The 72,089-nt window shown below is 36.7% G+C and overlaps 2 protein-coding genes across 6 annotated transcripts; one reads left to right on the top strand and one right to left on the bottom strand.

The window, feature by feature from the left end:
* Nucleotides 1-32,281: 32,281 nt before the first annotated feature.
* On the bottom strand, nucleotides 32,282-65,539 carry LOC114320720 (protein PSK SIMULATOR 1). Of its 4 annotated transcripts, none has more exons than XM_028267790.2 (13): nucleotides 65,140-65,539; nucleotides 64,217-64,848; nucleotides 60,640-60,965; nucleotides 60,446-60,538; nucleotides 60,243-60,333; nucleotides 59,524-59,617; nucleotides 55,994-56,091; nucleotides 55,626-55,695; nucleotides 37,874-37,968; nucleotides 33,756-33,872; nucleotides 33,505-33,581; nucleotides 33,310-33,354; nucleotides 32,282-33,223 (listed from the first exon to the last, which is right to left on the bottom strand). In XM_028267790.2, the coding sequence occupies exons 2-13, from the start codon at nucleotides 64,535-64,537 to the stop codon at nucleotides 32,713-32,715; spliced, it is 1,938 nt and encodes a 645-aa protein (XP_028123591.2). In that variant the 5' UTR covers nucleotides 64,538-64,848; nucleotides 65,140-65,539; the 3' UTR covers nucleotides 32,282-32,712. The 4 variants fall into 4 exon arrangements, with proteins under 4 accessions (XP_028123591.2, XP_028123593.2, XP_028123592.2 ...); XM_028267792.2 differs by having other exon boundaries at nucleotides 32,282-33,208; nucleotides 65,140-65,525; XM_028267791.2 differs by having other exon boundaries at nucleotides 64,217-64,817; nucleotides 65,140-65,525.
* Nucleotides 43,472-47,202, top strand: LOC114305101 (uncharacterized). Of its 2 annotated transcripts, XM_082920501.1 has the most exons (5): nucleotides 43,472-43,610; nucleotides 44,395-45,352; nucleotides 45,462-46,271; nucleotides 46,359-46,477; nucleotides 46,564-47,202. In XM_082920501.1, the coding sequence occupies exons 2-5, from the start codon at nucleotides 44,395-44,397 to the stop codon at nucleotides 47,035-47,037; spliced, it is 2,361 nt and encodes a 786-aa protein (XP_082776627.1). In that variant the 5' UTR covers nucleotides 43,472-43,610; the 3' UTR covers nucleotides 47,038-47,202. The 2 variants fall into 2 exon arrangements, with proteins under 2 accessions (XP_082776627.1, XP_082776626.1); XM_082920500.1 differs by lacking the exon at nucleotides 43,472-43,610 and having other exon boundaries at nucleotides 43,765-45,352.
* Nucleotides 65,540-72,089: the final 6,550 nt, after the last annotated feature.

Raw genomic sequence — 72,089 nt, 5'->3', positions numbered from 1 at the left:
AAACATGCCTCTCTCTCTCTCTCTCTCTCTCTCTCTCTCTCTCTACACACTTACGTTTCCCATTTTCTCTTCCCTCTCATCCCTTGATCTCCAGAAAAAAAAATAATATATATATATATATATAAAAGAAGATTAGATCGATCAGAAATCAGAAAAATTAAATCTAAAGTTAAACAAAATTAGATTAGAAATCAGAAATTACTTCAAATTAAAATAAAAAAATGGGAGACAGATGAGTCATGAAAAAAGATCTATCTTCTACAAGATCAAATCAGAAATTTTAATTTAAACAATCAACCACGTCGAATATATATATATATATATATATATATTATGGTGCAATTTAACAAATCAATATATATATATATATATTATGATATGTCCAGCAAATCCAAAGAACCAAATATAAATTTGATGCTCACATTGAATTCCAAATAAAAGCCAACTTTCTATAGATTGCACAATAGCACTACGATAATTTGGCAGAATCACAAGAATTGAAATAGAGATGGAAGACTTCCGGGTACACTGAAACCTTTGTTGCAACTCATCGGACGGAAGACGCATATCTCTCCTCTGTATATATTATATACATACATTCATATAGATCATTAGAGAAAGAGAAATGTCACAGCCCTATTCCGCCCTTAATAGAATGATGTCGTGATGGCCAGTAATCCGAGATTATCGAAAGCCAATTTATAAAGATTCACACAGACAGAGTATATATATGGGGCATACATATGCGAAAGCATAAATATAAAACTAATTAGTCCATAAGAGCTGTGTATAGATTAAATGAGATGGCATGCATCTTAACATGATTTACAACTTGAAAACAAAATAAACAAAGTACATATTACATTTTAATCGAAACATACAAAGAAATGATCTATAAAGTTAAGAAACATAATCTTCAAGATGAATACAAAAGCATAAAGTAAAACACATATTCCAACAAAGCTTAGGCAACACCGCCTTCTTGCTTATTACCTACATATATATAAGTGAGAGGGGTGAGCTTAAAACTCAGTGAATGATATAAGTAATAAAGGTTTGAATGAATGATATATGAGATTTTGTCAAAACAATATATATCATAACTTGTAACAAAACAAATGATGAACCGAGTTCATCAATCAAAGGCTTTTAAAGCTTCTTGGGATGTCTACTAACATCTACATAATACAAAGGATGACATTCATTGACAAAACAAAGAAATAACCGACCCGAAATCGATTAGACAAGCCCACCCGTCGATGGCAAGGAAGATATCTCAAACAAAGGAACCAGTTGCATTAAAGTTCCCTAACACTAAGGACCTTTCAAAAATGTCATGCAAAAACTAAGGGATAATCATTCATGCTTAATCAAATACTTTTTCAAAACAAAACAAAACTTTTATCAAAACATTATAATATAACTTTATTAAAAATACCACTCACAATAGCTCATTGGGTGCAGGGAAATAAGACAAAGATCCAAGACCTACAATCACATAGTAATTCCATTGAATGTATTTCAAGAAGGTAATAAGAGATGCTCAAATATGGTTATGAAATGCACTCTCAAAACAAGCTTCAAATGAGTAAGATGGATCCTGGTATTTCTTTCCAAAACCAAGTGAAGACAAAGCAAAACATGAGCTGAGAGTTACATTAATGTTTTTCTTCTTGGAAAAGCATGTTGGATACAAACTAGGTCTCAGAATAAATGCACAGAGATGAGCTGAGCCAAAATGGCCTAACTAGGTGAACTCAGGAGGTTTTGGCCGAGGTTCCACACCCTTTGGCCGAGATGTTACAAAATGCCGACAAAGGTGTACAGTGGTCGGCCTAGGTATGCATGTAAGATAGACTAAGGTGCACGTGATCATGCAAGGTAAGCCAAGGTGAGATGCAATGCTTGGCCTAGGTGTGAGGTCTGGACAAGAGTGGGTCTCGGGACTACACTTAGGGAAATGAAGTTTAGAAATCTGGGTTTCCTCTTAAAGAACATGAAGAACGTAAACATGAAGAACTTGAAGGACATAAATGTTAAAATCATAACTTCTTATTCAAAATATGAGGTTTCATGATATGGTTAAAAAAACATAGACTTGGGTACCTATACTTGACGGTTTCATGAAAACAAATACAAAAACATAGAACTTAATACAAACTTTTAGATCAAAACATGATTTTTCTTCAAGAATACAAGAATATTACTTTTCTTTTCAAAATAAAACTTTAAATCAATGCATGGCTCATGAATCATGTTAGATCATGCAATGTGATCAGATTAACATAAATAACGACAAGAGTAAATCAAGAATCTAACCTCAAGACACAAATCCAATGGTTTAAACTCTAATAATGAAGCTTAGAAAGTCTAGCTCTCTCACTCTCACAGCTTCTTCTTCTTCCTAGAGCTTCTCTCTCTACAAGGCAAAGATATGGCAAATGATATGGGTTTCTCAACTGCTAACTAACTTAAACCACTACTGGGACACGTGGCCTCATTTGATCAAATCTCCTCAAAAAAGTGCTAGAACGAAAAGACAAGAGCAGGTCAAAATGTGTATAACAAGTAAGGGGGCATGGGCATTCTGACAAGTAAGGTCTCTCTAATTCCAACTAAGAGAGGTGACACTTGCCTTAGTGTGACACACCTCGGTCTAGGTCGTACAAGTCAAGGAACAAGATTGCTAGGTGTTGGCTAAGGTGCACAATAAGGCTGCAAGGTTCAAGGATCAAAGATCTCGGATGCCTAGATGATAAACATCTCAGCCTAGATGATACACATCTCAGCCTAAGTGATGCACACCTCGGCCTAGATGATGCATATCTCAGCCAAGATGCTAGGGTGAAGACGGAGGTCAACCAAGATGGTTCTAAGATGATCCTAGGTGTTGATGCACAACGGCCTAGGTGTAAGAGGTTCAAAGGTGTGACCTATGTTCAACACACAAAGTAAGAAACAAAGCATAAATCTTATACTTAGACAAAGCACAATAGCACAAAACAAGACAACAACTTTACTTAGACAAAACGAATCAAAATCTACAGATGCAAGTTTAACAAACCAAAATCATGTAAATTCATATGAGCATGACCAAGGCATGAATGAGGGTTGTTATAAGAAAGTTCTTGATTGCGTGTATGGTGCCCATTGAAACATAAAGTAAAACTGGGTTGCAGTAGCAGTTGTGGAGGCGATAGTGGATTGCGATGATTGTAGATTTGGGCTTTGTGGCGGCAATGGTGGTAAAGACGGTCGTAGATCTGTATTTCTCAAATCAAAACAGTATAAATCTACTGAATATGATGGAGGCGGCGATGAAGCCAAAATGGTGCCGGTACCATTAAAGAGAGATGTGAGGTCAACGGCAACACCAGAGGATGAGACGGCAAAGGGACTGGTAATCAATGAAGAGAGACACAAAGAGAGAGAGAGAGAGAGAGAGAGAGAGAGAGAGAGAGACAACACTGACGACGGTAAATGGAGATTGGTGGCTGAAGAGCGGATCGACTTTTAGGTTCCTCGCCGATGTCGATGTCGTCGCCTCCTCGCCGTCATGCACTACAAGAAAATACACTTTTGGCGACTAAAAAATTAGTCGCCAAAAGTATTGATTTTAGTCACCAAAATAATTTGCCTACCAAAAATTTTGGTCACTGGCTTTGTCAGGGATACATCGTCGCCGAAGGTATTAGCGACTAAAGAACATTTAGTCGCCAAAAGTACTACAAAAATACCGACTAATACGTTAGTAGGCAAAGTAACAGGTATTAGCAACGAAAAGAGCCTTAGTCGCTAACATATTAATCGCCTAAAGGGTGCATTAATTTGTTTAACTCACTTCTTTAGCTATTAAATCTTTTGTCGCAAAAACGTAAAATATCTACGGCGACGAAATTACTGGTCGCCAATAGTGTTATTTTAGCTACTAAATGTTTAGTCGCAGAAAGGTTCATTCTTGTTTGGCTACTACACAGGTTAGTCGCCTATGCTTTTTTTATTATGTTTTGGCGACTAAAAATTTTGTCGGCAAAAGTGTTTTGAGTTTTAGCTACTAAACAGTTAGTCGCCAAAATTGTTTTCGATTTGTTTTGGCGACTAAAAATTTTGTCGCCAAAAGTGTTTTGAGTTTTAGCTACTAAACAGTCAGCGCCAAAAGTGTTTTCGATTTGTTTTGGCTACTAAATATTTAGTCGCCAAAAGATTTATTTATTTTTTGGCTACCAAATGTTTTGTCACCAAAAACGTCATTTTATATTTTTATTTTGTTTTTTTTTCATTTTAATAAATTTTGTTAGAACCTGTATGTATCCACCGCAACCTGTAATAGGTATACAACCTATATATATTATCACATATTCGGTAATGCATGTTTTACTTACAACCATCAAACAAAAAAGAACACCTGCTAATGTAAACTTATATACAACCAACTATATATATTCCAATTACAAATAATAACGTCATACATTCCAAATACGTTACCAAAACAATGTCCTTCTTACACAACATTTTTATTATACTATGCATTGTAATGACCATATGCCAAGGTACAAATTACCATGGTAATATGTAGCATGACAAAAGGTAATCTATATATATATATATATATATACCACCAGAGTAATTAATACGAGCTCCAAAAATACTATGTTCCCCGCCATAAATTATATGTACGATGCATCCACAGTCCACACAAAAAGTATAGGACGACAAAAAACTTCCCGAATTTGCAAAACTGTGAATTATCTTCCGAACAAAAAAATAGAAGATCCACATGTCAATGCCGAAAGCAATCTACACAACAAAAATTACACCCATTAGTTCCATTGTGAACAAAAATTGTAAACAAAAAGTTATAGCCATCTACAAAACACAAATTGCAAGGATGTCAATTGTAATTGAAATTGTATTTAACTATAGTTTGAATTTAGGAATTTCAATATAGTTTCTTTACACTTTAAATTGTATTTAAAGTGTAAATTTAAAGTGCAAAGAAATTTCCCAAGTCAAGCATGAGACCCAAGTCAAGTTTAGTCTAATGTGTAAACATATATGTATTTTATTCATAAATGTACAAATATTGAGATGCTTATAGAACACATATATTTGTAAGCTTTAATATATTTTTATAAGCTTTCTAGCGTTTCTTACGCCAACTCCCAATGTACGCGTGCTAATTACGTCCCGTCTAACCCCACAGGTCCTATTTCACATGAGAAAGCTACCCGTGCCATCCCTATAGTTGTTCGGGGGCTGCTTTCAATTTTCGGCCCTCGAAGGCCTTTTCGGCTAAGTTTATGACGCTCTTCACGCCAACTCCCAACGTGCACGTGCTAATTACGTCCCATCTGTCTGCACAAGTCCTATTTGACATAAGGAAGCTACCCGTGCCATACCTATAGTGGTTGGGGGGCTGCTTTCAATTTTCGACCCTCGAACGCCTTTTTTGGCTAAGTTTATGGCGTTTTTCACGCCAACTCCCAACGTACATGTGCTAATTACATCCCATCTGTCCCCCACAGGTCCTATTTTACACTAGGAAACTACCCATGCCATCCCTACAGTTGTTCGGGGGCTGCTTTCAATTTTCAACCCTCGAAGGCCTTTTTCGGCTAAATTTATGGCCTTTCTCACGCCAACTCCCAACGTACACGTGCTAATTACGTCCCATCTGTTCGACAAGTCCTATTTGACATAAGGAAGCTACCCGTGCCATCCCTATAGTGGTTGGGGGCCTGCTTTCAATTTTCGGCCCTTGAACGCCTTTTTCGGCTAAGTTTATGGCGTTTTTCATGCCAACTCCCAACGTACACTTGCTAATTACATCCCGTCTGTCCCCACAGGTCCTATTTTACACCAGGAAGCTACTTGTGCCATCCCTACAGTGATTCGGGGGCTGCTTTCAATTTCCGGCCCGCGAAGGCCTTTTTCGGCTAAGTTTATGGCCTTTTCACGCCAACTCCCAACGTACACGTGCTAATTATGTCCCGTCTATTCCCACAGGTTCTATTTGACACAAGGAAGCTACCCGTGCCATCCCTACAGTGGTTGGGGGGCTGCTTTCAATTTTCGGCCCTCGAACGCCTTTTTCGGCTAAGTTTATGGCGTTTTTCACGCCAACTCCCAACGTACACGTGCTAATTATGTCCCATCTGTCCCCACAGATCCTATTTTACACTAGAAAACTACCCATGCCATCCCTACAGTTGTTCAGGGGTTGCTTTCAATTTTCGGCCCTAAAGGCTTTTTTCGGCTAAGTTTATGGCCTTTTTCACGCCAACTCCCAACATACACGTGCTAATTATGTCCCGTCTGTCCCCACAGGTTCTATTTGATACAAGGAAGCTACCTGTGCCATCCCTACAGTGGTTGGGGGGCTGCTTTCAATTTTCGGCCCTTAAACGCATTTTTCGGCTAAGTTTATGGCGTTTTTCACGCCAACTCCCAATGTACACGTGCTAATTACATCCCGTCTATCCCCACAAGTCCAATTTTACACCAGGAAGCTATCCGTGCCATCCCTACAGTGGTTCGGGGGCTGCTTTCAATTTTCGGCCCTCGAAGGCCTTTTTTGGCTAAGTTTATGGCCTTTTTCACGCCAACTCCCAACGTACACGTGCTAATTGTGTCTCGTCTATCCCCACAAGTCCTATTTGACACAAGGAAGCTACCTGTGCCATCCCTACAATGGTGGGGGGGCTGCTTTCAATTTTAGGCCCTCGAACGCCTTTTTCGGCTAAGTTTATGGCGTTTTTCACGCCAACTCCCAACGTACATGTGCTAATTATGTCCCGCCTGTCCCCACAGGTCCTATTTTACACTAGGAAGCTAGCCATGCCATCCCTACAGCGGTTCGGGGGATGCTTTCAGTTTTCAGCCCTCGAATGCCTTTTTCAGCTAAGTTTATGGCCTTTTTCACGCCAACTCCCAACGTGCACATGCTAATTACGTCCCGTCTGTCCTCACAGGTCTTATTTGACACAAGGAAGCTACCCATGCCATCCCTATAGTGGTTGGAGGGCTGCTTTCAATTTTCGGCCCTCAAACGCATTTTTCCACTAAGTTTATGGCGTTTTTCACGCCAACTCCCAACGTACAAGTGCTAATTACGTCCCATCTGTCCCCACTGGTCCTGTTTTACACCAGGAAGCTACATGTGCCATCCCTACAGTGGTTCGGGGGTTGCTTTCAATTTTCGGCCCTGGAAGGTCTTTTTCGGCTAAGTTTATGGCGTTTTTCATGCCAACTCCCAACGTACACGTGCTAATTACGTCCCGTCTGTCCCCACAGGTCCTATTTGTTCCAAGGAAGCTACCTGTGCCAACCGTACAGTGGTTCGGGGGTTGCTTTTAATTTTTAGCTCTTGAAGGCCTTTTTTCGGCTAAGTTTATGTCGTTTTTCACGCCAACTCCCAACGTACACGTGTTATTTACGTCCTGTCTATCCCTATCGGTCCTACTTGACACGAGGAAGCTACCCATGCCATCCCACAGTGGTTCGGGGGCTGCTTTCAAATTTTGGCCCTCGAAGGCCTTTTCGGCTAAGTTTATGGCATTCTGTTAAGACGACATTTTACATAGGAGACTAACTGAACTAATATATTTTTCCAATATGACAATAATGAAGCTCATAATTGTCCAACGTATTGAACATGGTCAATAGGGGGAAATAGACCCGGAATTATGTTGATTACAACCCAAATAAAGTCATGATTCAATGTTGACAACTCCTAATGCACAATGAGGGTTTCATTAATTTATTTCACGTATTAGCATCCTTTTTACGCAACAAAAATGACAATTGTATAGTGGAATTATTGAGACATGGCAAACAAAATACTTGTGAAATGTAAATATTGTCAAACAATTGGGTATATAACAACTAAAATTGTTGTCCACTAACAGACCCCAAAACTCTAGAAACAATGATAGACTTATTGTACATAAAAGCATTACAAAAATATATACCGATTGACTCGACTAAAACCTACCGACTGTTTCTAACTTAAAAAATTCAAATAACATTTTAGTTTTCTAAAAAATCGGTTTTCTGTACCTTTCAGTGCTCTCAATTTGCATTGTATCTTCACAGCTCTTCTCTCTCTCAAACTCATCACTATGAACCAATAATGGCTTGCATGCACTTTAGACCAGTCTAGTTGTGCTAGTTATACTGTACTAAATCAAAATTCATTCCAATTTAACTTGGTTTATTCAATTAGTGTTAAATTTGAAATGACATTCAATTGGATATCACTGCTAATATAGTAACTGGCCGCATATTCATAGGCTCATCGTATTTGCTTTTGGGGAACTTAATATTTCATTGAAATCATATGGTTACCTTATGGAAATCAGATTACGGTCCTTTGTGTAATGTATCAAAACACCAGGTCGGCTACTGCAAAGTCTACTCACATTATGCCTCAAAACCTATTCGAAGCACATAAACCAAAAAAAATTTGCATAGCAACTTTAGAAAACAATTCTATGTCAATATGATCCATATTTTTTTGTAGAAGTTGCACTAGTTTGTCAAACAAAATTCTATTTACCGAATAGTAAGATGACCATCTGAACCCTCCAAGAGGGATGTGAGCCGTGACACCACGTCGTTCAAATGATTGAGTTGTACTTGTTGTGCCTCCCGTGCTTTTTTTTCTTCATCGACCTGTTTGATCAGCTGCTCTCTTTCCCTCATAATTTCCTCCCGATCTCTTTGGCACTCCTCTTTCTCCTTCAATAGCTCCTCGTGATCTCTTTGGCGCTCCTCTTTCTCCTTCAGTAACTCCTCGTGATCTCTTCGACGGTCCTCACGAAGAACCTCTAGTTCCGCTCTCATTGACTCTATATGTTTATCACGTGCTCGTGCCGCACTAGAAGCTGTGGAAGAGGGTTGTGGGCCTATCCCACATCCACGCAAGTAATTTTTTTTTCCCCGAGCACTTGCCTTGATATTTCTTCGTGGGTCAATGGCAACCCCGCATCGGTGGCTACCACTTTTAGATTCACCATATCATCCTATCATGGCAAAAAAACAATAAAGTCAAGATGGGAGAAGGAATGTAAAACAACTTTACTAATAGATATGCAATACACTTGGTTTCAACATTCAATACTCACATGTAGCTCACCACATTTGGGGTCAATCCAATCTCCCGTCTTCTTGGACTTGTGTGCTTTCTTATAAAATTTAGGAAAATCTATATCTCCATCCTCATTTCCCTGTTAGGTTTGGAAAAATTCCATTGACGAACTAGTATATGGTAATATTCAAAATCAAGAAGAATCAATCATCCATTACATTAGTAAATTAACTTCTCACCATAAGCGACATTGCTATAGGAAATGATCGCGATCCACTTGTATGATTATAGGGAAGCATACCCCTATTTGCTTTACCAGCTTTTGAGTGTTTCTAAAAAAATAGGGACAAAAAAAAAAAAAAAAAAAAAAAATTAGTGAAGAATTTTTACATATTAAAACATAAATTAATTTCAATAATGGGGTTTCTAATTAATTTGTTACCAAGTGAGATTCGTCTTTCCAAGCAACATCAATTAGATATTTCTAGTCCTCCAAGCTCACTCCACAAGGTGGGATGACTATAGGGGTCATCAACACCCTTTTTCCTCAAGTTCAAGGAACTCTTGCTTTAGATTGTACCTCCAATCCTTGTATAGCAAATATGCCTTTCTATCGAGGATCTATTGAGCTTGTTTATCATTATCAAAATCATCACCGATAACAAACTTGTCCTACAAACATAATAAGAGAATTAGTACAACAATTAATTTATGCAATTACAAATAACATAATGAAGACATTATGGCAAGATGATTCTCATACTAGCACCGCTTGGACGACCGCATCTTTGGTGGTTTGATCAATTTTCTCCATGACTTCACGCTCTGAAGAGGGCACAACCGTCTAATTTGAAGGCCCAACTCATTCGTCACTGGGGTGGCATTCCCTTCTATGATTCCGTTCAACACCCGATTGACATAGACATGTAATTTCTCCCCCTTTCTCCTAGTAATTTTTTTTTGCACTCCTTTGCCTAATGTTGGTCCTCGTACACAAGTTGACCTCATTTGCCTTGGTACAAAAGGGGAAGGAAGTCACAAATTACAAACATTGCTAATGAACTTAAAAAAAAAAGTGCTAGTTGTGGGTCCTGTTAGTTTTTTTGCTGCCTACTGTTGCTGCCAGCTACTGTTTGGCTGTATAAAGTTAAACATAAATTATGCTACAACTTGGATTTCACTGCTATCGATGTAACTGGGGCAACATTCAATTGGTTGTTGCTGCTGTTGTAGCTGATTTCAAGGTTGTTTAGCTAATATTTTATTTGTTGTGGAAGTGTCCTTGTTATGTGCAAAGTAATGTTTGGTTTTTTTTTTCTTTGTTTTTCTTTGTCTTTATGGGGTTTTCATTGGCTTACTTGATGACTTATGCACCCCAAAAAAAAAACAAACAAAATTTTTAGCTTACAACTAAGTTCAATGCTCTTACCCACTCCACCTGGCTACGTCTCGTCCACCACTGTTTGTGTATCATCTGGTGATTGCGTCTCATCAGAGAACATCAGCGGGGTGCCAATCTCCCGTGGACATGCTTCAGAGGCTGATAATACGTTGCCACTTGTTGTTCTCTTTCGCCGCCCCGTCTTGATTCCAAGAACCATGGTACCTACATTATGTAACAAACATACATGAATAATTGTTCCTGAAAAATCTTTTGCATTACAAAAAGTCTACTGGCACATAAATAAAATACATAAAGGTTCTTAGATGGGAGACCCCCTTTTGTCTCTGTTCCATGAAACTGTCTGTGTTTTAATCATCTTTAAAATTAATGTGCTTAATTATCACTGATAAGTACTATGTTTGTAAATGGTGCAGGTACATGGAAGTTATGATACTAAACGAGAGGCTTGCAAGTGAGGAATCAAAGTGATAATATCTTGCTATTGAAAATTTTATTTTTGAAGGACATCAACCTGTATGCTTAGACACGAATTACTTATTTGAGTTGTGTCGTCTAAAGTAATTAATGTTTTCAAAATGGTTATCAGACGATTTGATTTATCATTTACATTGAAAATTTTATTAATGTAGTTGATGGCTTTCTATTTTATTGTTCATGTCATATATTAGGTGGATTTCAAGTGACAAATTATTTGGGGTGAGAGCACTATGTGGGTGTGGATCGCCTTATTTTCACCAATTATACTAGTTTTGAAGCATATCACTTGATATGCTGATAAAACATGGAATAACTGTTTGTTTCTAGTAATTGAAAGTCCAGGGTTCATTTGTTTGAGATGAGCAATCAATTTCAAAGATAATGTGGTAGTTCCAGAATAGTGATTAATTGCTGCTTCTATGACTCCTATCTAGGAAGGACATGGAACAAAAATAGTGTGAAAGAATTTTGACTCATTCAAACTTCATAGGTGTCAAGCAATCGAGTCCTTAGTTTAAGATAGAATCATAAAGCAAAGACTGCCAAGTGGCACATCAACACAATTATCATTTCTATGTCCCAATTCTTTTGTCCATATGAAAAGAATGAAAACTAAAATTGAAGATAAGTATTCACTAGAATAAACTACACATGCTTCATGTACTTAAAGTAATACAAGTATAAGCTAAATTTATGATTTGAGAAAGAACTAGAAGCCTTTTTAACAGAGAGCCAATTGATAATATGATGTGATGTGATTCAAACATATATATATATATATATATATATATTAGGCTTGGTATGACTCAAATGAAGCATGTTTGGTAAGGATGACACGAAAAACGTTTTCCAAAACCAGATTGAATGTAATTTCATCTTATTTCCAAACAGAGTTCTCCCCCCCCCCCCCCCTTTTACAACAAAACCATTCATTATTCATAATGGCAAGCAATAAGTAGAAACCAAAGCAGACTTATTATTTTCTTCAAACAAAACCAGATAAGGTGATACATATTGTGATACCCAAACAAAACCTTGAAGTACAACTTAGCCAAGCAACATCACCCTTTAAAATTCTGCACATTGCATTTTCAAAAACCATAACAATACCACACACACACACGCACACACACACACAGAGGGATAAAATGGTGACAAAATTTTTGTTCTCCAAGAAATTCAACTTTTTGTTCAAAGAAAACAAAGCCATGACAATTTTTCTCCAAGTTCTACCCCTATTTTGATTGTTCCTGACAGATCTAAAGAAAAAAAATACTATTTCTATCCCCCAAACTAAGCCACTGAATCCTAGATTTTTGATGTGCGAACCTGTCCTTAACCTGGCAGAGGTTGATGTAATTCTTGCACAGCGAGATCTCAGTAGTTTGAAGATTAAGGTTCAAAGGGTCTTTATCTACCTTGATTTGAATATAATCTAACTCAGCTCTAGAACTAATGACCCTGGTTGACACATCACTAAAATCATTTTTATTAAGATTTTTTAACAGAGGTTTAAGAGACATAAGTTTGCAGCAAATCCTAAACATATGAGAGCCCTGCACATATTTGCACTAGATCCCATGGACAGTAAGCAGAAATTCTTGGTGATCAGCCCAGAAATTAAAAAAATTAAAAGGTTTCTTAGAGCTAGGCCATTTTTGAATGATGGTCAAAACAGCAGGAGAATGATCAGATGGCCTTGTAGGATAGAAATTGGCATGGGAAAAAAGAAAACATTGCAGCCATTTTTCATTGACAATAACTTTATCAATTTTGGAAGCAATATACAAACCATCAGTTTGCTTGTTAGCCCAAGTGAATTGACAACCAGTGTAAGAAATATCATCCAAAGAAGCTTGAAGGAGGGTGGTATTGAACAACTCTTGAGCACTAGACCAAGTATTAGACCCCCCAACTTTTTCATGACAGAACTTAACAACATTAAAATCCCCCATCCAAACAATAGGGATGTTGGACTTTTGGGAAGCAATATCAACCAAAGTTTCAAAAAAATGACTTCTCAAAATGTGAGTGTTCTCAGCATAAACAAAACCAGCAGCAAATGTAAGTGTTCTCATGGCTTTGTTTCCTTCAAAACATATTTTCAAATGCTTAAACGTTGTGTCAGATTAACAACCAGCACAATATGAATAACAACCAAACAGTAGCACACAAAACAACAAAACAAGGCATCAGCAGAGCAGCATGAATACATTTAAGAAACCAACACAACATCCCAACTCAGCCAACCAACCATCCTACCATTAGCTAGCACCTAAGCATAGCAGCCAACTTTCATATTTTTGTTGCAACACGAGCTTGTGTTCCCTAGTTAATACAATGTAAATCATCAGTAATTGGAATAATGAAGACTTTAAAAAATAAAAACCATGTAGAAAATGTATGTTGCATATATGATGAGGAATCATACTCTAGATATTCGTTAACTTCCAAACTATTGTGTAGGACAAACCAATGAGCCAATTCGCGATCAGCTATGGACACATCAATTGCCATTGGGAGGTGACCAAAAGGACGGACATTTTGAGTGAAAATCGCCAACCCCGGGCCATTGTCACCCCCACCGTAGTTCCTTTCTTCCTGGTTAAACACCGTTTCAACTCCATGCAAATACAATGAACAAGACATCGTACACTCTTTCGATATGTAGCCCTCCGCAATGGAACCTTCTAGCCGAGCTTTATAGCCCACAAATCCTTTAAGAAGTTCGAGCATCCTACATGTAAACATCGGCCTGATCGTCAGTATGGTCATATTAAACTATAATTACATGAAAAAAGTTTTGACTCGTAGTTATACCTCTCAATAGGATACATCCATCGATATTGCACAGGCCTTCCAAGCCTAGCCTCGTAAGGCAAATGAATTGCCAAGTGGACCATCACATTGAAAAAAGCAGGAGGAAAAATCTTCTCAAGCTTAGTCAGTATAAGTACGATTTGTTCTTGCAATTTCTCCAAATCAGTCACCCTCAATGTCTTTGAGCACAACGGTTTGAAAAAAGTTCCAAACTCAAACAATGTGGTCCCAATCTCAGTTAGAAGGTATCCTCGCATCCCAATGGAAAGAAGTCGTTGTAGAATGACATGACAGTCATGACTCTTCAGGCCAACTAACTGACTACCATTCGTGGTGACACAATTGGATACATTTGCTACATAGCCATCAGGATACTTAATCGATTTCAAGAAATCAGAAAACCCTATTCGTTCTGCCGGGGACAATGTGTACAATGCCGGAGGCTTCTCGAAAGAGCCATCGCATGCCTTATCAAGTGTAACTCCTTTCGTATTCGCATGTCCTCCAGATCCAAACGTGCTTTGTACGTGTCCTTGTTCTTTCCATCTATGCTCAATAGTGTCCCAAGTAGATTGTCACATATATTCTTCTCTATGTGCATGACATCAAGGTTATGTCGAAGCTTAAGTGTTTTCCAATAGGGTAGGTCGAGCAAAATGCTTTTTTTTTGTCCAGCTCGGAGTTGGATTTTCAGTCCGTTGTCTTTTTTGGTTGGTTGGATGCTTTCTATACGGCCTGTACGTCCCCAAATTAATTTGGCCCAGTATTTGTTCTCTCGATAACTCCACAGGTTTGGACCGATTCTCAATTTCACCGTTGAATAGCTTACTTCTTCGCCAATTATGGTTCTCAGGTAAGTACCGCCAAGCACCCATATACCCTATCTTACTTCGCAACCTCTGAGACGATGCATCCATGTTACAATTAGGGTAGGCTAGGTAACCTTTTATACGCCAACCAGACAAGGAACCATATACAGGAAAGTCGTTGATGGTCCACATGACTGCTGCATGCATTGTAAATATTTGGTCGTTTGAGGCATCATATGTTTGCACACCATGCTCCCACAGATTAGTTAACTCTTCTACTAATGGTTGCAAGTAAACAGCGATGTCTTTTCTAGGTGCGGATCATCTGGGAATAAGCAATGACATCATGAAAAATGGATCTTTCATACACTTCCATGCGGGTAGATTGTAAGGCATTAAGATTACGGGCCACATGCTGTACGATATACTCATATTTCCGAATGGATTGAAACCATCCATGGCAAGCCCAAGCCTTACATTCTGAGGATCCGCAGAGAACGTAGGATGCAGCCTATCAAAGTCCTTCCATGCCTCACCATCAACTGGATGTCGCAATACTCTATCATCCACACGCTTATCTTTGTGCCATCTCATATGTGCGGCTATTTTTTTCGACATGTACAATCTCTTCAACCTCGGTGTCAAAGGAAAGTATCTCAGTATTTTGTGTGGAATTTTCTTACCCGTCTTGTCGTTCAACTTGTATCTAGACTCCGTACATGTAGGGCAATTCTCCAACGTGGCGTTGTCCTTTCAAAATAAAGTACAATCATTCTTGCATGCATGAATGGCCTCATATCCCAAACCCAATTCACATAAGAACTTTTTCGCTTCATAAAGGGTCCATGGAACATTTTCATCACACTTTGGTAAAATGTCTTTGAAAACTTGCATAACCATATTGAAAGATTTGTTGCTCCATTTATTATACACCTTCACGTGAAGCATCCTAATTACAAAGGACAAGATGAAGAAATTTTCACACTCTGGATATACTTTGCGTTGAGCATCATCGAACAACTTCATGAACTTCAACAAAGTGTGCCTCTCCGAACTAGTACGTTCTTCGTCGATATGATCATCCATGAGACCACTCATGTAAATCTCTTCTAACATGGTTGGAAGTTCACCCACATTTTCGTGATTGGTTGTCATTCCAGCTCGGTGGCTTTCAGTATCATCGTTTCACATAGTAGGATAAGCACGAAACATGGGAACATGTTCCCCATGGTAGACCCAAGTTCGATAAGAACATGTGATTCCTCTTCAAATCATGTGCAACCATACAACGTGTCAACTAAATTTCGTGTCGTTCAAGCAATCAACACAAGGACAATGGATTTCATCCTACGGCCCTAAATTCTTCGTAGCGAACTCAATAAATGACTGAACACCTTCTAGATACTCTTTACTTTTCAGCCTATCATCATCTAACTCTTGTCCATTATTAGAATAGTACACATCAAGCAAAGATGAACCTGGGAATGGACGGCAACTTGGAAAAATACTCTGTAATGGAAGAGAGCTTCTGCAAAGTTTAGGGGTTCGATTAGCATTGCTTTTTGAAATGAACGAAATAGTAATAATAGATCGGGATGTTTTGCCTATTTTTCGATTGCATATAGTTGGCTAATTTCACTACTAACTTGGCATGTATTCATACGTAAATGTGACATACATTCACAATACATTCATAATTCTATGTGAAACTAACTCCTCCAAATATTAGTGTATTCAATACTATTTTTATGCATTATTCACAAATAAGAGTGTATTAAAGACTCTTTTAAGCATTACGCAGTAGTTGACGTGTATTCAATACTAGATAAAGTACAAGTTCATGTGAGTATAGTATAGTAGATGACCATTGGCTATTTTCTGCTTGCATATTTGGGTCTAAAGCTGTGACAAATATATAATATCAATAAAATTAGTTGACGTTTATGTGTTTTGAAGGTAGCTCAAAGATGTTAGATTGTTGAAAGGGTCTAATTTTGTGCATAATATGTCAATAGACTATGATTTGGGATAATTTTTTCTTCTATTCATTAGAGAAGAGTGTTAATCAAGTTGACAACAATTATATTTCAACTATAATTATATTTTGTAATGTTCATATACTAAAAAAGTGTGTGAACAAAATTATTTTCATATTACAAAATATTTAATTTAATTACATGGATTGATTGTTCCTTCTAAGTAGTATTCCAAATATATACCCTTAATATGATTCTTCAATTCTATATTAATTAATAGGGGCATTTGCTAGTCTTGGTGCAAGATTAATTTATATTTAACAAATAGTATACTAATTTCTATATATTTGTTCCAATAAGTAGAAAAATAATTTTAAAATTCATGAAAAATATTACATGAAACAGACTATTAACTTAAAATTGTTAAAAAGTCAACAAAATCTAATATTCAATTAGTAAAATCCAAAATTGAAACCCGAACAACTAGTACTATTTACATTTTACATTTGGAGTAGAATGTTCGAATGTGAGATATTTACATAGATTACCACCCCTTTATGAGTTCTCTACTTTCTGATGGCTTTCGTGTTCTTGCAGTAAGGGCATTTTGGTCTATAGCAGAGATGGCTCAAGCCTATTGAGGGCCTAGACAAAAAAAAATCTAGTTAGAATATGGTTTGTTGGCTACACCAGATTATCCTCTATTGTTTCAATGGAGTTACAAAGGTTTGCACTAGAAAGATGTGAGAGAATTTAGGCTATTGATTAATCACACTTTCTAATCCTAATTTGTTATGTTTTGGCCACAGATTTCTCAACTGAGGCTGACTTTTAAAGAAATTATTTTCAACTATACAAAGTAACCACAGTGTAAACCTCAAGTTTTTCGTAGTGTGTTTGTTGATTGGTCATCAGCACGCCGTCATGGGGTATGTGTTCATTGTTGGGTCATCAGCAACGTCTTTCCATAATTTTAGTTCATGACATTATATTGCTAACCCATGCTGAGGGGAGAAGAAAATGTTTTGTTAACTAATAATCCCAAAGCAAAATACCCAAAGCAAACTTCTGGTTGTTCAACTATAATTTGTTAAAGATACATATCCTAACATCCACGTGTATTGGGTGTACAATTATAACATATTTAAGAACTCTTAGAGAGGAAAATAACAAGTATTAAAAAAGTCAATATTATAATTGAAGAATCTAGAAATCCCCTAGATGTTGATTTGTGATTATGTATCAATTTTAAGCAGAATATAACAATCCCAATCAAACAATCAAGACAAAGAGACACAACGATTTAACGTGGAAAAAACCACAATTGGACACCTCCAACTGTGATCAAAAAACCACGGGCAACAGCCACAAGACAATCCACTAAGAAGAATTAAAGGAATTACACAGGTATACTCTCAATTACCTAGCGAATCCACAACGCCTAATTGAACCAACCTTTAAGTGCCTCTTCCAACCCCATCTTCACCACGGAATTGTCTTTCTGATGAGCCACTCCGGATTCCACCAAAGCTTCAGGCTCGAATTCTTCAGAATCCACAACTGAAGAACAACTCTCTCTTTTGTGTATAACAAACAAACCTTTGATGTACTCTCTTTAGATCATGAGTTGAATACTCAATAAAAACATCAAAGAAAACTCCCAAAGTATCCCCAGATATAAACCCTAGAAACCAAAAAGAAGATCTGGAGCAGTTCTCCTAAAAATCTGACCCAACACGCGAATTTATAGAATCTGTCCCGCGATCTCCGCTCGAGCTCAACACAGCCCGCTCGAGCGGACTGACCAAAAACTGCGTGCGAACAAACTGAGATGCTCTCGAGCGTAGGAGCATCCGCTCGAGCGTAAAATCACACCTTCCAGTATTTTTACAGGCGACTGCAGAGATGCTGAGAGCTTCCAATCCCCGCTCGAGCGTCACTTTCCCCGCTCGAGCGGGAAGGCCAAAAATGGAAAAACTGGAAAAATATATCATGCTCGGACAGGAAACTTTGAATGCATTTTTGCATTTTGCTTCGGGGGCGCTGCCCCTCGACCCCGCCGTGGCGCTGCCCCCTGGACCCCCGCGAGCTGACCGGGCAGCTCGATCCACGTCATAATCAGCGAAGTGGCAATCTTGAAAGCTTTATCATCACAAACTTCTCTGAAATGCTTGATTCGGGTTGGATTCGCATCTAACAACTCATAGCCTCACTGAAATAAAAATGCGAATAAAATTACAACTCAAAGGAGTTTTGTCAAACGGGATTGCCAAGAAATAAAACCTAACAATAATTTTTTAAAAAACATGATAGACTTAGAATATGAATAGCAAGAAAACATAAAATAGAGTATAGAAAAATATTGACACATGCCCAATTAAGAAGACAATGTAATGAGAAAGACAGCCAAACAAAATTAGTTTACCACATCATAATTAAAATTCTCCAAAAACCAAACAAAATTGAATGCAAAATACAGGCTTAATTCACCACTACCAATATATTGTTACCCCACCAGAATGGATTTTTAAAAATTGGTTCAGGATTGTCATGTTATATAACCAAATTACAAAAGCAAGCACCCATTTCATTTAAATTTAAATCTAGCAAAAGATGGAAAATAATACTAGAAAAGAGCAATCAATATAATAAGCAAAAAAAGTGAAAACAAGATGACATACAATATGATCAATTAACACTTTTCTCCATGAGCTTGGCATATGCTACATCTATCATAATTCCACTTGGGAAGCTCTTCGGGACCTTTAAAAGGTACAAACAGAGTAAAAAGTCTGCATAAGACCAACACCAACATATATTACAAATCATTGTGGCTAATCAAGAAGATAAAAAAATAACCACAAGAATAAAATGGAAATTCGTCCTCAAAAAAAAAAAAAAAAAAAAAAAGAATAAAATGGAAACTAAATATTTAAATAAGGAAAAACTATTACCCTTGCTCTACTTCTGAGATCGATGCTAGAATCACCAATCATTTTCAACAATTCCAAAAAAAAAAAAAACTTGGGTGAATAAGACATAAAACAATTCAAAATTAACTATGTAATTTGAAAAATTTTATAAAAACTAAAGACAACCACCACTAACACTTAAAAGAGGGAAAGAAAATCACCAAATATGGTATATTGACAAGACTATCATTAATAGAGTTCCAAATTCAAAGAATGAGGGGAAAAAATTTCCAAATAAAATCATTGAAAATTTGTATCAAATGACGGCAAATATTTTGAAAACTATAACACATGAAGATTAAAGAATGTAGCTGTTATTGATTGCTGCTTGATACATACCCAATTAGAAGTTGTTCCTCAAACCCAAAAATGATGGTGTGTAGGTTTGGTAGAGAGTGAGAACTGATGAGAGAGGAAAATACAACTAAGAATGAGAATACTCACATCACTCATATGAAAACAACAAAAGCCCTACTTGGAAAAACCCTAAACCTGCAACAAAAGCAGGAACATCAACACCCAACAAGGTCAAGATTGATTTAGAACCATTATCAGATATGTAAACTATAAGAACCTTCCATATTTCAAAGAATTATAGAGAAGTTTCATTGAAACATAGTTGTTAACCTCCCATTATTTTGAAAGCCTCAAACCATAAAGTGTCCTTTGGTAACAGTGTTTGTTTAACTTTCCATGTTTAGATTTCCTGACCTTTATACAGGATTGACATTGTTGTCATTCTATTTTTCAGATGAGTCATCCACTGGATCATCATTCAATGGACCATCGTAAGTAACTATCTATCATATTATAGTAACTATCCTCACATTGTTGTCTGATCTAACACAATTAAAAGTGAATAGAAGTATAAATATATTCACTAGAATATGTCTTTACATATTAAAATTGATATGGATTTTAGCTACAATCTCTTCATATGTATATATATATATATATGTTTACCTATGTTTATGTCTATATATGATATATCTATTTATAGTTCCTATGAGTCATTGATAAGCTTAAAATTTAAATGCAATTTCTTTGTGGTTTTGTATGTCATTTCTAGAAATTGTCATGTCACTAATGGGTTGGTTTATGCTTCTTTTTTTTTTGGGCTGTGAAGAACATGCAATTAGAGGTTCAGAGGTTTTTGTTGGCGGTTTGTCCCTAATACCAATACAAAATTCAATTTGGTCATATAGTTCAACAATCCAAAATTGAGAATCAGAAATCCACAATCCGAAATTTCAACCAAACCCATTCACAAAATCAGAAAAAGCCCTAACAAATTGTTTACGGCATCAACAGAAAATGAAAGAAAAAAAACATATACAAACCCTACAGAAATCGTTAGACACGGGCGTGGGAGAGACGGCGAGAAAGAGATAGAAACACACAGACCCAGATCGACAGAGAGGGAGAGAGACAAGAGACAAATACCTGTAATCAGTGGTGGGGCCAATTTGCAGTGGTCGTGGTGGCGACCGCCGGTGGCCAGCGATGGTGATGATCGGCGGTGGTGAGCGATAATGAGGTTAGGTGTATCAACTGCTCTGTATGTTGGTGTGTGAGTCAAAACAGAACAAAAATGTGTGTCTGTGTAATATATACTGGGCGCCAATATTAATGAGTTTCCCTCTAAAAAAATTTTGAAGCTTTAGCGACTAAATGATTATTTGTCGGCAAATATCCTTAACAGAGACTAAAAATTAGTCGCCAAAAGCATACTATTTGGTTACTACTTTAAAATTTTCATCGGCAATGGTTAACATACAACGACTAATTTAGCTTTGGTTGCCAAAAACTCATCAAAATACACCCATTTTTTGGTGACAAAAATTTTTTGTCGCAAAAATCTTATTATACGGCGACTAAATTAAATTTTGGTCGCTTAAAATGGTTGTAAACAGCAACTAAAACTCAGTTTAGTCGCCAATAAGACAATATGGCGACTAAAGTAATTTAGTAGCCAAAAATATTAAACTAATGCCGACTAAATCAGGTTTTTAGTTGCCCAATATTATGTTTTTGGTGACTAAAATTGTTTTGGTCGCCAAATGTACAGTTTGTTGTAGTGATGGTGGTCGTGACAGTCATGAAGAGAGAGAAGACACAGATAGAGAGAGAAAGGAGATAGTGAACGGTTTGGTTCCACCATATTATATATATATATATATATGGATATTTTGAACATTTTACTTAACAACGTCCTTATAAACAGAATAATTTCATATCTAGACCTATGGGAAAAAGAAATTAGGATTTGGACTTATTGGTTTATTTTTCTTACGAAGGAAAATATCATAAATGTGAGCGTGCCAACAAGGACTGAAAAATCCTTATAGATTAAATTCAAGCCAATTATCAAGCGATTGTGTTTATAGTTCTTTTGCCTCAATGAAGAGGACTTCAAAATTGCCAAGTGTAGAGAGAAAAAATTAAAAGAAGAATGAGGGAGTCAGAAAAAGATGATTGAGTGAACAATCGGGGTGATTTAGTGAACAATCAAACTAACTATTAATTTGCCTCTACTCTTATGTTTCGAAAAGGAAGTGCATAAAATAAAGTATAGAAAATTAACCTCTACTCCTATGCTTCGAAAATGAAGTGCATAAAATTAAGTGCAAAAAATATAAATAACAAGAAAAATAGAAATCAATTGTCTTTAATTTGAGTTCTCCTTCTTTACAATGTAGCCATGAATGGCTATTTATAGGAAAACATTTGTAGGAAAAAAACTATTGAATAACTACCATATTTTTCCATCTCCCACACTTCACACTATGATCTTCCCCTTGATCTCCATGTCTCCATAACTTCCTTTAACCTCCAATTCATACTCCATGTTCTCCACTTTATCCTTCATCATCTTTCTACATGTGTTTAATACTTTATAACTTATCATAACCTCCAAATGAGTAGGAGAGTGCCACATGTCCTACAATTATATAAATAATAACTAATAAAAATTATTTATTTATGGTGCCAATATTGCCCCACGCAACTCTTTCAGAACGAGGAACCTCAAATTCATGAAGAGTTGTACGTCAATTTAGATCATATTTGACAATTAATTAATGTATTCGAAGCGAGACACGCATTCGAAGGATCTTTTATCATACAACATGATTCAATTTTGTTAAAAAAGAACCAAAACCTTACTTTGAAGGTGCTCACAGTATATTTTAGAAGCTTTAAAAGTTTCGAATGCATAATACATACCTGCTTGGAGAGTTTATAAAGCTTCAAACATAATTAAAATAATTTCACATGCTTTGAATTTTAATGTGTGTTTTGAAATTGGATTATTTTGCATGTGTTTGAAATGATGAATTCTTAGCAAAATATCACTAATTTGATTTAGTTACAATTCATGCCAATGTTATTTTCTTTGACCTATTAGTACCAGTTGGCCCTTCCCTGCTTTATTTCGAGACCTTCGATGTATCATGAGACTATGGAAATTTTAAGACCTTCGAAGCATGATTCTTCAGACCTTAATAATATATTTTCACTTCCGATTGCATTTTTTCGAATCGCTTCAAAGTGACAAACAACATACACACTCTTCAAATTACACTACTTTAAAGTGTTTTGCATTACCTTTTAACCAAATATATGGACCTTCGAAGTGCTTTTTAGGGAGCTTTGAGCCACATTCGAACTAAATATATGGAACTTTGAAGTGTTTTTGAATTACCTACAAACCAAATATATGGACCTTCGAAGTGCTTTTGAGGAAGCTTCGACCCACCTTTCAGCCAAATCCGTGGGCCTTCGAAATGCTTTGACATAGTTCAAATATTATGCTCCACTTTGAGATTATATCATACCCGAAACTTCTCTTGCTTCGTGGTATACTTTAAAATCGGTAAATAGCCAACCCTCAAAACACTTCTTGAGGCTTCAAAGGCGAGTAACCAACCTTCAAGACAATTTTCAAAGTTTTAAAGGCGAGTAGCCAACCTTCAAAATAATTCTTGAAAGCTTTGAATGCGAGTAACCAACCTTCGAGACAATTCTTGAAGCTTCAAGAGCGAGTAGCCAACTTTCAAAACAATTCCTAAGGCTTCGAAGGTGAGTAACAACCTTTGAAACAATTCTTGAAACTTCGAATGAGAGTAACTAACTTTTAAAACAATTCCCTAAGCTTCGAAGGTATACAATCACATCCAACCATTGATTGTTTGAAACCCAAAATTGTTATTGATACAATAGATAGTCCTTTGAAGCTTTTGAAGTCTCAACAAAAACGACTTTTGAAGCATATGTTTTGATTCATATAAAAATAATAATAATAATAATTAATAGAACAACTTTGAAGACATCCTGGAGCCATCTCCAATACATGCAAAGATCAAACTTTGGTCTTACCTTAAAGGAAATTAACCAATGTCTCCCAAAATCAAAACAAATTTAAGAATGGATTCATAGATGAAATCCAAAACTAAACCACTCCACAAAGTTAATTATGGTGTTACGTGGTTGTCCATAAAGTTTGAGAATTTTAGAAAATAAAACAAAACAAAATAAAGTTAAATTGTCATTACTTCGAATAAATTGACCATTCTTAGCCAAGTTTAACATTTCAAACGGCTAAGTTGTTCTTTAATGTTAAAGATGATTGTTTTATTAACTAGTTCATCAAAATTAAGTTTTGATGCGAACCACAAATCCCAAAAAGGATTTTGAACACCAAGAACTATAGTACAAGATGGCTTTAAAAATTCAAATAATTTGACATTTTGAATAATTTCAAAAAATTCAAATTCATGAACATTAAATTGTTCATCATTCTTAGTCATGTTTGGCTTGAGAACATGTGCATCAGCCAAATAACTTTCCTCATTCATTGACAAATGGGGTTGTTTTTCTATTTTATCCATTAATGGATTATGAAAATCCTCCATGTGAGTTTCATCATTTCTTGGTCTAATGGGTAGTTCATTTTAGCCATTAATGATTTATGAAAATCCTCCATATGAGTTTAATCATTTTTTGGCTTAATGGGTTGTTCCATTTTAGCCATTAATGGCTTATGAAAAGCTTTCATAGACATGTTATTTCCATGGTTTGACTCTCCAAGAATATGGTTTTCAACCCCCCAAGCCTTATATGGAACCTCATTTTTAACCATGTTTGGCTCAACAACGTGCTTTTAGCCATGTCATTTTCATAAATTGGCTCTTTAAAAATGAGTTTTTGGACCCCCAAGCCATTGATGAAATCAATTCTTTTCTTTTGCCATTTTCAACACTGAAAGAATTTTGAAAAAATTCACCAATTCTAGCCATTAAAGCCTCGGCCCTATTTATTTTCAGGGGTAGAATTGAGGGAATTCATAGTGAGGGAATTGTTAATGAGGAGATTGATATTGAGGGGATTAAGTAAAATTGTGTTTGTTTTGATAATAGTTGTTGGTGTAGGCATTGTTAAATTATTTTTATTTAAAATAAATATAAAATAATAAAACAAATAAAAAATACATAAACATTAAACGTTAATGCTCAAAAAAAATGTCCAACATGTAAAAAATAAAAATAAAAATAAATAAAACATTTCCAGGAAAAAATAAAACAAATAAAATAATGATTTTTACTTAACAAAAAATACAAAAAATTAAACATTAATGTTCAAAAAAAAAAAAAAAAAAATACCGAACATGTAAAAAAAAAAATTAAATAGTTCGGCGGACTAAAATTCTAATACCACCTCCATCTCCTCCATTCCAATCGCCTTTCCAAGGCCTATCCTAATACCAAGGAATTAGGAGTCCTCTCCCCATCTCTCAAAACAAACGTGACATATAGTGGGTCCCACCTCACTATCAATCCCAATCCCCTCTCTCTAACTCCAAACAAACAGGGCCTCGGTTAAAGACTTGATAGTGAGAGTTGACAACTCATCATTCCATTGGCAAAATTCCATATCAAGTTCATGAATTTTCCCAATTAAATCGTGTCTTTTTTCTTCCACCAAATAATATTGTAATGAATGGAAGTTTGTTTCATCAAGAAAATGGATCTTTTCTTGAATATCCAAAAAATTTTGTTTACGCCAAAAGGTTTCATTTAGGCTATTTGGAATGGACGAATCCAATTCATTTTTCATTTCTTATACTTGATGTCCCACCGGGCGTGCCAAAAATTGTTGGTTTATTTTTCCTACGAAAGAAAATATCATAAATGCGAGCGTGCCAGTAAGAATTGAAAAATATTTATAGATTAAATTCAAGCCAATTATCAAGCGTTTGGATTGACAGTTCTTTTGCTTCAATAAAAATGACTTCAAAATTGCCAAGTATAGAGAGAAAAAATTAAAAAAATGAGGGAGACGGAGAAAGATGATTGAGTAAACAATCGGGGCAATTGAGTGAACAATCAAACTAACTATTAATTTACCTCTACTCTTATACTTCGCAAAGGAAGTGCATAAAATAAAGTACAGAAAATTAACCTCTACTCCTATGCTTCAAAAATGAAGGGCATAAAATTAAGTGAAGAAAATTAAGTGCAAGAAATATAAATAATAAGAAAAATATAAATCAATTGTCTTTTATTTGAGTTCTCCGTCTTTACAATGTAGCCATGAGTGGCTATTTATAGGCAAACATTTGTAGAAAAAAACTACTTAATAACTACCATATTCTTCAATCTCCCACACTTCACACTCCATGATCTCTATGTCTCCATAACTTTCTTTAACCTCTAATTCATATTTCATGCTCTTCACTTTGTCCTTCATTATATTTCTACATGTGTTTAATACTTTATAACTTCTCATAACCTCCAAATGAGTAGAAAAGTGTTACATGTCTTACAATTATATAAATAATAACTAATAAAAATTATTTATTTATAGTGCCAACAGGGTTGTTGGGCTAAGCGTCAAAAAATTTAACTCTATTGTCCTTGACTCTAATGAGACGAGTTTAGTTTTCCTTTTTTTATATAAAATTAATTAAGTAGGAGTAGGTTTGGGATGGAAATGAGGAGAGATAACTCACAATCCCATTTTATACACTTGTAAAAAAATCTATAAATTTTTATATATTTTTGTAAATGTTTGTTCACATAATGATTTGATTTTCTTCTTTTTTATGCATTTTTTCTTTTTTAATTAAATAAGAAGTATTTTGTTCATTGCTGTTAGCATTTTTCTTCCCCTTTTCCAACATGGACGGTTTGTCTTTTCCTATCTCAGTCAATAAAATCAGACATGAAGGCATGTGAAAGATTTTGAGTTTGTTAGTTCTATCATGGAAAACTGTATATATTCATAATTCATTATTGAATGTCTCTTTCAATAAAATTATTTATCAATTGTTTAGTGGAAAGGTGGTCAAATGGACAAAGCTTATTAGGTCATTGTAAAGGCAATGTTGTCAATAGTGTCTCTTGTCCATATAATTGGTGCCGCCATGTTTGTCTCAGCTCACTTGTCATCATCATATCACCACTCGTATTTATTTATTTTGTAAATATAATTATATATATATATATGTAAAAAAAATAAAAAAAATAAAAATACATTAGCAGAGATGATCCATTCAATGCTCGATCAAAAACCCACATTAGTGGTTCCGTGATTAAAAAATTCTGACTCTCACGATTGCAAATTATTAGGCTTAATCAATGGACATGATTTGTGGGTGTGGGAGAGGGTAAAAATTCCTTACATTAGAGAGATGTTTAATGACATTATATGACACATTTTTTCTTGCAAGAACACAATATGTTAGAATTGTTAGGTGGTGGTTATCGGGTTAAGGGAGGGTGCTACAATTAGGGGTGTGCATAATACCGCCGAAACCGTCAAAACCGCACCGAACCGCACCGCCAAGGCAAATTCGTTATTATTTGTCAACCGAACCGCCGGTTTTTGGTAAGAAAAATGGCAAATTCTAGTGACACTTTTATCAATCCGCCGGTTTCTATTTTTCTTCCAAACCGCACCGACCCGCACCGCTATTAAATCATGTTTTATAGGATTCTAAAAATTCTTTATTATTTAAGTTTGCTTATTGTTCTATACCTTAGAATATAGTATTACATTACTGCTCGAGGGAAATTTTATGTATTGTATTTGATCATTGTAGCTTCCACAGATGCTTGTAATGAACTGATGGCATAGTCGTTGATATTATCATGTTGTTGCTACACTTGCTGCATCAGAAGAAAGCTTCGCAAGATGCTTAACATCACGATATCTCTCGTCTTTTTTTTACTCTTTGATTTAAGTTTTGTAATTTGAATTATATTTTTTATAAACCGCTAATCCGCCCGAACCGCCAAGGCAAATCCGCCATTATTTGCCAACCGAACCGCCGGTTTTTGATAAGAAAAATGGCAAATTCTAGTGACACTTTTATCAATCCACCACCCGCCATACGGTTTCTATTTTTCTCTCAAACCGCACCGACCCGCACCGCGCACACCCCTAGCTACAATACCCTGTTGTGGCGTCCCAATTGAGCTTTGTGTCTATTCTATTTTAATAATTTCAACTATTCTTATTATAGAATTCGTAAAGTATATCATCTATGTAAAAAATGAGATTAATCGAATATAAGTAGTCTTATGATCGGACCATAATTATTTTTGACAATTTTATCAAAATTATGTTAGCCGTTTATTTTTTAAAAAGGATAAATTATAAATACACTCCTGAAATTTGTTTAAAATATGAATTGCCTCCTGTGATTTAGAAAATTACAAATACTCTATTGTCAGAATTTTTTATTTAACAAAATTAACTGAAAAAATAAAATTCATAACTGTCCTTCATACAATAATAAAATTACACAAATTATTAATTAAAATATATTTCTAACATCATTAAAAACTATTGATTGAGTTGATGATTTATAAATAAAGAGGCAATATGTTATAAAAGTAGAAACCTCAAGGATGAAATGTAATTTCTAGAACCATATGGGGTGATTCATGTTTTAAGAAAATCTCAAGAAATGTATTTGTAATTTACTCTTTTAAAAACATAAATGTGGTATTGTTATAGGTTATAAATGCCTAATTAAGTTGATTTTTTCATAGATGATCCATTCAGCGAATCCTATAATATGAACGGTTCGAATCATCAAAATATATTTAAAAAAAAAAAAAAGAAGGCTCCAATAGCTCACATCATGGTGTGGTGCCTGTAAAACACAGCACCTCCCCCTAGTTCGATGGTTATAGATCAGAGGATGTTCAATTCTTAGGGTCAGGCTTCTCTCCAATCCGAGATCGGACTGGAGCTTGCTACTGGGCCTGTGGGCAGGGACGGAGGCAATTAAGGATCAGGGAGGGCACGCAACCAGGGAGGGCAGGAGGGCATGTGCCCTCCCCCCTCCCAACTTTTGAAAAATTGCACTTTTGTCTCCAGTAAAAAAGAAAGAAAGTTTCAATTTAATCCATTCAAATATGATATTCAAATTCTAAATCTCTATTTTCTTTACATTTTCTCTTCAAAAAAAAGCTTGTTTAATATATTACTAGTCTCACCAATTTTTGTGTCATTGAGTTTTTATTATATCACTTTTTATATGAATACTTATAATTAGTTCCTTTGTTTAGAGATACTTATTACACAATTAACAACAATTAACAATATATTACTATGTAATTCAGTTATTCAAAATTGTGAAAAAAAAAGTAATATATAGCAGTGTCTTTGTATTATTTATTCACTATCTCTCATTTCTTTTTTTATTATTTTTTATTTCTATCTAAATCTCTTTTGTGTGTGCAACTTAATATAATTTCGTTTTCATATTTAATAAAACATGTGATTATTTCTCAAACCATGTGATTATCATACATAAAATCAAATTAAAAACAAAATATGATTAAGATTGGCTAACTCGAGCTTATATTTAAATATAATATTTGCATTACAGTACTTTTTATTCTTACCATCAAATAAAAATTAGGTTAAGTTTGATTGTGATTTTTTTTAAGATTTCAACTCAATAGTATCCCCTCTGAGCTAAAATTATGGCTCCGCCACTGCCCGTGGAAGCCCACCATGAGTCATGTTTCAATAATCCAAACCATTTAATATTTAGAATTCGTTGAGTACTTCATTTTTATAAAAAAATCATGTTAATCGGATATCAATAACCGTTTGATCAAATCATATTTATGTCAATAGTAAATATGATTTTTTTATTAAATTGTTAACAAAATTTTGATTTAATCAAGTAGCTATCAATATCCGATCAACATGAACTTTTGCAGGAATGAAATACCTGACAAGTTCTACATATTGCGATTTGAATTATCAAAATAGAACTCGAGATGAACGATCCGAACAGTATGGTGCACTCCACGTGGACTGGAGAGAATCTGATTCCCAATTTATATATATAGAGATGGGAAAAGATAGACTGCGTGTGCTATTTTTTATTTGGTTGATTGCACATACATCTCCTCGTCTAACCTCTTCCTCTTACGTAGGAGAACCTCTTGAAATAGACCAACCACTATTTCGGTTTCTGTAGAACTATTCACGATACCGCCTACTGCCCAGTATCCATCATGTCGGATCAGGGAGGTAACTGGTTTCTTTGCCACTCCTGTTACTTGCTCGAGGGATTTGTTATTCTTTCTCCAATTCATTGGATTTTTCGCTGAATTTTTGTGTTTCCTCCCCAACCTATGGTTTCATAAATAGTTACATCAAATGGGGATTTGTGTTTACTCAATTTATTTAAATTACTTTTGTGAGTTATAATTAGGGGTCATTAATGGAGCGGGACGGGTTTATTAAGTCCGTAATTATTATATTCAAATTCTATATTTTAATGAGTTTTTCAGATTTTGACTAATCAACTGACTGGCACGGGCTGAGTCAATTAAGGTAATTTATCATAGCTTTAAAAAAAAATCTAGATTTATTATAACAAAAGGTAAAAAATCCAAATTTTATGGGCCAAAATCAAGCCAAACCGGATTACACATTTTTCATTATACACTTATATTATTAAGTTCTACACATTTTTCATTTAGATATTTTTAACATTTTAATTAGTTATTTTTCTTGTTTACTTTTCAATATAATTCAAGTATTTTGATTTTGATTTTTTTTTTTTATTTTACATCTCATATAATAAAAAAAAACAATCAAGTAACATATAATACCTACAAATGGAAGTGGAAAAAGCGGAAAGAAAAAAATAAAAACTTTAAACATTGAAAAATATATATATATATCGAACTAAACATTAAATAAATTTAAGAAAAAAAATCAAAGTAAACATTAGAGTAATCTATGCGGACTCTTATAAGCTTGGTTTATACGCGAGCTTGGATTACAAACCTTTGTTTAAAATCCTAAACCATCTTTCATGGGTCAGAAAGGATTGAGCACTCAAGTGGGCTGAGATGAGCCATAAGACGAATTGATTGGATTAGATAATATCAAGTTTTTTTGTCCGCAAGCCATTTGAATAACCCAAGCTACAACAAATAGTTTGATCCCTAGTTTCAAGATAATCAACTCTCTTCAATTCATTTAAATTATTTTTGTGGCATAAGCTATAAGCAATAGAAGTTACATAAAATAATAGTCATAAACAGCCCATTTAGATTGCAGCAAATATTAAATCAAGCTATCTCACATCCTACCATTTAAATTTGACGTTATACATAGCATAAATCAAGGACTTCTCAATTTTTTTTTTTTTTGATTCAAGGACTTCTCAATTTTTGTCATTGTGTTAAAATCACTAATTATCTAAAAGTTTAAATTATTTAAGTGCACTTGGGTTTTATACCCTTTGTACTTCACTTTTGCTTTTATTCAGCAAAGTCTCGATAAAGCCCTTCAATCTGTAATATCAGAAATTGAGTGAATATCATTACTGATTAGATTGAGAAGAATGAGGTTCTGTTGGACACTTGGCTAATTCAATAGCCAAAGCAAGATCAAGTGGAGTTTTCTATCTTAAAAAATAAATAAATAAATTTAAACTATATTTTATATTACAAAAATTAAAAATTTAAAAAAATTGCAGACAACAGTATAACAAAAATAGGGAAGAACTCATTCTCAAACATGAAACTGAAACCACAACTAATGTTTAATTTAATAAGGCGCCGAAAGAAGGAATCAAAGAACCAAATCCAATTGTGCCACACACCAAAAAAAAAGAACCAAATCCAATCAAGATTGTTCCAGATGATGATGATGATGCACAAAACCAATCAAGTAAACAACAATCTCCCAACATTACCCCTCACAGACATGAGACACCTATTAGACAGAGGGGTAGTGTTAAACCCGCTTGTGTGGAGCGAAGCCAGCCGAAATATAAGCAAAAATGCTATGGACCATGACACATCTACTCAAATTTTTCCGAGTAAATTGAATGTATAATTAAAATTAAATTAGTGTTATGTGAGGTCACATATGAAATAAATCTGATATATTGATGTGAAATTCACAGGTACGTAATATTACTGATATATGAGAACCTCTTTCATTTGACTTATTCTGCACAATTTTTTTTTTTTTTTTTTTTTTGGGGGGGGGGGGGGGGGGCGGGATTTATGCCTCTCCATATGATTGGTGACGGATTACAGTTCAACACAACTTGATTGGGTCAGGTTTTAGTTCAGGCTTCATAAATAGTTTGAGTTTGGGTTGGGTCACACAAAACTATGCTAATATAGACATTTTAAGTACCTAACCAGTAAAGATTGCAAGAACAGGGCAACATCAGTTCAATATTGGCCTGCAAATCAAAACTTATGGCATTTCACATTGTGAAAGAGCACAACTGGACTTGTTTGATTACCAAAGACAAGGAACTTGACCATAATTATCAATTATTGGCAAGATTGTAGATCATTCTGTACATATTACATACGGCACCAATGAAAACTACTCGCCCGATTAGCTCCATATCCAACCGATCTCTCTCAACAGTCAAAATCCCCTCAGATAATCATTCTGACCCATTCGATCATTTGTTAATTCACAAGCAAAACACTACCGGCTTACATCACTTATCACCTTTGGACCCATCTCACATGGCATCTCCCTTGCAACCAAGTTAAAGAACCCCGCATGAAAAACAAAAAAAAAAATGCAGCAGAGCAGATGGCCCTCAAATGCATATGCTTTGCCCGAGCATCTGACACCATCACATACTTACACTTCAAATTGTGTCCACTCGATCAATGACATCCAAGGCTTTGATACGGTCAATATCAAAGTTGATGATAGGTAACGACGATGGCCACCTGATGGGGAAAGGATCCTTTTTAGTTTCACTCGTCGGGGAGTGGCTACTGCTTTTACTCAGCCTGTGGTGCTTGCTTAACCTGGTTTTCACTGTGTCAAATTCCTGACTTTTACTTATGCCAGGTGTCAGTTTCCTCTTGCTTACATCCCGAAGCATCTCTTGATCTTCAACTGTCAGCGTGGGTGATGGAGAACTGGATTTATGTGTGGATAATTGAATCATCTTTTGATTCGGCGAGCGAATTGGGGATTTAATAGGGGATCTGATTCCACCATTTGTTGCAGCCCTTGATTGGGTAACAAGATGATGAAGCCACACCACCAATTCAAGAATGTAAGCTTCAGTTTTTTCCTTGTCAGCATGATGAAGTGTTTCGATTCGGATTAAGTCGACCTGCCCAGTCGCCTTCCTGTTCACATCAGACCTGAAGAACTTTAAATCGTCTTTACTAGAAGGGGCAAAATAACCAAACTCAAAGAGGTAAACAGACATCTAGCAAACAACACTCACCCAGTGTTTGCCCATTCTCCAACCCAACCAAAGCCATGATGTGCTCTGGTTTTGACCCAATTTGTGGTTAACAAAACACAAGGATTAGTGATCATTGAACACAAAAGAGAACAAATAACAATTGTAAAAAATGTTGCTGAGAAAGGAACATATAGGCCAAAATGTAAATAATGTTGTGAAGGCTAGTAGTTTTACTTGGTTGTGTTAGTGGCAATGGGAATGAGCCACTGCAATGTTTTCTCCATTTCAGCTTTTATTTTGGGAACAGTATGCTGCAAATGAACCATTCAAGAGAAGGCTATAAATGACCACACAGATGCATAAAATATCATAAGCAGATTTAAAGTAAAGAAATGTAGACAAGGTATGCCATTAAGGAAATGACTGGTTGGAATTATTAATTTCATAGCTTGAGTTAACAGATTGGATCAATAAGAACCAAGTACCTCTTCCTTAAGCTGAAATGACAGTAACTTGGAGCGTAAAGCTGACTTGATAGTAGGAGGGAGTCCTTGATATAGAGCATCCCTTGTATTTGGAGGGACAGAACTTGATCGTGTTACCTGAAACCATCAAAGGTTAACTTTCAGAAGAAAAAAAAATCCAATAAAAGCCCTAAACAACACAATATACATCATACATCTTATTTTTTGTAGAAAAATTTAATGTATAAAGAGAAATAGAGAATTGTATAGATATTGATTGTATTATTGATTGTTGTATTTTGTGTTTACAATGAGTCCTATATATAGAAGATTTAAAGGAGGTAGGTATGTAGTAGGTGGAGTAGTAGGTGGAGAGGAGGTGGTAGTGGTGTAGTGGGTTAGGTTTAGTGGAGTAGGTGAGGTGGTAGTGGTGTAGTGGGTTAGGTTTAGTGGAGTAGGTTTAAGTGGGTGTAGTGGGTTAGGTTTAGTGGAGTAGGTTCAAGTGGGTGAAGTAGGTGATAAATTTTAACAGCCCCCCGCAAACTCAAGGGGGATAGGAACTAGCCAACTTGAGTTTGGAGAGAGTTACAAAACAAGAAAATACATAAAAATAAAAGAGGATAGGTGACACTGTATGGTCGTGTCAGACCATTGGTGAAGACACTGGATGGTGGTGTCATAACGTTGTAGAGGACACTGTATGGTGGTGTCATAATGGTGTAGAGGACACTGGATGGCGGTGTCAGACCGCTGTAGAAGACAGTTTATGGGGTCATGTCGGACCGTTGTAGAAGACAGTTTATGGGGTCATGTCGGACCGTTGTAGCAGACAATGTGGTGACAGTTGTTGTGACAGTTTACGGAGTCTTGCTGGACCCTTGTAGAAACTAACCGGAATCAATGTCGGGACAGTTTACAGAGTCTTGTCGGACCCTTGTAGAAACTAACCGGAATCAATGTCGGGACAGTTTACAGAGTCTTGTCGGACCCTTGTAGAAACTAACCGGAATCTATGTCGGGACAGTTTATAGGGTCATGTCGGACCGATGTAGAAGACACTGTATGAGTGTGTATATAGGCTGCCCAAAAGATATACATGTAGATATATATATCGAGCCCGCAAAAGTCGCGCCCTCAAAAGGCGCGCCCACTTTATCAAAAGATGTGCCCGACAGAAATCATCGAGCGGCGAGCCATCAAAAGGCGCGCCAGACACGCGGCGATGCACGTGACCGACAGAACGCGTGTCGGCCTCTTCGTCAGGGTCTTTATAAACCGAAGCGGAGGCTGAGGCTTGGAAGCATAACAAACCAGTTGAAACCTCTGCATTCTCAGAGAGCTTGTCTCGAAGAGCTGCAAATCTTGAAACACTCTGGAACCAACCTTGTCTGACAGTACCAATCGGTAATCGCTGCTTCTCTGAAACACTTAGCAACCCAAAAACATGGCCTCTTCTTCCCGTCCAGCTACCCAGAACATGGCCTCTTCTTCCCGTGGTCTGCTTACTCTCTTTCCTGACCTCAACGAATCCACAAGAGAGATAACCGGTGCGGTTGCCCTTGAACCTCAACCAAACGCCCCTGAGTTTGCTCCGTTGACCTTTCCTATGCGGTCTGTGGAGCAAAGAATGGCAGCGCAATCAGATATTGAGGCGAATCAGTATACTTTGAAGTCATGTGTGGAAACCATGACTGCGGTCACAAACTTGTCGCACCGGCTGCAGAGTAGGACAAATGAGGTGCAGCAGTTAAACGCCCAACTAGCTCTGCTCCAACGCATGTATAAGGATGCGCGAGCAGAGATAAGTGTGCTAAAGGCGGAAAATAAGGAACTGAAGCGGAAGGCCACCGTTATGTTCCGATTTGGAGGTCCGCCATATGCTGCAGTGGAGGAGCAGGGAGTAGTGATCGTGCCCAGTGGAGTGGGTGCGGGAAACACAGAGGCAGCACCGGCAAGGGCCGCCCAGGACGGAGGCAAGAAAAAGCGACCCGCAGCAGAGTAGAGAAGCAAAATCCCGCCTGTGGATGTGGTTGTTTTGTGTGTGTGTGTGTTTTTTTTTTTTTTTTTTTTTTTTTGTTTTGTTTTTTTTTTGTTTTGTTTTTTTTTTTTTTTTGGTGTAAAATGCTGATCGGGGTTGATCCCCGGGATGAAGAAATGACAAGTTTGTAAAATGTTGTTTTTTTTTTTTTTTTTTTTTTTTTTTGGGAGTGTTGTGTTGAAAAAATAAAAATAAAATGAAAGAAAACAAGGGAGAAAGAAAATAGATAAAAAAAATATGTATAGATGGATTATATGAAAAATATCAGGGTGATTGTTTCAAAAATAAAGTGGGGGTATGTAAAAAGGAGGAAAAGTGATTTGGAAAAAATAAATAAAAAATAAGTGATTTTAAAATCAAATGGAGGAGAGTTTGAGTAATAGAATATAATAAAAAGAGATATATATATATATATATATATAAAGTAAAGAAGGTGGGGAACAACATGATAAGGGTGTATTTTAAAATGATAAATAAAAGAAAGTTGAAGACAACATGATACCGGTGTGTATGGATGTGATAATGAGAGTGAAACAAACTTGGTGAGTGTGATTAAATAAATAAAAGAAGAATGGGTGTGCTTTCCTTAGTGCTCCTCTCTCTGCCTTCAAAGTCGAGATTGGTCTCTCCAAACGAAGGCTCAACATTCAAATCATTGTAGTCCTCTGAAAAGGTTCTAACCATGTGCCACAAAATTGGCCCCACCATTATTTGCCTGATAGATAGATGGCTGGAAGCCCTTGACAACACCAGCACCACATATGGACAAATGCATACACACACAATCACAGCGCTGGCACCACCGATGAGTATGGTGGATAGCCTCCTGTGGGCCATCTCTAACACCTCATCATCTCTATAACCAGATACTGATATTAAACAGAATGTTAATATAAATATCAGCAGCCCATAATCGTATCTTGCTTTCATTCTTGGAAAAAATCTTATGAATGTCACTACTGCAGCTAGTATGAAGACGAAAAAGCCCAAGTAGTATGGGCTCACATATTTCTCCAGAAAAACTAGCAATTCGATGAGCTCCAACGCCAAGAGTACTAGCAAGCAGTGTTGCAAAACCCCTATTTACACCCCTTCCAAGTGTTGCACCCACAGCGAAGTCAAAGACACCAAAACCATCATAGAGAGGGTCACAGTAGTAGAACTAAAAGGTTGAGAAGGTGGTTGATCTTTGTATGTAGAGAAGTCGCCTCTGGTGGCGGCGAACTGGAAGCTATATGTATTGATAGAGATGACAGCGGAATAGGTTGAGGTCCGGCGGGCGGCTAAGGTGAGGTTGCCGCCCGCCGGGGAAGCGAAAATACTAGGTTCTAAACCTGCTCTGATACCATGTAGAAAAATTTAATGTATAAAGAGAAATAGAGAATTGTATAGATATTGATTGTATTATTGATTGTTGTATTTTGTGTTTACAATGAGTCCTATATATAGAAGATTTAAAGGAGGTAGGTATGTAGTAGGTGGAGTAGTAGGTGGAGAGGAGGTGGTAGTGGTGTAGTGGGTTAGGTTTAGTGGAGTAGGTGAGGTGGTAGTGGTGTAGTGGGTTAGGTTTAGTGGAGTAGGTTTAAGTGGGTGTAGTGGGTTAGGTTTAGTGGAGTAGGTTCAAGTGGGTGAAGTAGGTGATAAATTTTAACATTTTTCTTTTCCATTTAAGTGACGTCTCAGCTTGCTAGAGTGATGCATTTGATAACCTCTGAAGTTCAAAGCAATATAGTGAAGAGATATCGAAAACAACATTAATGGATAAGATAGACGAGAAAACACAACAATTAGCAGTTTCAGAATCTTAGAAGAATATCATTACTAAATTCAAGTTGACACAGTAATAAACCAGTGATCTCTCCATCTCTAGGTGCTTGTCGTTACTCTAAACAGGAAAGGCATGAAAACATTATGAGATATGGATCCAAAAGATAAATCAATCCTGGATTGGAAACATATTGTTATTGGAAAGGGAAACAAGAATTGCTTAACACGTAATCAGAACTTTGGAGGGGCTCGTAACAACCTTTTAAGTGAAAAATAATAACATTGACAATGCTATGATACAAAATAATAACACCCAATTGACTAATAAACTCACAAGTGTATCAATTTGAGTAATAACATTTGCATAATGCAATGCAAGACCCGCAGATCCCAATTTCTGGTTATTGTTTTTCACAGGTTTATCTCCATCTGCAAGGGTAACAAAGAATAATAAAAACAAATCATATGATATCATCAAAAAATTAACTCAAAGAAAAGCTCTTACAAACATCAAATATCAATATGGTTTAAGGCACAGCATGGCACTCCCCATAATATGGAATACACCACCAAACAATGAAGATGTAGTACCAACATACAGATACAAAGTTGCAGCAATATTAACGCAAGTTTTTACTTCTTTTTTATTTATAAAAATAAAAAATAAATAAAATAAAAGCTTTCAATTACTCATCAAGATACCCAAGGACTGCAGCAATGTACGATGCATCAAAAAGGCTCAATAAAAAAATTGACCTCATAAATAAAATTTTAAAAAAGCAAGGATTTGCTAAAAATTAAGTACGTAAAACACCCATCCCGAGCTTATGGATCGCAACCTCCCAATGAAACAAAAGTGGGGAACCATCCAAGTGTTCCTTTCAGTCGTCCTTCTACAACAACTTCCCCGACATTCCATCACCTCTTTGAAAGAAGTTCGCATTGCTCAGTGTCAGTACATGCAACTTGTAGATACATGTATTTTGAGTCAATTTGTAAATAAGTTAGCAACTTGCAACTTGCAACTTGCTATCTCAGATTTGCTCATTGTCAGTACATGCAACTTGTAGATACATGTATGTGCTTGGTTCATCCTCATTGGTTGAGAGGGTTGGCAGCCTTGCCTATGTAAAGGCAAGAGCTCTTCATTTGTTAACACACCAAACCGAGCAATAAAAAGCATTTCAGTAGCTTTTTTAGTCCCTGTAGACACCCCATTTTTGACCGTCCTCGAGACTTGGTTGTGCTTGCAGGTACACCCAACAACTAGTTCGATTGCTCGCTAAGTACTCGACTGTCGCGGCAGAACGTCACCGGTTCGAGCTTCCCGGACCTTGTATCCTTTCTACCCCTTTCTTGGACCTTGGCTAGGTCCTCTCTTAGTGGACCTTTTGGTTCACTGCCGGCCATGGCATGGCACTGTCGGCCATTGGTGATGCCCTGCCGGCCATCAGTGAGCTACTGCCGACCATTGATGATGGCCGGCACCCCCCCTGTCTCAGCCAGTTTTCCTCCAGATCTTGAGCCAGCTGGATTTTTGTTTGCTCCCCTCCATACACGGGTATGGAGGGATGAAGCCTTTGCAAAGCTTCTTGAAGAAGCTTTGGCTTTGCATTCCTCTATATAAGCAAGAGGCCTCCCTCTTTGCCAGAGGTGGAGCCATTTTGAAGAGAAAAACCTCTCTTTTTCTCTATATTGTTTGTATTTTGTGCTTAGAAATTGGATTTCCTTGCACTTTTACACTACAACACCTAGAGGTACACCACCACCATTGGACAAAGCTTCTTGGGAGGTCTTCTTGAGATCTGAAAGTGAGTTTCTATCCCCTGAAGTTGCTGGTTTCGAAGAGGGTCTTCAAGGGTGAGTATTTTCCCCATTTTTGCACTTTCTTGCACCTTGCTTTAGCCCTCTTTGCATATTGATTTAGGCTTTGCTTATAACTGAAAAAAGTCTTGTATTTAAGTCCTTTTTAAGTTTGTTTAAGGTCATTTTGCTGTTAGGGGTGTGTAGCCCTCTTGCATGCTTTGTTTGGCTTTGTTTTAAGCCATGCCTTAAGGCCTCCGAGCTAGCCTTGGTTTGGCCTTCCTACCACTGAAATCCAGTAGATTTTCAGTGGTAAAGGTGAGGTCCTTAATCAAAGGGGGGTGGCCCCCTCTCTTTTGGTTCCTCTTTACTTGCATTTTTGGCCTTCCAAATGACCATCCTTCAATGTATTTTTGAGGCTTGGTTCAGGCCTATTTTTGTGACTTTTAGGACCTGCCTTGGCCCTATCCATGGCTGGTTTGGTCATATTTTGCATGCATCTTGTATGTGTAATGTAACTCCATTCATAGCTCATCAAAGTAGCATGTGTGCTTAGCTTGTGTTAAGTCCATTTCAGTGGGTTTTGGTGATATTTTACCATGCCATGAATATGTTTTGGGTTGGTTTTGTCACTCCATGCTTGCATGATACACTTGCAATGTAAATTCCCTAAACTAGCTTCATATGCTCCATGCTTTGCCATGTCATGTTAGCTTGTTTGGTTTACATTTCAGCATGTATTTGGTCATCATTTGGCATGTCATGACCCCATCCATAGTTGGTTTGATCATCCTTTGCACGCTCCATATAGGTATAGAACAAATCTTGTTTACTAGCTTTTTGTGCATGGTGTTTTGACTCATCATCCTAGCATATTTTGGCTTTGCTAACATGATTTTATGCTTATTTTGGGCTGCTCTAGGACTGTTTTGGGCTGCCATGGCCATATCACTCATGCTTTGTATAGCTATAGTGTAAATGCTTAGGCTAGTCTTGGGTTTTGAAGCCCCTACCATGCCATACATGTGATGTTTGCATGCCTTGCCCTCATTCTACATGCTATTTCAGTCTATGAAATGTTGTTGTTCACTTGCATTTGACATGCTTTGAATGCTTTATAGAGCTTGTGCTTTATGCCTCAAGAATGGACTTTTGTGCATGTCATTAAGCCTAAGCCTTTGGCTCATCATTTCAGTGCATTTTGGGTCTTATTATACCATGATGTAACTCTGTTTTATGTCGCCCAAGTCATGCCATGTTTGGTTTCAATAGGTGTAGTGCATTGCCTCTTTAAAGCCTTGCATGCTCCATGTTTTTTTGGCTTTGTGTTCTAGCCTATGTTGGCTAGCTTTGAGCTTAGTTTTGGTCTTGTTTGGACCTGCCCTAGGACTGTTTTAGGTCCCCTCGGACCCTTTGGGGTTTGCCTTGTATGGCCTTGGCTTAAGTCCCCTTGCTTACTTTGAGCTTTGAGCATCATAACATGCTATGCTTGCATTGTTGATTTGATTTGGCATCACTTTACATGAAATTTCAAAGCTTACCTCATTATCATACATCCGTGTTTGTTGCTCCTTAAGTGTGCTTAAGAGTTGTCCTCTTTATGCCTTAATACTTGAGCCATTTGGCATACATGTTTGTCTTGCCATTTCATGCTTTTCATGCCATCAATTCATCACTTACGGCCACTGATTTGGGCTTAGTTGAGAGCTGCCCACATTAGTTTAAGTCCATCCCTTTGCATGTTGTCACATGCTTGTCGTGCATATTGTTGTATACTTGCTCCGTCTTTGCATGTTGTCGCATACTAGCCCCATTACATGTTGCATGTCCATGTTGCATTTTGTCATGTTGTCCAAGGTTGTCACCTCACATCATGCCTATTGCTTGTTGCATGTCATTAGCCTTGTTAGGTTGTTCATATTACATGTTTGCCATGCTTATGTGTCGCATTGTTTGGATTAAGTGTTAATCCAAGCACGAGGAACGAGGGGCGTTTCATACTCCGAGTGATGGAACGTGTCTCAATTCTTGGTCGCCGAAGCTCTTAATGATTCATGATAGAGTTCTAGGCTTTACTTGTTGTTTTTGCGCATTCATTTTCATATTGATTTGCACAAGTTGGATCTTTGGCCATCATGCATCGGGATGCATGATTGATGGTCGTGGATCCGACTATACCTCTCCCTTGATGTTTTGAGGTGATTTGGGGTGGCATAGTGCATATACACCCTTGGGAGACCCTCCCATTTCTCTATTGTGTGCTTTGTTGCAGTTTGGTGTCACAGCACACCAGTGGCCGGCAGTGCACCACTGATGGCCGGCAGGCTCTCATCCTTGGCCGGCAGTGCCCTATTGTTGGCCGGCAGTGCCTCTTTCATGGCCGGCAGGCCACTGGTGAACCCTCCAGCAGTGTTTTGGTAAGTTTCAGCAACAAACACTGGAAGACACCCTGCAAACAGAGCCTCTAAAGAGCAACCGAAAGGTGTTTCGAGGCGAAGAACCGAAGTGAGCATGCATACCTTCCTCTTCTCCAAACAGAGCTGGAATAGCATTCATTTACTGCTTACTTGTTAGTTAGTAGTTGTGTAATAATTAGTTGTAACTAGTTATTCATAGGGTTTTGTAATAATTAATTAGCTCGTGAGTTAGTTAATTAGGCGGGCTTGTATTATTTATTCGGACCCTCCGAGCGAGGGCAAAGTTGTAATAAGTGTGCGTGAGTATGTGAATGTCTTCCAACCCCACGTCTTTCTCCCTTTTACTTACCTGCTTTTGATGGTTAGTTTAGGGCATGTTTCAATTAGCACACTTATGCTTCGCACATTTGCATTCATTCATTTGTATTGCATACACCAGGCTCGGCGCATCATACTAAGGTCAAGTTTGGCATCCTCTAAAAAATTCAAAAAGTCAAAAAGTCACTATCCTATTTAAGTCACATCATCTTATTTAAGTCACATCACCTCTCTAACACATCACTTCAAACCCAACCCAAATCCAACCCATATTTCATAAAAAGTCAAAAAGTACACTTATTTAGTCTTCCCAAACTTGGCCTAACTGCATTGTATTTCAATTTCAAGTTGAATACGTGTTAGTTGTAGCATCTCATATGCCATCTTAAAAAAACCGAGCCTATTGTAGTTGCATTCCTGCATGTGTTGCATTAGCCATCTTAACATGAACTAGGATCATGCATGTGATTACTAACTAGTTTCTGTTTTGGCTCGGAGTACTCGGTAAGTGTTCATGCTTTAGCATCCTTGCATGTGTGTGAGTGACTGCCATGATAGCATGCTTACCATGAGGCTAACTGCTTATGTGATATACTTGCCTGAATGCCTGTGGGTGAAGCTTGGATTATCTGAGTTGGAATAATGCATTGACTGTGAGTTTTAAGCCCACTTGAGAGTGGCAAATCATCTTGTTTTTTAAGCCCACCCGAGGGTGGCAAATCCACGTCTTAACCTACTTACGAGTAGCACCATCAAACCATTTTCAAATAAACAAACATGAGATGTTTTGTTCCAATTCAGGCGATCCAGTCTATACTTGTATGCTGTGCGCATCACATAGTAAATCTAGGCTAATAACCGAAATAAGAACGCATAATGTTTCAAAAACTCGATATCATGGTTAGTAGAGGCCGATCTTTGATCGGGCGAGCGAGGGTGCTCACGAAGTGACCTTCCCTAATCGTACCCAAGTTCCCGAGCCGAGGCAACTTTGGTGATGACGGACACGTGGCCTTAGGCACGAGTCAGGGTTTCTTAAATTTTCCCCAAAATAAAATATTTAGGTGGCGACTCTGTATCTGGCAAAGCAGTCCATGTTTGACACTTCTTTAAAAAAAAATCTGTTTTCAAAAACGATTTGCCGGATTTGGACTGTTTGACCAGTGTTATTAAAAGCGCGCCTAGGCGCGCGCCTAGGCGCAAAGCCCAGCCATGCCCACCCCTTGCGCCTTGCAGTGGTCAAGGCGAGGCGATGTCACTAAGGCGCGATTAAAGCTCACGCTTCGAGCTAGGCGCAGTTAAGCCCAAGGCGCAGGCCTTGAGGGCTTTTTTTTTTTTTTTTTTTTCATACAGATTGGACCACCAAGATATTAGGGTCAGCTACAGCAGATTATTTCCTTCAAATATACTTGAAGATTTAGCTCAAATCAGCGACAAACAACGAAAGAAACATCGAGCCCTAATCCAAATCTCCAAAGTTCTTCTCTTCCAATCATCTTCCAGCGCAGTCGTCTTCCAGTTCAGGATGCCCAGGTATGTTCTTCTCTTTGTTTCTTCGTCTCTTCTTCTCCTTCTCTCCGTCTGTTCTCTTCGTCTGTTCTCTTCGTCCTGTTCGTCTGTTCGTCTTCTTGGTCGTCTCTCGTCTGCCTGTTCTTCGTCTTCTTCTGCTTCGTCTCGTCTGCCTTGTTCGTCTTCTTCTGTCTTCGTCTCGTCTCGTCTCTTCGTCTCGTCTGTTTTTTTTTTTTTTTTTTTTTTTTTTTTTTTTTTTCCTCGTCTGTTTGAACCTTTTTCTTTTTTTTTATTTAATTTTTTTTTTTAATTCTGAATTGCTCTGTTTAGATTTAATTTTAGCACAACTAAAATTAATTTCTAGTTGTGCTCTGTTTATGGTTCAATGATTTAATTTATTTAATTTCTTTACTTCTATGATTAATTTTTTATGGTTCAACTAAAATATACTAAAATTAATGGTTCAACTAAAATATACTAAAATTAATTTTTTTAATTCTGTTTATGGTTGTGCTCTGTTTATGGTTCAGAATTTAATTTAATTTCTAGTTGTGCTCTGTTTATGGTTCAACTAAAATATACTAAAATTAATTTTTTAGTATCTGGGATGTTTTCTTGAATTAAAAAGATCAAAAGATCCTGAGTTAAAAAACAGAGCACCCATTATAATCTTTTCTTGTGCTCTGTTTATGGTTCAACTAAAATATACTTAAATTGTTTATGGTTCAGGATCTTTTCTTGTACTTTCAAAAATTAAAAATTGAGTGCTCTGTTTTTTAATTCTGAATTCTCTACTTCTATGATTTAGATGGCATCTGAAAGTACAAGAAAAGATCCCGCATGGAAATATGCACATCAGTTAGATCCTAAGAACCCAAATCAATTTAAGTGTAATTTTTGTGGTAAAGTATCTAATGGAGGGGTTTATAGAGTCAAACAACATCTTGTTGGAGGTTCAAGGAATGTCACAGTTTGTCAAAAATGTCCACCTGATGTAAGGGAAGAGATAAAAGAGTATATGGGAAACAAGAAAATACAGAAAGATCAAATGAACTTGTTGCCTCATTTTGATGAGATGAACAATGATTTTGAAGAGGATGAAGATGACATTGCTTATGAGATTCAACGGCCTCGTGGATCAAGTGGTAAAGCATTGCCAAGCAATCAAAATAGTTCTTTTGCTGGATCAAAAAAGTTGAAGAAGAAGGGACCCATGGATGTATTCTACACACCCAATCCTGATTTTGTGGTGCAAAATAGAAAAGGAAAACAGACAACAATTGATCATAATGATCCTTATAAGAAAGAATTAAGAGACCGAGCAGTGATAAGAATCACAAGGTGGATGTATGATGCAGGTATAGCTTTTAATGCAGTTAGTTATGATAGCTTTGGACCAATGGTTGAAGCAATTGGACAGTATGGTCCTGGTATGAAGCCTCCCAGTTTCCATGAAGTGCGGGTTCCATATCTGAAGAAAGAGTTGAATCATACAAATGAGTTGATGAGGATTCATAAAGAGGAATGGGTGAAATATGGGTGTTCCTTGATGTCAGATGGATGGACTTCGCAGAATGGAAGGACTTTGATTAATTTTTTAGTCAATTGTCCTAGAGGAACTATGTTTGTTGAGTCCATCGATGCTTCAAGCTATTCAAAGGATGGGCAAAAACTCTTCGAACTACTTGATAAGTTTGTGGATGATGTTGGAGAAGTTAATGTAGTCCAAATTATCACAGATAGTGCCTCAGCTAATGTGTTGGCTGGTAATAATCTTTTGTCTTCTTGATTCTATATGTACTTACTAGCTAGTTACTTAGTTAGTTTAGTTGTTATTAAATAATCTTCTATGTTTTGCTTCTATAATTTTAATAGGTAAGTTTTTGGAGGCAAAGAGACCACACCTTTTTTGGACACCATGTGCGGCTCACTGCTTGGATTTGATACTGGAAGATATTTTCAAATTGCCACATATGAAGAAGACATTTGATAGGGCTATTCGGGTACACGGTTATATTTATAACCGTCCAGGTGTGTTGAATATGATGAGGATGTTTACACAGTTAAAGAATTTGGTCAAGCCTGCAAAGACAAGATTTGCAACAGCCTTTCTCACTCTATCTAGGATTCATCAACAAAAAAACAACTTGAGAAAGATGTTCACTTCAGAGGAATGGACAAACTCCAAATGGGCAAAGGAGCCAAAGGGTAAACAAGCAACACAGATTATGTTGATGCCATCATTTTGGAATTTGGCTGTCTATGCTCTTAAGGTCTCAGGTCCACTTGTGCATGTGCTTAGGTTGGTTGATTCTGAGAAAAAACCTGCCATGGGATACATTTATGAGGCTATGGATAGGGCTAAAGAAAGTATTGCAAAGTCATTTAATGAAAAAGAAGAAAAATACAAGAACATCTTTGAAATCATTGACAATAGGTGGAATATCCAATTGCATCAACCTCTTCATGCAGCTGGCCATTTTTTGAATCCGGAGTTCTTCTATTCTAATCCAAGTATTGAGCATGATCCTGAAATCATGACAGGGTTGTATAAGTGTGTGTCAAGGTTGGTTCGAGGCACTGACATTCAAGATAAAATCACTCAAGAAATGAGTATTTATACAAAATCTGAAGGTCTCTTTGCGATGCCACTAGCAATTAGGCAGAGAATGACAAGGGCACCAGGTAATCCATTTTACACCATTAACTTTTTCATGCATCTAGATTAAATCAAAAGTTTCTAGTTATGCTAAAATTAGTTGCAATTCACAGCTGATTGGTGGTCTACATATGGTTCTTCAGCCCCAAATTTGCAAAAGTTTGCCATAAAAGTTCTTAGCTTAACCTGTAGTGCATCTGGTTGTGAAAGAAATTGGAGTGTATTTGAGCATGTGAGCATCTACCTCAAGTTTGGTGAATTCCTTTTTTTTTTCCCTTCTCATATGGTAAATTTTAATACATTCTCTTTTTCTTGTAGCTCCACAACAAAAAAAGAAATAGGTTGGAACAACAACGTCTCAATGATTTGGTATTTATTAAGTACAATAGACAATTGAGACGTCGATATGATATGCGTGACACACTTGATCCCATCACTTTAACAAATATTGATGAAAGCAATGAGTGGTTGGTTGGGAGGATGGATGGAGAAGAGGATGAAGACAACGATAATGTGTTTGATGATGAAAGTTTGACGTGGGGTGATGTTGCTAGAGCTTCTGGTGTTCGGGAAAGAAATAAGCGAACTAGATCAACAACTTCAAAGACACCATCATCATCGAGGGCAAGGCCAAGGGGTTCTAGATCATCAAATGCATGTCAATTGATAGATGAGGAAGAGGCAGATTCAGAGGAGACAGAAGAGGAAGATGTAGAAGGATACAAATCCAATGATGAAGAAGAAGATTTTGAATTGCGTGTTGTTGATATTGAGGATGACGATGATTGTTAGATCCTCATTGGATAAATGGAAGCAAAGACTTTATGTTTTGTTGGTTTAATTTGTTGATGTTTTGAAATGCATGCTTAAACTTGAAATATTGTTATTAGTTGACTTTTGGATCATGGATATTCGCGTTCTATGTTTTGAAATGCATGCTTTATACTCATTTGTCTATGTTAAAATAGCGATATTTGTTGGTATTTATTTTTTTAAATGTTCAATATTGCATTTTGTTTATGTTATACCAGTTAGTTATTTGCTTATATGTCTCATATTAAATTATATTATTTTAACTTGTCATGGTGCGCTTTACTTCGATAAAGCCTGCGCCTCGCCTTGCGCCTTGCGCCTAAGGCCTCAAGAGACCTTGGCGCCTTGGTGCGCTTATCGCTTTTAATAACACTGTGTTTGACGGTTCATCGGTCTTGCATTGTACTCTGCAAGATTAGATACAAAACCGTAACATTGAGTCCTGAACTGTAGTGAGACTCAAATGAACAAAACGGGATTTCCCTCCCGGGACGTTCGGGGACGTCTACAGTCCCCCTCTCTCTTGGATCTCTCTCTAAATTTCTCTATTTTGAATTTTGGGTCTCTCATTTTCTCTCTCTAAAATGGTATATTTACTTATTTAAAATTCACTTTGCACCCAACATATTCTTTATATCAGAGGCAAATCCCTTTTCCTGTTCATACTTTTTACTCTAACCCTTGTCCATGACACCAAATTCAAACATTCAACTATACTTCCAATCAAATATCCATATTTGATGGGGAAAATTATGGTTATTGGAGTATTCAAATGAAGACTCTTTATTTCTCAAGATCTATGGGAGACAGTGGAGGAAGGTTTCCCTATTCTAAGAGATCATGACATCATGGACACAAGGCATACAAAAAGAGTACAAAGGGAATAAGAAGAAAGATGCAAAGGCGTCACTCAACATACAACAAGGGGTAAGCAAATCTATTTTTCCTAGATAATTGGTGCAAAATATTCTAAAGGTGCATGGGAAATCTTAAAACAAGAATTTCAAGGTTCTGAAAAAGTCATCTTCATTAAACTTCAACCTTTGTGGTGTGATTTTGATAACCTAAACTTAGGCATGAAAGAAAATGAGACTGTCCAATCTTTTTGCACAAAAGTTGCAGAAATTATAAATCAAATCAAAAGTTATGGAGATACTATAGAAAAGAGAAAATTTGTTGAAAAAATATTGAGAAGTTTGCCACAAAAATTTGAACATATTGTTGCGGCAATTGAGTCGTCAAAAGACCTATCTAAACTATTTTTTCATGAGTTTATGGGTTCTCTTGAAGCCCATGAAAAAAAATGGCCAGATTCAATAGACCAAATGCAAGAGCAAATATTGAGCAAGCCTTTCAATCAAAGCTCAATATCACAGAAAGTAGACTTCTGGAAAATAGAGGTCATGGCATAGCTCAACAACAACAAAGAACGGGACACCAAAATTTTGGTAAACATAGCCGAGGAAGAGGAAGAAGAAATTTTCAACAAGAAACAAATCGAGCTAGTAACAAAATTTAATTCTAGCTATCATGTATGTGGTAAATCTAATCATCAATCCAAGGATTGTAATTTCAGATGCACGAAGTGAAAAATTCCTAACCATTCACAGAAGGACTGTTGGTATCAGAAGAAAGATGAAAAAAAATGAAGCAAATTTTTCTGAAGAAAATGATCCAACTTAAGTGCTCTTCTCTTGCATGAGCACACAACAAGATGCACTCAACACATGGTACATGGACAGTGATGTAGCAACCACATTATTTGTTCCCAATAAATTGGGAGATGGAAAGCAAAAACTAGTCAAATGCAAAGGAACAATTGGGGTACAAACCAAGGGAGGTAAAACAAAACTTATTGATGATGTTTTATATGTCTTTGATTTGACTCAAAATTTACTGAGTGTCGATCAATTGATTCAAAAAGGATACTCAGTAAATTTTATTGGAGATGAATGCAAAATAGAAGACAAACAAAATTCACTAGTGGCAAGCGTCAAAATGGCACCAAACAAAGTGTTTCCACTTACCATGCTGCTAGATGAAAATTTTGCTTTGAAAGTTGATAAGACCTATGACTCCATACTCTGGCATTTGAGATATGGGCATTCAAACTATAGACGATTGGAACAACACAAAAGGGCATGGTAATTGGGCTTCCAAAAATTCAACAAAATGACAAAACATGTGAAGGATGCATATTTGGAAAAATGCACCGATTACCTTTTCCCAAGACTGCTTGGCGAGCAAAAGCTCCACTTGACCTGGTACATGCAGATATTTGTGGACCAACAAGAATTCATTTGGAAACAAAAAATATTTTCTTCTCCTTCTTGATGATTTACGTAGGATGATGTGGTCTACTTACAAAAATCATCTTTCTCAACATTTCTTCAGTTCAAGAAGATGGTAGAAAGGCAAAGTCGTCATTGTCTGAAGGTGCTCAGAACAAATCATGGTGAAGAATTGCTGTCTAAAGAATTCACAAGTTGCTGCAAAAATAAAGGAATCAAGTGCCAATTGACCATTCGCTACACTCCTCAGCAATGGAGTGGCAAAAAGGAAGAATCGCACCATTGTCGAGATAGCAAGGAATCTGCTCAAGACAAAAGGTCTTCCCAACAATTTTTTGGCAGAAGCAGTCAACACTACTGTTTTCATCCTCAACCGGTCTCCAACAAAAGCTCTTGTCAACAAAACTTCTTATGAAGCTTAGCACAATTGCAAGCCAGTGGTAAATTTTTTTAAAGTTTTCGGATGCATTGCATATTCCCTTATTCCTTCTCAATATAGGGAAAAAATTGACCAAAAGGAGCAGAATTCATTTTCATCGGCTATTCTGATGAATCAAAAGGTTATCGACTTTTCGATCTAAAAACCAACAAATTGGTGACTTCGAAGGATCTGCACTTTGATGAAATGAAAGCATGGGACTGGGAAAATTCGCATGAGGGTGAAAAATTCATACAACTAGATCAAGGCAAGCTAAGTTCATCCAATTCAGACTCACTAGTTCCGTAACAAAGCCTTTTTGAAAATAGTGACTTGAAATCTGATTCAAAATCGCCTATTAGAAAGGCACGGCCTTTAAGAGAAATTTATGATTCATGCAATTTTGCATTTTTCTATTGTGAGCCACAGAATTTTGAAGTAACAGCTAAAAATCAAGTTTGGCAAAATGCAATGGATGAAGAGCTATGAAGCACGGGTATTCCAAAAATATTGTCGTACAAGTATCGAGCACTTACTGGGTACCGGCACGGGTACTCCAAAAATATTGTCGTACAAGTACCGAGTACTTACCAGGTACCTGTACAGGTACTGGTACGACTGTACGCGTACCGACTATGAAAAAAACATACCGGGTACAGCAAAAACATATCGGGTACGTTTTATACGATGTGTACAATCCAAGTACGCGACGGGTATGCGTTGGGTATGGCAAGGTAAAAAACAAGATTTTCAGCAAATTTAAGGGTACTAAAGCAATTTTTTTGTCCATTTTAAAAAATTAAATAAATTTGGGGTTATTTTGTAATAATAAAAACAAAGATCAAATTGAAATTAGGTTTACAATGTGTCTATTGTTCTATTCAAAGAAACACAGTCGAAGTCGATGAAGAAAGAAAAAAGCTTGGCTATTGAAACTCCTTCAAAGACGTGTTGATTCTCTCCTTCGAATAACACATTCCAGTGAGTTTCTCTTCAATTCTTCCTCTTTTTCTTCTTTGATTCTTCTTCCGCTTTCTTTCATTTCTTTTTTTTAAGATTTTTCTCTTTTTCTTCACAACAGCAAAACAGACAAAAAAAATTTTCTTCTTTTTTCCTTTTTTTTTTTTTTTTTGATTCTCTCCTTTGATTGTCTTTCTTTGATTCGATTCTCTCCTTTGATTCAATTCTTCTTCCTCTTTCTTGAACTCTCCTTCGTTTTTTTTCTGATATATATTTTTTTATTTATATTTTTTTCCCCACACGAGTTGGAATTTCATGCAAGTCTAGAGACTTCTCTTTAATCATCTTCTAAGAAAAAAAGGTAGTGTAGAATCACCCTCTCCGGTATTTTTCTTACTGTTATAGACTGTAGTAGACACAATAAAAAAAATAAAAAGAAAAATAAAAAAAATTGTTATTTAAATATTTAAAAAATTATATACACGAATGAATTGAAAGAATTCACAAATTATTTTGTTAATGGTTATATTATAAGAATATGAGTTCATCAAAAAGTATAGGTTCAACTGCAAGTGCTCCTATTGATATTGATCAAACTAGGGACGAAAATGCTCCTCTTTGGGGTTACGTTACGAATATAGCTAAAAGGGGAGATGGCAGAAGTGGTAATATCATATTTCGGTGTAATTATTGTAATATTAAGTTTCAATGTTCGTACTCACAACAACCTAGAGTAAATTTCAATACGACCTTTGCCCCAGTTGTCTGAATGGAGACAATCAGAACAGTTTTAGCCCTGGCAGCATAGCTGGAATTTTCGGTCCACCAGCTGGATGTAAAATCAACATTTTTGAATGGCGATCTACAAGAAGTATATGTGGAGCAACCACAAGGCTATGTGGTGGAAGGAAAAGAAGACGTGGTCTATTAACTAAGAAAAGCACTTTATGGCCTAAAATAGGCGGAATAATAACATAGATAGACAAATACTTCATCCATTGCAGTTTTTAAATAAGTCCTAGTGAGCCATCACTATATGTGAAAAAGGGAGGTACCAATGATTTTCTCATCATCTGCCTTCATATTGATGATTTACTTTTCACTGGCAATAATTCTGTGATGCCCGATGATTTCAAAAAGGCTATGATATAAGAATATGAAATGACAGATCTTGGCCTAATGAAATATTTTCTTGGCATTCAAGTGCGGCAGACGAAAGGAGAAATTTTCATTTCTCAAGAAAAATACGCAGAAGACTTGCTGAAAAGATTCAAGATGTCAACATACAAGCCAATTTTAACACCCATGGCGACAAATGAAAAATTGCAGCTAGAAGATGGAGCACCAAAAGTCAACCCAACATTGTACAGCAACCTAGTTGGGTCACTCATGTTTCTCACTAACACCAGGCCAGATATTGTTTATCCAATCAGTATAATTTCCAGATTCATGACTGAACCCAACCAAATCCATTTTTCCACAGCTAAGCAAATACTACGGTATTTGCAAGGCACAAAAAATTTTGGGATCAAGTATGTGAAGGAAGAAGACAACAGTCTTGCTAGATACATTGACAGTGATTGGACAGTTCCATTGATGATCGAAAAAGCACATTTGGATATGTGTTTTGGATGTGTTTTGTATAAAGCAATCTCTTGGTCCTCAAAAAAGCAAAAGACGGCGTCACTCTTATCAGCTGAAGCAAAATACATTGCTGCCACCAACGCCGCTTGTGAAACTGTATGGCTTGGAAAAATTCTTGCAGATCTACAGCAAAAGCAAATGGACCCCACAATAATTTACTGCAACAATATGTCTGCCATTACCATGACGAAAAATCCCACTTTCCACGCTCAAACAAAGCATATTGAACTTCGTCATCACTTCATTAGAAATTTGGTAGGCAAAGAAGAAATTCAATTGGAGTTTGCCAATACTAACAAACAGCTTGCAGACATTTTTACCAAAGTAGTGCCCTCACAAAAATTGGAACAATTCAAAATTTTTTGTCATGTATTACAAATTAAGAGGGGTGTTAAATAACTAATTTGTAATGTGTTTTATTTTGTGTCAATTTGTAAATAAGTTAGCAACTTGAAACTTGCTGTCTCAGATTTGCTCAGTGTCAGCGTCAGTACATGCAACTTGTAGATACATGGATGTGCTTGGTTCATCCTCATTGGTTGAGAGGGTTGGCAGCCTTCCCTATATAAAGGCAAAAACTCTTCATTTGTTAACACACCAAAACACAGCAATACAAAGCATTTCAGTAGCTCTTTTAGTCCCTCTCACTCTCTCAGCTCTCTTTCTCTCTAAATTTCTCTGTTCTGAATTTTGGGTCTCTCATTTTCTCTCTCTAGAATAGTATATTTACTTTATTTAAAATTCACTTTGCACCCAACACCTACTGCACCCCAAAGTAGAAAATAGTACATCGTCCTAGAGTTCCTTTGCCACAGGGCAATGTATAAGAAGGTGATCCACGTCTCTTCTCCCTTAAAAAGCAGGCAACATCTGCCAGTCAGCCTATACCAGTATACCTTCGCTCTATGTTACCTGGAACATGGAGTGTTCTGGTACAAGGAACATGGTATGCCACGTGCCTTAAATTGTGGTACAATAGGGTTGTTAAATAGTTTGATATGCATTGTTAGATACATTTCCTAACAGCTTTAACAATTGGTGATATAACATGGTATCAGAACTCAAGTTGAAAGAGGTCTTTGGTTCAAGGATAATCCTATCCCCAACATAGGCATTTGAGGCTCAAAATGCCAGCACGCCAGCACTTCAGCCAAAAGCTTATAACCACACCTCACCAAGCTTTACGTACATTAAATCCTTCAATTCAAAAGCACCTCCCTTCTTAGGGAATAAAGCTATGAACACAGCACTAAGATTCCTTTCGAAAACCTTAGCCCTACGGCAATAATTAAAGAAACCCATAATATCCACTCCTAATGGAATTCCATGAAGCCAACAAAAGGCTATTGACGCCAGAAGCCTTGTCTCTATTGCATTCCTTCAAAAAATATAAAACTTCCTCCTCTAAAAAGTGCACTTCTAGCTAGCCCAATCTCCTAAATTGGAATGAAAATCCCACCCTTTAAGAAAAGGTCTCCTAGCACAAGGCTCTTAGTATAAATCCACATAAAACACCATTTATGATGACCCTCATCTTTTCTAATCTCCTCTCCACCAATCAGTTAGTTGCCTATATGATTGTGACTTCTGTGAGAGTTACCCAGCTGGTGAAAAAAAAATTTCCCATCACCCCCTTCAACCATAGCTCCCTAGCCTTTTGCCCCCAACAGATTTCTTCCATAAAGATGATCCTAACCAAATTAGCTTTAGCCACCTCACTACCCATTGCTTTGTCTTCCAATAGGGCCTCCACTGCCTCCTTTCTATTGCACTGATGGATTTGCTCCACAGTTTTCACGTTATGGAACTTTAGATCACCAAACACCCCCTTATTCCACCTTTTAATCTCAACTTTGATCCATTTCCACTTACTTGCTACCATAGAGAACAAGTTCCCTTCCACTGTAAGGCTTTCCCACCACTGATCCTCCTCCTCCATAAAACCCTCAAGCTGAATTACTCCCATTATGAATTCCCCCTCAATACAACAAAATAGAAAAATGAAGGGAGTCCCAAATTGGATAAGATGTTACAAAAAAAAAGGAAAAAGTGGCTCTTAATATACAATGGATGGACTCACCATTTACAGCCTAAAGCTTTTTAAATGAGGACTTCCAAACAATGTGTTGAGCCCTGGTGTTGTAGAATCAGTTTCTCCCCCAACAGATTGCGCCATGTTGCGCATTAGGTGGGCTCTCTGGTTTTCCCAACTCTTCCTAGTTCCCATCAGTCAATCTTTGAAGTTCTGCCACCTCCAAAGGCCTTTCTTCATCCACCCTTCCCACCAAACACTACTTTAGAAAATCCAGCAGAGCACAAGGCAAAGCATCAACTTCAATGTCATTACCCATATTCCAAGAACCTACAATTTCCTCAGGCCAATCACTAACCCTAGTGACCTCGTCCAACGGCCTTCAATTAAACTCCTTAGTGCTGACAGATCAATTAACAAAATCCATTAACGTGTTTATAAACAATACCCAATCTTCTCCTTCCTCTATAGCAGGAACACACAAGGACCTCCTCCTAGATCCTTCCCACATCGCAAGTTCATGGAAGCATCCGCCCCAAATTTCATAATATCTCCCTTTCAAAACTTTGTTAGGCCCCTTGAATCTTCCCGAAGCCCAAAATGGTCTCTTCTTCTTAGCTTCTTTAAGTTGCAAACACAACCATTTTGACTTTGAAGGCACTAGAAAAATAAATTGCGGGAAACCCATCCACCTTTCAGCCACCGCCACACTGGACTCGCCATCAGCGTCATTGATCGCAAGATTGAATGTCTTCCAAGGTAATTGAACTGTAGACAACGTATTCAAATGACAAGATTTGCCAGTACTTAATCCTAAGCAAATTCTTAGACTTTATGAAGAAAACATTTTGATTAATTTTCCGTGATTAAATATCAATATACTAATGAACCCTTTTCCTGTAGAAAATACCCTATTTATTTATTTTGGCCAATGATGATAAAATTGTGCTCTCCTAATTATCAAAAACCATAGACGCAAATCTTCAAGGTTTTTTATTTTTTATTTTTTATTTTTTATTTTTTATTTTTTATTTTTAATCCCAGAGCCAACTAAAAGAGCCTAAAGTTGCAAATTTGTTTTGGAAGTGTCTCAAACTCTCAGTGAAACAACAAGAAAAAGCCAAAAGTCTTTTTCTTCTACCATCCAATATCTGGCAGGAGAACAGAATAGAACTGGGTATAGATAAGAATAAAGAAATCAGTTAAGGCTTTGAATTCATACCAGCAGAACGAAAAGCATTGTGAATCTCCAAATGTAAGAAATGGACAGTGTCTACAAGTTTCTCCATTACCTATATAATGATAAATGCAATAAATTAGGGCCCTCTGAAAATATACTACATAAATTACTCTGAATGAGGTTAATTTATCGAGATCCTTCCAAACGAAGATCTCCATAAGCAAAATAAATTTAGTCCATAGCATAATGAGCACAAAACTACAGACTCTATGCTGAAAAATAGTATTTACTATTTAGTAAACAAAATTACTGATTGAAGTCAATTGAATATCTAGAAACTTCCAAACTAAGATTAGCACATTGTCTAACCTATAAACCTTGAAAGAATCATAAAACAGTATGGGCAATACCTCTTCTAAAATCTTGGCCCAGAGTGATTTCTTTTTCAAACTTCTCACAAGTTTCCTTTGACTCTTCAACTCAGCCCTTAAGATTGCAAGGCCATCTCCTAAATGTTATGAATACATAGACAATTAAAACAATATTACAAGCATATACAATATTCATGAAATAAAAATTTTAAAATAAAAACAAAAAAATAGATAGACAGACCAACAGATAGATAGATACATTCTGTTAGAATATTTACATATCTTACATCTAAGGTGGGAAAAGGTTACATCATGAGGTGAAATCAATCGCATAAAGCTGGACCAGGCACATCAACAGGAACACAGTGCAGGGCTCAAGCCCAGCCACAAAGACAAATCCCTAAAAGTAGAAGAACACCATGGAAGGGTCAATCCAAGTTGGAGGATGGGCATGGCCCCGTTGAATATTGAAAAGCCTTAAATTTCAAGTTCATTATTATTTCTTGCAGGCCTAGGAGCTAAGAATGGCCATGGGCTAAACAGCTAGGCCAAGTTTGGCATTCGCTAACCAAGCCTATGAAGCACAGACACAAACACGGGACACGACACGAACACGCAAATTTTCAAAAAATGGAAAACACCACATGCTGGGGACACGCTTAATATATATATAACTTTTTTTATTTATTATATGTAAAATTAAAAAATATATATTATTTTTATTTATTTATATCATTTATTTATTTACTTTAATATCAAATATCAAAACCAATTAATTTTTGAAAAAATTACCCATAAATCCTATTTTCTGAAAAGTTGAACCATTTAGTCCTAAAAGTTTTCTTATGCACCATTTAGTCCCATTTAATTTTGGTAAATAACATCAAACATCATCATCAAAACAACATCAAACATCGCAACATCATCATCAAACAACATCCGGGACTACCAAAGAAGAACCCTAACTTCCACGGCGTCCGATCTCCCACTTCTCACATCATCGGCAAGATTCCCCTTGCTTCAGACTCCTCCCTCATCTTCCTCATTCCAAAAACCAAAAACTCTTCCAGACTCTTACATGAAAAAAAATAAAATAATAATAATAATAATAAATAAATAAGGCTTTGGAAATTTGTGTTTGTTCATCTTCAATTGGTGCAATCGATTTAATGGCGGAAAATCATCGAACCGCAGAATCAGAGAAGTTGCTTCTGACGCAACACGCCGAGAAGCACTTCACGGCGGGCGAGATCGCCTGCGACATCATCATCGGCGTCTCTGACGGCCTCACCGTCCCCTTCGCTCTCGCCGCTGGTCTCTCCGGTGTGAACGCTTCCTTCTCCATCATCCTCACTGCCGGCATCGCCGAGGTCGCCGCCGGCGCAATCTCCATGGGATTCGGCGATGGTTTCAACGTCATCAACGCCACATTCAATCGGTCTAATGTTCTTCGATTTGAGGGATTTGAGGGAAGAACATCACTGTGTTGATGATTTCGATCGAATAGCACACATCCGATATTCAAGAACATTCAAGAACATCACTGTGTTGAAGAACATCACAGATCCGACATTCAAGAACGTCAATGTGTTGAAGAACATCACAGATCCGATACTCAATCCGATTCGAGGGAAGAACATCACTGTGTTGATGATGTTTTGTTAATGTTGATCTGTTTTGATGTTGTTTTGATGATGTTTGATGTTCGAAAATTACCCAATTTTTTTTTTTTTCTTTTTCAGATTGCTTTTTTGCTTTGAAGGTCTGGAATGCCCACACATTGACCATCAATGGCGACCCATTATCCTTCAGAAATGGTTGTTTGTTTAGTGATGTATAATGTATATGTTGATGTTTGATATATATTTTTTTAGTTTGATGTTGTTTTGATGATGATGTTTGATGTTGTTTGATGATGATGTTGTGATGTTGTTTTGATGATGATGTTTGATGTTGTTTTGATAATGATGTTGTGATGTTTGATGTTGTTTTGATGATGATAATGTTGTTTTGACGATGATGATGTTTGATGTATATGCCCTCTATGGTCAATTTCCCTATAATGGGACCTTTCAGTCTATAAGAAAACTTTTAGGACTAAATAGTGTATAAGTTATTAATTTGGGATTTATTGGTGCATCACCCTTAATTTTTTTCTATAAATAAAAATATTTTATTCTATGTATGTTAATGTTTACCAAACAAGAATATCCAAAAAAATAGAAAAAAGGAAAAGAGGGGGAAAAAGGTATTTGTTACCAAAATTTAAAAAAAAAATACTATAAAGAAAAAAATACTATAAAAAAAGGGTTTCATCAGAGAGAGAAGAAAAGAAAAGAAAAATCGAAGAAAGAGAGAGAGAGAAGGTCAAACATGGAGAGAGTCTCAGTCAAACAGTCAGAGAAAGAGAGAGAGAGAGATTCGAATAGTCGACCACACAAAACACGCAGAGAATGAGGGGGAGAGAGTCGAATAGAGAGAGAGAAAGAGAGAGACGAACACAAACACACAAAGAGAGACGAATAGAAGAAGATCAAAGAATAGATTGGAAGAAACGTAGAACATATTCGAAGAATATACCTCGATCTAGGGCTTCAACAAGTTCTTCACCCTCTCTCTCTCTCTCTCTCTCTTCAATGGGTTAGGGTTTTTCTCTCTTTGTGTCTCCAACGTGTCCGTAAGGTGTCCAAGAGTGTCCCGAGCATGTCCGGCTGCAAAAATTCAAAAAAAAAAGGGGGGACACATTAGGTAGAGTGTCCGACACGTGTCTGCTGTGTGTCCAACGCGTGTCCGTGTCGAACACCCATACTCTACCTCCGGAGAGGTGTCTGTGCTTTATAGAACCAAGCAAACATCCTCACATTAGGCATCTCTACCTCCTTCTTATTATATCTATAGTTTTCCCAAAATGCATGACATATAAGAAACTACGACCTTTTCTGGCTTGGAAGTAATTACTGTAAAAGTTTTCATTAGGCCAAATAATTGAAAACATACATATTCTACCATCTTTGGTAGCTTTGAAACAAAAAACCTCAAGACATCATTTTTTTCCTTTTCTGTTTCTTTTAGTGACAATGGAATTAGTCATGACATTAGTTTAGAAGAAGAACTTGGGAATATAAGCTCCTATCCACATTTTATGTAACAATCATTCATTAGCCACTTTTTCCATAGACAAATCTTATGAGCATACACATCAATCTTAGCATTCACATACCACTTCTGATTTGAACTACTCAATCGAATCAACAAAAGTCAACAGTGCTGCGATATTAATTAAGATCAGTGCACTAATGATAATCAATAGATAAGCAGCATCAAGTGATCATCAAGCTACTAGTGGAATATCAGTTTTTTATGTCTTTTATACATAATTAAGCAATTCTAAACAACACAACATAGGTATTATAACCTTCACACATCTCCAAGATTTTCAATTTTTAATACACAGATACCAGAATCTAAAGAATCATTTTGCATTATTTAAAATAGATTCAGCGTGTTAAAACAAAGTAGATAAACTAGATTGATTAAAAGAAAGCTGCATGAATTACGGGAACAATTACCTCTTTGAGCAGCATTTGAGTTGTCCTCTTCCTGTTGCTTGCGCCGATAATCTTGTTCAAATCTGTCCAAGGCATGTAACTCATGATACAGTTCCTGCAACCAAAAGGAAGTTCAATCTTTCCTCCATTCAAGTTCTACAAGATAACACCTACGCATTAATCGAGTTGTAATTTGTGAACCATGCGATCTGCTCCACTATTCTAGCCTGTCAAAGAGTAATCATATTTTGCTTGATGGACTAAGCAACTATCTTTAGTGCAGTGACAACTGACAAAGGAGTTGGCACTGAGAAAGTTAGGGGAAGTGATTACAGATATATGCAAGGTTATTCACCCAAAAAAAGATACATGCAAGGAAAGTTTGTGCAGGATGGTGGCGACAAGCATGTGAGTGATAGGGGAGATAAGATTTTTAATAGAGTGAAAGGTCAGAGAATGGGATTAGAGACTGGTGTAAGTAAGGAATTCAAAAAGCATATTGAATAAATAGTGGGAGGTATGTTGGGTTCCCTGGAATGCTAATACCTTTCAAACTCGGCTTGTAGGAACAACTCAGCAAGATAAAGATGCTTGTTTGGTAACTATGACAGAAGGTCACAGAATTCAGACTAGAGTGGACTGGGAATCTCACTTCACAAATAAAAAAAAGGAAAGGAAACATGCAAAACTACAACTTAAACAGAACTTCTCTCCTAGTATAATGGTGAAGAACAACTCACAGCAGTAAACTGAACCAAAGTCATCAACTGCTGCATCACGGTTTCTGCTTCTTCTTTCAACTGTTTTGGGGGTGTAAGTTCTGAACTAAGCCTAAAGATGACAAAAGAAAGCACCAGAGACAATGTGAGAACATTTTGAGAAGCTTCAAAAAAAAAAAAAAAAAATTAAAAAGGCTGAAGTAGACTAGATTCACTAGAATTACTTCTCAAAGTAACGATCCAAGTAGTGCCACTGAGGATCTTTGCATCGATTTCCAAAGCGAACCACTTCTCCAGAAAAAATTTTCAGTTCATCCCTGTTACATTAAAATAATGCTTTTTACTTTTGAAATAACAACAGCTTAAGCACATTATGAGTACACATATGTATGATTAAAGCTGGTCATGCAGTATCAACCTCTTGTCAGCTGCAGCAATTCTAAGGAGTTCATCCATATCTCTTGATATTAAACGTTGCACGCCTTCTGAGGGAAGCACCACCTCTTTCAAATGTTTAACGCTTTCCTTCGAAAGAGATTGCATAAGATTCGCACCCTTGACAATTGTGTTCGCAACTTCAAAAGCCAAAATTGAAATTTTATTTCCCTTTGTTACAACGCCCGAAACAAAACCACTGCTAAGGTTCAAATTCGTCATGCTACTACCAAGAGTATCCAAAACGTCTACTGCCTTTCCAAGCCCAGCAGTACCTGCTCTGCCCAAAAGAGAGCTCACTTCTGAAACCTGTGATACAAGAAGTAAAAATCAAAAAATAAAAATAAGAGGCTGGTAAAGCAATGTAGCAAAATGTACTGACCAGATGGCAACTAGCTTTATTTGTTGACAGATAAATTAGTACGTAATCAAGATCATATGTACATAATGAAACCACCATCCGAAAGTAGTTTGCAGGACAGACGGAAAATTATTTATGACATTTGCTTGAGCACGGGGACATGGCGGGGACATGTACAGAACACGCCACATGTTCATTTATTTATTTATTTTGGTTTTCAAGTGACCTGACCTCATTTTGACCGACCTTAAAACTTAGGCACTTGAAATGCTTTCCAATGATGAAAGGTATTATAATTTTGACTTTTGAGATTCTTTAAATTGCCATTTTCGTACTAAAAACTATTTTTAGCCAAAATTACCATTTTTCAACTCATCTTGAGAGCTTGTTTTCACCTAGTAAAAGTTGGGATTGGAAAATTTCTATTTCACACAAACTTGTAGGTCTTTAAGTTAGCTTTCCCACGCCACTTGAATCACCTCAATCCGATGTCGTATGAGAGAGAGATGTCCAAAATACAAAATGTTGTCCTATATGTGCGGCTGCACGTGCAGCCAGTCAGCCCAGATTCTTGGTTCATTTGGGATTGTGTTGCATTTTGGACAGGAGATGCTGCAAGTTGGCGATAGGGGAACCTTAGGATGACCTTTCTTAGAACCCAAGTCATCCCATGCCTATAAATACACTCCCTTGCCTCCCCTTTTAAGAAATCCCCAAGAGTAATGAAACAAAGTGTTTTTAGTGTGTTAGAACAGTGAAACTCAAAACCCAGCCTCCAAATCCGAGATTCCTAAGCCTAATACAGTAGCAAAACAACTTCAAAGAGTTGATCTAAGGTTGAAAAGAGTTGATCAAAGTGAAACCAAAGCTTGAGGAAAGCAATCAAGCAACTTTCTCTCCTTTTTCTCGAGTTCTTCGGTTTGTTTCAAACCAGCAAGTGTTCTTGTTTCTTTTAATTCCAGCACTTTTTAATCATGTTTTACATATATGATAATGGTTAGGGTGTTAGCATGCATGCATGATCATGTACATTAGTATTTTGTTAATATTTTGCTTTGTTTCTGCATGTTTTAGTTATGAATAATATACAGCATATTTAGTTTAGTTTAATCCCCATGTTTGCATTCATATAGCCCAGTTTAATCATCATATAGCCTCAGCATGTTCTCTATATTTTATGTGTTAGTTGTTATGTTTTTTGGATGTCATGTTAGTAGCCATTCAAACAGACATAGGTTCATGCTTGCTTGTTTAGTAGCATGTTTAGGATCATTGTATATTATTATTGCATGTTTTATTATCATCATGTTGCTGCAGAATCCGGGTGAGTTCTTCTTTCCCTCATAGCATGTTGCTTACTACTTGATGCATTGTTTTCAATTATTCTAGTTTATGAGCATTCGGTGATCAATTGTGTGTTTTGAATGATTTTTGTTTTTCTGATCGGCATGTTTTGAATGATTTCGATGATATTATTTGAGTTGGAGTCATGTTTATAGCCATATGATCAGTTTAAGCCATCTTTTGTTTAAGAAAATCAAATTGTTTTGTGAAAATCTTTGGCTAAGATATGGTTGTATTCATGAGTCCAACTCAAGCGCTATCTTGTTTATTCAATCATCTAGTTGATTAGGTCAGTTAAAGATTTAGGAAAAATCTCATAAAATAAAGGATTAGTAGAGCCCAATCAATTGATTGGGCGAGAGGAGTACTCAATTGATTCCCGAGCCAAGAATATTTGGTTATGACGGATTAGTGCCTATATTTTCAAAGTCAAATGATTTCTTAGTTCCCCATAAAAGACTAACGCTCTATTTGTTAGGGCGGAAAACATTTTCAAATGGAAAACATTTCTTACAGAAAACCTTTTCCAAAAAATGTTTTCTGGAGAAAACATTTTTCTATAAGGGTGTTTGGGAAGAAGTTTTTTTTAGCTTTTTTTGGCTAAAATAGCACTAAAAGACAAAATATGCTAAAATAGCCAATAAGACAAAATATCACATCAAACCCATAATCATTTCACTTTTTCTCTCACAAATATCACATCAAACCCATAATCATTTTACTTTTTCTCTCACAAATATCACATCTAACTACAAAAAAATCCAACTATCTTCCCAAATACAAAAATTTTAGCCTCCTAAAATAGCCAAAAACTAAAATAGCCTACTAAAATAACAACTTCCCAAACACCCACTATGCTTGGTGGTGGTGGTGGTGGTGGTGGTGGTGGTGGTGGTGGTGGTGGTGAAACAAAGGTAAAGGTGGAGGTGGAGGTGGAGGTGGTGGCATGGTGATGGGGCAGCGATGGTGCTGATAGCGACAGTGATGATGACAGTGGCCATCGTGTTGGTGGTGTGGTGGTAGAGGTGAAAGTGACAATGGTAGTGTGGTAATATTGATAAAACTTTAGTCCAGAAAATGTTTTCCACCTTTTAAAAGTTAAAAGCATTTTTTGCCCATATAGGCTTGTTTTCTGTTGACCATGAAAAAAAAAATTTGTTAACTTTTATTTCCCATTGTATCAAATACCAGAAAATGCAGAAAATATTTTTTGTCCAAACAAATGGAAGAGTGGCGACTCTTTGTCGTGAATCGATCTATTTTGAAAACTTGTGGGATAAACGATTGGTTATCACTATACATCATATGATACACATTCCATGTGGGATATTAGAGTTTGGTACAATGTGTGGAAACGTGCCCTTTAAAAAGGCATGGCATCCACATAAGGACACAACAGGGACACACTAACTAGTTATTTTCACCTCTTCTTTAATACTTTTGATAAATGTTGAATGTTATATATGTTTTACTTTTTGCTTAGATTTGAATAATTAATGGATCATTATCCATAAAAATACATAAACTACAAGAGTTTACTTAAGAGTGGATTTTTTTATTATATTGAATAGTGTTGGTTTTTATTAATTTTAATTGTTCTTTTTTTTTTTTTTTGATCAATATTAATTTTAATTATTCATTGATGTACTATTAAGCTACATAGAAAATAAAAATAAAAAAATTGAAGATATTTATAACCATGTCCCCACTGTGTCTGTGTATCCATTTTTTCTAAACAACCTCATTTTTTTGAAACAAATTTCCAGAAAATGTAGTTGAATATATAAGCCAAGAAATGCAAAGGCAAATAGAAACATAAGAACATATCCAAAAATAATATCCAGGCAGGACACACCTTCGCAACAGCCTGCTTAGACTTTGTTGCTTTTGATTTGTCCGACAAAGCCCTAGACAACCGTGGACTCCCATCATTGATATCATCCACATTCATCCCATATGAAACCGTATTCACCTCCGGAAGTGAAAAGGATTCTCCTAATTGCTTATCCATGGTTTCCCCAACCAGAGGCGGCGTCAAATTGCTATTCAAGTTGGCAACCACTCCCCGAGACTGATAAACTATTCCAGAACCATAGTTAAAATGACCATTAACATGTGGAAAGCCTGTGTTGGTTGTACCATCTTCAGTGGATCTCCTTGAGCAAAGCCCACCCATTGCATCAGCAATGCCAACTAGCAGTTCATACCTATTTCAAGCTTCCCATACAAAACCCAAGATTTGAAGCATTCCCAAATGCTTAAAGAACCTTTTTATTCGGTAAATTCGGAATTCAGACTGAAGTGATTTGTAGCAAATGGAACCCTTCCTCAATCAGTTAATCACAAGGGTGATCTACACACATTAGGGTTTCAATACTAGCAGATGACCCCAATAATCTAACCCCATCCTTGATCAATATTTTCAAATTACCACACCGAAAATCCACTGGAATCCACTGAAAAGCCACAAATAATTATGACACCAAACTGCAATAAAAAGTAGTAACAAATAAAAAATAAAAACTCATAAGAAAAAGATCAGAAAGAGAGAACAAAAATTAATCAGAAGAAATAGAAAAATAGAAACCGAGTACAAGATTCAAGATAATGAGTAAACAACAGAAAATAGCAAAAAGAACCGGAAAACAGGTAAATTAGTCACAAATGAAGCTCTACAACGACAATCAAAAGCCAGCAAAAACTTGGGTTTGTTCACAAATTTGAATACCAACATATAAATACATAAAATTGAACAAATAGAGAAAGATGGTAACTTACCGAACAAGAGAGGGATGATGAGTTGGATCAGCAAGAAGATACTAGTAGAGATTCTGGTCAGTGTTTCTTTCCAACAAGAACAAAAACAACGGGGAGAGACAGAGGGTGGTGATGATATCGTAATGATGATGAAAACGATGATGGTGATGGGTAAGAGATTCTAAAGAGAGATAGAAAAGTAATGAGAGCACAGAGGAAGTGAACAACCTATACCCAACCCACACGCAATCAAAGCACGGTCTCTCTGTCTCTCCTCTGCCTTGAAAGAAGTTCAAAGGGACTGACTGCCACACCACCAAACTAGGCCAGAGACGCAAAGTATTCTCTCCCCCGTCTCTCTCTCTCTCTCTCTCTCTCTCTGGTCAAACCCACAAATATTACCCACTAAAATCTTAACCATGGTCAAGTTTTAGATGACCCTCCCAACCCATTACTGATGTCACTCACGTTTGGTGCGGCGTTTATTTCACATGTGTTAAAATAATATATATTATTTTATTTAAATTATAATTATCTTATTTAGTTATATTATTTTTTTATCATATTATTTCAAATATAATTTATATTTTATGTTTTTTATATAAAAAGTCAAAAAGTATATTAATTTAGCATTTTTCAAATAACTCCTTAACTGCGAAATCCACCCCAAAAATATTATTTCAGTAATTTTACGCTAATTTTTTATGAAAAAGTGTAAAAAAAATTAGAAAGAATGATATAATAATTTATAATGATCTTTTAATTTTTAACTAAAATACTTAATTTCCAAACGAGTTCACAAGTTTTTAAAAATTTATTTAGTTATGAGTTTTAAAAATAATTTTTAAAAAATTGAATTCAAAACTTGTTTGGTTATGAATTTTTTAAATTAATTTTTGAATTGTATTTTTTTTTTATCTTGTAATTAAAACTTTTTTTGTAATGTTATAGTTAAATTTGTTTGCATTTTTCATAACATAATTTGAATGTGCCTTTTAGATACATCTAATTTAATTCATATGGCAGAATTTCACTCTATATTTTTTATTTTTTATAAATGTTTTAAAATTTGAACACTTCTTTTTTAGTTTTATATTCACTCAATCTACATATATTTAAAATGCTTCACATTTATAAAAAAAAAATATGAAATTGCTTAATAATGACAAATGTACAACAACAACAACAAAAGCACCCAGTTTAAAAATTAATACAATTTTAATGTTTTGTATATATATTGAAGTTGTTTTTTATGCCTAAATCATATACATCTAAAACATAAAAGTGAAAACATGAGGTTTGTAGGCTTGGTCAATTGGGTTTTGAAAACTTATTTGTGAAAACCTCAACCAAACAAGTTTTGGGCTTGAAATGGGGTGAGATTTTCTCACGATCTCAACATAAAAGAATTTGAGAGATTTACAGGGCCAACATGAGTCTTGTATCAACAATCCGAACTATTTATTTTGTAAGACCCGTAATGTATACTATCTATGAAAAAATTTAAGTCAATCCGATAATCGTAACATTTTCATTTATCGCATTTGTATTTAAAAAAATGAATGGTCTATTTCAAATATATATTTGTCTTTTATTTTTTCGGAGACAGATGCAATAAAATAAAATAAAAAGATAGTATTGGATCAAACTAATTGTTTTTATAGATAATATACATTACATATCTTACAAAATGAACGATTCGAATCATCGAAATGAAACACCCCAAGTTCTATCATATTGTGATCCTAACATGAAATAAGCCCAATCCTTTTAAAATATATGTTTTGAAAATTAAAAACCAAACAGGATTTAAATTTTAAATTTTGAAAAAGTGCTTCAAGAACCAAACGATGATTTTTTTACATTTGACTTTTTTTTTTAAGGGAAATTACTACTCAAGAATTATCACACAATAGTAAAAAAGTTTACGAATTTTTTGACACTGGTGTGCAATTTATCATATTTTTAAAGGAAATTTTCACCTCAATAGGTGTTTAAAAAATTATTTTCAAATTAATGATAAACTTTATATACATAAAAAAATAAATTCATATTTTTCTCCATTACTTTGTAATTAAATTTAAAAAAATTCTCAGAACAGTAATTTTCCCTATTTTGAATCTATAAGGACCTACTTTATGTCTCGTTTGGGAAGCAGCCGGTTTAGCTAAAAAGTAAAAAAGTTATTAAAAAAGTCAAAAAGTTAACAACTCATACCAAAAAGTCAAAGATTCTCTTTTTTCTCTACTTTTTGCACATCTTTTCGTAAAAAGTCAAAAAGTCATCCCAAACATACTAGTTTTTTTTAGCTCATATTTTAGCCAAATAACCAAAAAGTTACTAAATTAGCATGTTCGTTTGGGAAGCCATGGTTTGGGCTTTTTTGGCTATTTTAGCCACAAAAAACAAAATAGACTATTTTAGCCATAACAAACAAAACATCACATCCAACCCATAATCATTACATTCTTCTCTCACAAAAAAGCTCAAAAAAGCTAAAAAGCCAAAAAGTCCTTCCCAAACCAAGCTTTTAAGCCCAGACTAAAATAGTCAAAAAAGCCAAAAAATCAATCCACTTCCCAAACGGAGGCTAAATGAGTTTGTTATGTAACAATATTAAATTTAAATATATTTTCAATTTTGCTAACTTTTTTTAAGTTAAACTAACAATATTGTTTGACTTGAGAAGATCAAAAGCATTTTTATTTACTATAAAAAAATGAATTATTTTTTAATTCATGATTAATTCGATTAAAAACTTGTTATTGAAGATCAAGCCAAAATTAAATAGTCGATCAAAAAAAAAAGTCAAAATTAAATGATGTAGACCTTATTTGTTATAATCTAAAAAAGTTAAAAAGTCAAAAAGTCACTATCTTATTTAAGTCACATCATCTTATTTAAGTCACGTCACCTCTCTATCACATCACTTTAAACACAATTCATACCCAACTCATATTTCATAAATAAATCAAAAAGTACACTTATTTAGATCATCCCAAACAACCTCTTAGTATATGATTTAAACTCCACTCATTTAAAATATTCCTATGAATTTTTGTTGAGTGGATATATATATTATTTTTTATATGACAAATTATATTAATAGTCCCCATAGTTTGAGACTCGAGTCACCTTAATCCCTGACTGTTCAATTGTGACATATTTGACCCTGAACTTTGAATCTTACTCCAAATAAGGACAATTGAAGATATCATTACTCAATTTGATAATTTTATATATATTATTTTGAGTAAAAATTTTATTAATTTTACATAATTTTATTTTTGGTGGGTAGAAATAATTTTTAAAAACTCAAAAATATATTTTTTGACATTTATTTTTGTCAAATTAGTTTATATTTTATCACATTGATGACTTTGCCCTTGAAATTGAACAATAGTATTTGCAATTGTCCTTATTTAGAACTGTGGGAGCCAAGTATTTACGATTGCAGAGGTGGGGCCGAATATATACTTGGAAGCTTATTATACAAACATCTTATTCCGCCCCATCTTGCCTCATCCGGAAGCCGATTATACCAACCGACCATAGAACTAGTTAAGCAAGAAGCCAAATAAACATCCACAAGGTGGATGTCTAAGTGGGCCAGACACTGAGGCCCATGGAGCAAGTATAAATAAAGAAACAACAGCCAAAGAAGAGGTAAGTGAGAACAACTAGTACGCTTAACTTAAGATACAATCAATCAAGAGAGTATATACTGACTTATCCGTCGGAGTGCTAATTCCGGCACCCCCGACCGGAGTGTTCATTCTTTTTCAGGTTATTAGCTGAGGATCTTGAGTGCCCCATTGGATTAGAAGAGTATTTCTAGAATCACTCCTCCACAATTGGTGCCGTCTGTGAGAATACTCACGCACATCCATGCAGGCATGACAGAAGATCCTTCGGCAGTCGCTGGCGACCCTACGCCGCAAGATGAAACCACTCCAAGCAATATGCTTGAGCCAAAGAATATTACCGCAAGAAGGGCCTTGAACATCGATTCACCCTCGACGTCAGCACATGAGGCAATGCAAGCGATTATGGAGCAAGCAAAGCAAAATGAACAGAGGTTGGAAAACATATTAGCTGAGAACGAGCACCTTCGACAGGATTTGGCCTTGGAGGTGGCAAAATCCCGACAAGCTGAGCGCCAAGACCCGGGACGACCTCTAAGAAAGGATAGTCGACGATCCTGAATTCGGAAACAAGACAGTAGCAGTGATTCTGACTTGTTATCAAAGATTTCAAAAAGAAGGGACGAGTAGCAGTCTCCAGTTCTTCCGATGGGAGTCCGCGTGCAAGGACTAAACGAAGACGAGATGACACAGACGAAGAGAATTAACATGACCCCTTTGTGCGACGGATCGCAAGGGTGGTACTGCCCAAAAAGTTCAAAGCTCTGTCGTTCACTCTCTACGATGGAAAATCAGACCCCGCCGATCACATCCGTCACTACAAGCAAGCCATAACATTGCATGTAGACGACGAGGCCCTCATGTGCCGAATATTTCCCAGCAGTTTGGGACCATTAGCTGTCAGGTAGTACTATAAACTGGAGCCGACTTCGATCAAGAGCTTCCACCAACTCCAAAAATCCTTTAGAACAAGGTTCATCACTAATGAGGTCTAGCCGAAGCAAGTCGATTCTCTGTGGGCAATGCAGATTCAACCGGGGAAATCCCTCCGTGCATATTCGGCACAGTATTGGGAATATTTTAATCTGGTAGATGATGCCTGCAATGACTCCATGGCTATTACCGCCTTCAAGATGGGGTTATATCTAGACAATGCCCTCCGCAGCTCTTTGACTAGACGGCCCCCAAAAACAGTCTGGGCGTTAATGAAAAAAGTTGAGGAATACTGCAAAGTAGAAGACGATGCCCTTCAGGTCAAAGACAGGAATAAACCCACTAAGTCGGCCCCACCTAAAGCCGTACAGCTGGTAAACGCTGTACCGCCACGGAAGCCCTGAATCACGGAATCGGGCTAAGCGGGATAGAAGACGGGACTAGTGTCCACACTGAGCTAATGAGCAGCTTCAAGTGGATAGCAGGAGCGCGAGGCGCGCGCCGACAAGAAATGCACGGACTTATCGGAGCCGATCAGTATGGTTATGGCTAAGGTTCAACACCTTCTGTTCTTCAAATGGCCATAAAAAATGGTGGGACCTCTCGACACGAGGAGACGGAATAGATGGTGCGAATATCACAAAGATCACGGTCATGATACCGACAGTTGCTATGCTTTGAAAGACCACCTTGAGGAGTTGGTACAAAATGGTCGACTCCAACAACATGTCCGAAAGAACTCAACCAAAAGCAGGATTCACCTCCGCTCGGCGTCATCCATATGATATATAGCCTGCTGACAGCCCCAACCGTGCATGCAATTCAGTCGCATCCAAGCCCCCAAAAGCAAATCACACGAGCAAAATGGCCCCATGAAGCTCTGAATATTACCTTCGACGATTCTGATTTGATCGGCATAACACTCCCCCACATTGATCCATTGGTCATCGAACTACGCGTAAACCGATTCACCATTGAACGTGTTCTCATAGACCAGGGGAGTACTTCGGAGGTTATGTATTACAAGACCTTTATCAAACTCGGGTTCGCCGAGTCAGACATGTCTCCAGCTCCTTATCCATTATTTGGCTTCAACGCTAATCCGGAGTACCCGTTGGGCAAGATCACACTACCAGTTTGAGCGGACTCCCGAATAGTGGACGTGGAATTCTTGGTCATCAAGCTGCCTTCGCCGTATAATCTCATCATGGGGCGAACTTGGTTGCATACCATGCAGGCCGTGCCAAGCACCTATCATCAACTGTTCCGCTTCCCGACAGAACGCGGCATTGAGCAAATTCGTGGTTCCTAGAAATCGGCACAAGTATGTTATCTCCTTGTTGCAAAGACACCAAAAGAGTTGGAAGTGAATTCTATTGAGATGCTGGATCGAGAGAGCCTCGACGATGTTAGACGGCTCCCAAGTGAAGAGGCCACGGAAGCCCTAGATCGAGTTGAAATTGATGGGAATCCAGACAGGTTCTTCATGGTCGGCGCCTCCCTAAATGAAGCCGATAGGCAGCAGCTAATTTCCTTCTTGCTCGGCAACCTTGATGTATTTGCGTAGACACCATATGAGATGCCGGGTGTAGATCCGTCTGTTTCGCAACACCGATTAAACGTTGACCATAAATGCAAGCCGGTTATTCAGAAAAGCCAACGGTCAGCCGCAGAACACACTGCTGTCGTTGTTGAGGAAGTTAACTGGTTGCTTGATGCCGGGGCAATCCGAGAAGTCACCTACCCTACATGGTTGTTGAACACTATGGTTATCAAGAAGAAAAATGGGACTTGGTGTGTTTGCATGGATTTCACAAACTTAAATAAAAGCTTGCCCCAAGGATTGTTTTCTTCTCCCTAGAATAGACCAACTTGTAGATGCCACCGCGCGTCATCAACGTATGAGCTTCCTCAATGCCTACAGAGGCGACCATCAAATCGCCATGCATCCGGAGGACGAAGACAAAACTGCATTCCTTACCCCAAGAGGAACCTATTGCTATAAGGTTATGCCTTTTGGACTGAAGAATGCAGGGGCAACTTACCAAAGACTAGTTACTGCCATGTTCAAAGAGCAACTCGGCCGTACTATGGAAGTGTACATTGACGATATGGTGGTTAAGTCGAAAGAAGAGCAAACTCATCAAGCCGATCTGGAGGAGACATTCGGTATTTTACGAAAGTACAAAATGAAGCTGAACACTTCCAAGTGTGCATTTGGGATCGGATCCGTCAAATTCCTTGGCTATATTGTCAACTATCGAGGAATCGAAGCCAAACCAAGGCAAATCACAGCAATCTTGGAACTCGGCTCCCCTCGATCGGTAAAGGAGGTTCAAAAGTTGATAGGGATGGCCGTCGCACTCAACAGGTTCATCAGTCGTTCCACGGATC

This window comes from Camellia sinensis, chromosome 3 (genome assembly GCF_055761805.1).
Source record: "Camellia sinensis isolate YWXY chromosome 3, ASM5576180v1, whole genome shotgun sequence".
In the NCBI taxonomy this organism is placed as follows: Eukaryota; Viridiplantae; Streptophyta; class Magnoliopsida; order Ericales; family Theaceae; genus Camellia; species Camellia sinensis.
The sequence above is the reverse complement of the archived record's forward strand: the minus strand, read 5'-3'. Positions and strand labels throughout refer to the sequence as shown.

Excerpts from the sequence above, each read along its gene's own strand:
- LOC114320720 (XM_028267790.2), bottom strand. The coding sequence starts at position 64,537 with ATGGGTGGGCTTTGCTCAAGGAGATCCACTGAAGATGGTACAACCAAC. Across the intron at positions 33,582-33,755 it reads CATTTCAGCTTAAGGAAGAG|CATACTGTTCCCAAAATAAA; the intron begins GTACTTGGTTCT and ends GTTCATTTGCAG. Across the intron at positions 33,355-33,504 it reads ATTGCCACTAACACAACCAA|AGCACATCATGGCTTTGGTT; the intron begins GTAAAACTACTA and ends GGTCAAAACCAG.
- LOC114305101 (XM_082920501.1), top strand. The coding sequence starts at position 44,395 with ATGGCATCTGAAAGTACAAGAAAAGATCCCGCATGGAAATATGCACAT. Across the intron at positions 46,272-46,358 it reads GAGAATGACAAGGGCACCAG|CTGATTGGTGGTCTACATAT; the intron begins GTAATCCATTTT and ends TGCAATTCACAG. Across the intron at positions 46,478-46,563 it reads ATTGGAGTGTATTTGAGCAT|CTCCACAACAAAAAAAGAAA; the intron begins GTGAGCATCTAC and ends TTTTTCTTGTAG.